This window comes from Chlamydotis macqueenii, chromosome 2, assembly GCF_036417535.1.
Source record: "Chlamydotis macqueenii isolate bChlMac1 chromosome 2, bChlMac1.mat, whole genome shotgun sequence".
Lineage (NCBI taxonomy): Eukaryota > Metazoa > Chordata > Aves > Otidiformes > Otididae > Chlamydotis > Chlamydotis macqueenii.
In genome coordinates, this window is record NC_141557.1 from 56031991 (window position 1) to 56104079 (window position 72089).

At 39.9% G+C, this 72089-nt stretch overlaps 1 protein-coding gene across 1 annotated transcript; it reads right to left on the minus strand.

The window, feature by feature from the left end:
* Nucleotides 1-15063: 15063 nt before the first annotated feature.
* Nucleotides 15064-33592, minus strand: INHBA (inhibin subunit beta A). The gene is made up of 2 exons (XM_010130100.2): nucleotides 32937-33592; nucleotides 15064-21893 (listed from the first exon to the last, which is right to left on the minus strand). The coding sequence occupies exons 1-2, from the start codon at nucleotides 33322-33324 to the stop codon at nucleotides 21007-21009; spliced, it is 1275 nt and encodes a 424-aa protein (XP_010128402.1). The 5' UTR covers nucleotides 33325-33592; the 3' UTR covers nucleotides 15064-21006.
* Nucleotides 33593-72089: the final 38497 nt, after the last annotated feature.

Here is a 72089-nt window from a genome sequence, read left to right on the forward strand (position 1 = left end):
GTCTTTCAGATTGGGGCCCATGGGAGCCCATCAGCTGAGATCTTCCTCAGGGAGATGGGACTGGGCACTTTCCTCAGCGGGGCTGTAGAACAACCCGCAGCAATTAACTGCGTTGCTCCACCGCACCTCAGATATTTTCTACCTCGCTGCTACCCCCGCCCTGAGGACTCAGGAGCGGGGCAGACGAGGCATGGGAGGCTTTCCCCTAAGTGTGCTTGCTCCTGGCCCCAGGCGCCCGTGGGACAGCAGCAACCCCTGTGGAGACAGGGCTGGGGAAGGCAGGTGCTGTTCCCACGACCAGAGCCTGGCTCCCAGGAGTGGAAAGCAGGGGTCAGGAAGTTAGCAAAGGTCGGCCAAGTCCCGCTGGCTCTTCCTAATCCTCTTTTCCACCCACAGCCCCTTGAAACTCCCCTGATTCCTCCCAGTGCGGTGTCCAGGGAAGTTGCTCTACTGCTGCAGGATTGAATTTATTTTGCTCTCTTCCAAACTATGCTTCTGCAGAGTCTCAAGTCAGCTTTGTTTCAGCTGGTGTCGAGCAACACACAGGAGAGATGCGGCTCTATTACACTGGTTTGTTTTTCTTTTCCTTTCTTTTTTTTTTTTTTTTAGCCTTTTTTTTTGTTTTTACTATTTTGACAGGAAATCTTGCTCCTTTCTCTCTTGCATAAGTATGAAGTAACTCTGAAAACAAATACGATTACTTGTTTACGTGTGTAAGACTGAAAGGACAGTTTTGCTGATCAAGTTAGTTCTTGCTAATCTGAAGACTAGAGTTGTATGAAGAAGTTATTTATTTGTATTTGTATGCTGGCCAAACCAAAAAATCAACAACAATAAAAACATTTCTTTTGGTCCACCCAGAATTAAAATTTGTCAGTTTTCTTGCCAAACAGCAACAAACACACAAATTTGAAAGAAACGTCATTTCAGGTCAGAAGACATTTCATTTAGGCTTTTTAACAGTCATTACAACTGAATATAGGTAAATTTCAAAAGAAACCCTTATTGCAAAATGAGAAGTGGAGAGTTCCTGTTTTGAAAACATCGATATGATCCTTCCTGACATTTCAAAATGTTTCTTTTGACCCAAGAATTTCATTATGCTCTAATAAAGATTGTTTCACATAAGGGAATTACGTGTAAGAGCAAGCTTTTTGATAGTGATGATTCTTCCTTACAGAGGACTGGAAAGGTTAAAAAGCAGTTAACTAGCAATCTTCTTAGATATAGCTGGAGAATGTACTTTTTGGTTTTGGCTTTATAGAAAGCATCCAGGCATTAAACCAAATTAAAATATATAGAGTATAGTGTCAAGGGAAAGTTTTATCCAAACAAAATTTAAATAAATCCATGCATCTCACTAGGTTAAAACATCAAATAAACAATTTTGCACATATGTAATTGTCTCAACGTTTTGTCATTTCTCTTCCGCTTTTAAAACAATAAGACCCAAATGTGGATAAAATCATCTTACCCTTCCCACTCAAAGTGAACAACTTTTTCCAAGTTCTTATGCTGAAAAAATGTGTTTCTTAGGAATTAGTGATTAAAACTATATAGAATAAGTGTTTTAGTGCTCTAGTTAAGGAAAAATAAACAAGTGCATTAGCTAATCTGAGTTCAAATAAACAGATGCATAAGCTGGACTATTTCAAAGCAATGCAGAACTGAACAGAGACCATTAACACTCAAAACACTTCATAAGGTTCAGAGATGGTTAACCTCTTCAAAACAAAATGTGCCTAGATCTTGTGTGGCTGCACTGAAGGAGTGAGGAATAACACCCCTAAGTAGTGGCAAGCCGTAACTGCAGATTTGCTGAGCATGTGTGCTTGTACAGAAAGCCGCTCACATTAACTTAATTTTTTAAGATGAAGAGAACAAAAAAAATATGGTCTTACTTGTTGCTTACTGCAGCCAGCAAAGCTGACCAGATGTAGTGGTGTCAATGCTCTTTTGAGTCTTAGCAAAAAACCTAAATTTTCAGGAGCTTTAGCTCCTATGTGTCAGAGAAAGCCTCTTTGAGATACTGCCCTAATTTTGTGACATGGTATTGACCCTTACTTATTCAGCACTGTGTTAAATGATTTGTGACTCATGATAAAGACTTTCATGGTTTGTAGGAAAATCTTGGCCTCCTAAGCAGCTTGGAAACAGAGGTGGAAAGCAGAAAATCTGTGCTTTGGCACATTGTGGTTTTTAAAACAGATCTCTCCAGATTGTCCCAAGTCTATGGACTCTTTCCACACAAAAAAAAATGGCCACCAAAAATGAGGTTCATATTCCAGTGAATTTATTTAAAAATAAGTATATATATGTGTGCGTGTGTTAAATACAGAACCAGTTGAACTAGCAAAGAAATGAAAGCGTTGTATACAGATGTCAGAACACATAGGAAATAAAAGGGCCTTATTAGGTGCAATAGTGCTGATATCCAGAAAGGAAAAAAACTGCCAAAGTCTTTATTCAAGTATTATTTTACAAATGTTTTGAGTTCAAACCACTATGGATTGATTACTTTGTAAGAATTTTTTATTCAATCAGCTTTGCTTTATAAAATATTTCAGAAACATTGTCCAACTTCCAACTTAGAAAATGTTAGTTTACTGAGGGAAAGAGGGAGACTTTTAACACTTTCTGAAAAGCAAACAAACCAGAATTTGTTCCTCAGGAGTCCACCTCAGGTTTTACACAGAATTCAGTACACACTAGGAGAGGATTTTGGTGTTTTAGTCAGCACTGTTATTACATAGAGAAGTGTAGACATGATCAATAAGGTTTCCAGCTACAGAGGTCACTATTAAAACCTTTACAATTGCCATTTGCACATAATTAACTTTACCACACAGTTTACAGTACTCCCCACACTATGAATGCTGCTGCATAGATAATTACATAGAAGTTAGAATTGTGAGGATTTTAATTTGCGTATTCCTTAATATGGAGCTTCAATGCTGTGATACAAGGAACTCCCAATAACGGCAGAAGCAGCGGGGGGCTTTGCGTGGGAAGGGAAGAATAACAATATTTATTTTAAGAGCTCCTTAAAACTTTGTTCCACTTATGAAATCCTCTGTAGTCTGTACTATTATAGCCTAAATAGAAATAGCTCTTATAGAAATGTTTGTTTCTTCTATTAGAAGAATTCCACTTGGAAATTTCACTTTCAGGATTTTATAAAAATAACTGTAAGAACTCCTGATGGTTTTGAGGTCAGAGCTTTTAAACGGGTTTTCACATTTGCCAGTTTTTACAGCCCATTTTAAAAATACGTGCTAGTGTCAGAGAAGCCCAGCTGCACTGAAATTATAAACCTGACTAGGGATGCTTCAGACTGTTGATGGCCTCTTCAAAACACAGGAATGAGGCTTGACTTTTCAGGCAAGGGGAGAGCAACACTTCTGACACTGTAGGGACTTCCTGCCTTGTTCTAGGTGGGTACTCACCTGCTTCCAAAATGCAGGCCCAGGGAACAGCCACATCGCACTAGGAAGCCATGAGCTACCTCAGCTGAGATGTGGTATCTGTGTGTCACCCCACAGCCTGCAGTGTAGACAAGTCCTGAGTCTGTTTGAGTTGTATAAACATAACCACAAGCTGAACAGTTCCATTGTTCAATGCAGATTTCCACTGTGCTTGGAAACTGAATTTTAAATGCCTTTCCATAAAAGCATCCTAAGGGTAATGGATGCCTAAAATACATCGGCTCCATTATCAAGGAGTAGATTATCCCAGCTGAATACACCGTATCAGAGTTTCCTGATTTGTATATAATCTACATTCTTAACATTTTCCTAGAGTGCTGTTAGTTTGGGTTAGTAGGACTTACTGTACTCTCGGCGTTGAAAGATGAATAGGCCTATCAACTGAACAGCATAATAAATTTGTTAGCCTGCGCCTGTCGTGCTCCACCTCTCCCTCGTTCTTCATCGTGTGTAATGTAGCCTAATGCAATATGACAGCTGTTAGCAGAAAAATGGTGCAGCAGCAATAAAAAAGTGATTTATGTCTTATTACCGGAGCAGCTAAAATTAAGAAGCTGGTGTTTGGGAGGGCAGCAAACAAGTGAAATGTGAAACACAGCATATATATATATATCTTCAGGAAATATAGGAAGTTGTGAAATGTTTAGACTGACAGTGAAATTCTCCCTGGGTATCCACCGCAAGGTTGGACTAATAAAGGAGGTAATTGGTGGTGATGGTTGTGGATGTTCAAAATTGCCTACATGTCACAGCTGCTTACGCTGGAGTATCAGAAGCATGTTAAATGCATCTCTGGACATGAACCCAAAGATCCTTACTACCAAATGACATAAGAAAGCCTAATTTAAGGTGGCAGTTAGCAGAAAGAACAACATATCAAGCAGGAAACTTATTCTTAACAGCCACAACATAGAGAGGAAACAGTGGGACAGGAGAAATAACATGGGCCTAATTCCCTGCTTAATTTTTCTGCTGGTGTAAATCCACCAGCTGAAGGCTGCAGTCATGGATTAGGGATTTCTTCCTGGATGCTGAAACTAGGAGCATCAGAGAAAATTCTGTATTTGGTTTACAACATACCTAATGTGAGTAAATGTGATTGTGTAACATCTTGTCAGTTTTGACACTGAACGATGTAACACATTACTCTAAGACATGGTGAATTATAAGCACGATGTCAGATCACTCCTTAGTTTCTGTTCAACATACACTGTGTATATGTACTATAAACACACATATGTCTATGTACGTATATACTCGGGCTGCTGCTAAGTGTGATGAGTTTGGTTCAGTGGGTGGCACTCTTCCTTCTCAGTCAGTAGTAAACTAGTTCTTCCCCCCATGGTGCTTAATGGATAGTGGAATATGGTCAGGTCAGAGAGGTTAATAGCCCTACTTCTGTGGAAAGTGCCAGAGGATCTTTCTTAGCAAGCAGTGAGAACTTCACATTAAATATGATCTGAAAGACAGCTTGGGGCCTGCTCAGAGTCACAGACTGGGGTGTTGCTGTAATGCAGAAAGAGGGGGAACCGTGCTACATATTTAAGTGACTGAGTCATCCTGCCCCATAGATATTTACCAGATGCAGTGAAACTTTGCTTTTGTGGAGTTAGAAAATAATAAACAAGGGCAGTATGGCTGGAAAATACTAGAGCTTCTCTTTGGCATTTTGATTTAAATAAATATTAGAGAAGAAGCTTTCACTTGGTAGTGTGTAGTCATGTATAATCATATATAATCCAGGATGGGGATCTCTCAGACCCTTTGCTGTCTTACTTTGGGTGCAATAAGTACCCAATGAGTTGGAGCAAGTGAGACCTCTACCAAAAATGGCCACATTTTGTGCCATTGCTAGAGGCCTTGCCTCGGACAACAGTTCCAGTCCTTTTAGAGAAGAGCTATGGAAGTCCTGGTTCCTATGCATTAGATGTCCAGAGTGACCTTCTAGCCACTGGGTAACTGGGATAGAGATTATTTTAACAGGATGCTTTATGTTTGGCTCATATCCATGGCAAAGTGAAACAGCTAGGAGGACTCTCTTTTGTGAAGCCTCGTTGAGCTTTTGCCCTTTGCAACTCAGTGTGGCCAGAAGCTGCACACTGGCAGCTATATGGCCCCCTGTGAGATGACAGCCACTGAAGTAGTGTGAATACAGGATTAGGTACAGATTTTGCAAATGCCAGCAGTGCCTTACTATTGCACTAGAGAGGTATTTGTAACCACAGAGCATTTCTGTATCTAACTCCATGAAGACCCAGTAGATCACTGCTACCACACTGAATTTTTCAGTCACAATTCAAATCACATCTAGGTCGTCAACTAACCATTTCCCAAGGGCAGAAATGGCATATCATCTTGTAACATACTGCTGATGAGTTTCCTCAGGGTTCAGCTTCATATGTGGCTCTTCTTCCCTCCCCAGCCTTTCTGTCCAATGCACAAGGAAACCCTTTTGCACGTGCAGAGGAGCCTGATCTTTGCTGGCCCATGGGTTGTGACTTCTGCCTGCACAAGCCACTTGGAGATTAAAGTGGCAATCCTCGATACATGTTCACATCTTAGAGGAGCATATATATTTTTTTTCAGCACTGCTGTCTGCCTGGTGGAAGGAGCATTGTCTTGCGCTGGGATGGACTGGCTTGCTGCAGCATCATGCCAAGGAGCTCATGCTGCTTCTGCACCCACAAATGGCTTTGTGTCTGCCCTGAGCACCCTGTGCAGGGAGCCTGTAGCTACTAAACGTGCCAAAATGGCTTAGGAATGATCCTGTCCCAATGAGGCAAAGGGCCAGAAGTGATGAGAAACATGTAACTAGCTCAGTGGCAATTCCTAGGAAAAAGACTTAGCATGGACAGGAGGATTCATCCCACTGCCTCTGCGGGATTGTGATGCCTCATAATTGAGTCTCTTTGCCATAACTGTTTTCAAAAGCTGCATGATTAAATTCTACTGTGTAATTAGGGTGCTATACTATTAAATATAAACTTTTTAATCAGTTTCTCTGCAATCTCTGTATTAGAGGATCCAAAATACTATCTTTACATTTCTGAAAATATTGAAATAATATTGTTACATTTGTCACAAACACTGTTCACTCACTAGTTGTCTCCTGAAAAGTGTGATTGTTTCAGATTTCCAAATTAGGTGTTCAGATTAATTCCCAGCACACAGCAGTTTGTCAGATAATAAGATCTTACATTGGTATGGCCTGTTACCTGAATAGATTCCAGAATCTGAGCACAAACCATGTTAGGAATCACTTCAGCTGTCATCACTTAGTGGTTATCAAGGTGAAATGAGGCAACTTTTAAATAGCACAAAGTAAGATTGCATAATAATTTAGGTCAAAAAGTGAGTAACATGTCACATAACTGAGAATTTAGATGAGCAGAATATAGTGAATGTGGAACAGCAAATGCCATGCATCACTGTCATCATTCTAGAACCTTTTAGACTAACCATTTCTTGCAGTCCGACTAAAGAAAAATGTTAGCATTGTTGCCAGAAACAACTTCTGCAAAGAAGAAGTTTGATGGCAAAGAATGCTTTGTATTTTGATGGGCACTGCTTAAAACGTGTTTAGAGTTACAAGGTACAATAAGTGTATGTATATTGGGAAGCTGAAGAACTTACTTTCTCATGAAGTGTAACAACTTTAGTAACTGCAATAGAAAGAAGTGATTCCTGCCCACTATGGAAAGATTTTTTGCCCAATTATAAAAAGGCATGTGATATCAGAAATTGAAGTATTGCAGGCAAATTGAAGCAGGCTCTACTTGGTTTGTCTTTTCTTTTTGGAATGGCTGCAACAGCACAGATGGGTCAAAGCAAAGGGTCATGTGTGTGGCTGCAATCTCTACCTTTTCTTCTTTTATGCCAAATCACACAAAAGTGTTCCAAAACCAGGCAAATTTTGACAAATACTCCTGATCCTAAGGAATTATGATTATGGGAACTTGTTATTCTATAAAATAGTTTTACTGAGTAATTTCTTCTTTTATTATTTATATGTCATATATCAGCTTGGCCAAGTATGCTACTGAAAGTAGGTTTCTACCTGTTTTCTGTTCTTCAGCAATGATCTGTGCTTTGGTTCTGTGTCCTTCCAGCTTTGTACGAATCACTGAAACACCAAATCCTTTACTTTTCAAGAACTACCTCAGTGGATGCAAGCCTTCCTTTGAGGGAAGTACCATAGCCACTTTGTTTACAAAGACCAGGCATAGGGCCTCATGTAATTTTGCATCTAAACAAATAAATATGAAGTTTATATGCAGCTCCATTTCCAGATCAGAATTTTTATGCTGGTCTTCAAAATCTGTCTTGTTCTGCTTGCTATATTTTACAATACTTCTCTGACCTCCCACCTCTTTACTCTCTTGCCTGATAACTGTACAGACAAACATTGCCAGGATCAGCCTGAGAAGTAGCTTTACTTACTCCTTAGACTCCAGAATTTTCTTCAATAACACTGCGAACACCTTTGCAGAATCCAAAATTAGGGAATTTCTTCAACAGACAGAACTAAGTTGTAGTGCCTCTGTCCTCTGCTGGCTGGGAGCACTTGGGCTTGGGCCCAGACACCAGAAAGCTTTCTGGGGAGTGCTGTGCCTGTGCTTGTATACCTTTTTGCTTTATGTACCTTTTTTTTTTTTGGGTGACTGTCTTCAAGTGCTCCATAATGAAGGATATTTCTGCCTCTGTTTATTCCAGAGTTTGCTAGATCCTGATTTCGGTTATACCTGCCTACATCAGAAATAATCCTAATGCAGTAACTCCAAATCTCTTTTGGTGTCCCTGAGATCAGGTCTGACTCACTTCTCCTATACCTAGTCTTTAAAATAAAATCTGTTCTTTTTTTTTCTTTAAAACTGTCATTATGTTCTACCGTACTTTAAAGTGTAGTATTACTTTGAAAAAAAAGAGCGTAAAAATTACATCTCAGGGTTCTATATTTGTCTGACAGTTGTTTCTGTTGCAAAGTGCTCATTTTATAAGTTAAAAAGCTGTCTTTCCTAACACCTAGCCCTGCAAAATGCACAGGGTGTTATGATTTGTGCTATCATCAGATTCTGCAACCAGTGCAGGCCATCTTATATTGCAAAGCCTCTGTCTGCCTGCACCACCCTGTCTTCTTCAAATTGTGCCCTTGGTGACGCTGCCAGGCCCTTTCCATTGCATGAGCATGTTACGGGTCTAAAGGATCACGTTATGCAAGGAAAACATATACTGCAGAATCAAATGCAGCTCAGGCTTTGTGTTAGAATGGCAGGAACAGCAAGTATTAGTAACAGTAAAACTTCACCTGTCTTACCAGATACATAGAGCCACTCAAGGTCATTCTTTGAGGGCCAGGTTTGAGGCACAGCACTTTTAGCACAGAGATCTGGTCACCATTATGCTAACTGCACCAGGATCTCAAAGGAGTGCCTAAGAAATTTAAAGCAGTACCTCTCAGTTTTGCAGAAGTGGTGATCTGTTCAGCTGCTTTGGCAGGAAATCCATTGCTTACGGGTGCACAGGCAGCAGTTGGCTGAGGAAGGGGTTAACTGAAAATGGTGGATGTAACACGTTATGGCACAAAGGGAACTTCCACATCTTGCAGTCAAAGGTCTGTCTTTCATTTTCTTTCATAAAATGTATCAAACAATTTGGCATTAAAAGTACAACTTTTGTCATATTGAGAATAACAACGTGTTATAAGACAAAGGAACAAAGGCTGGAAGTTGAGGGAAATTTTTAAAAAGGGAAAAAAAAACAAAGAAAAAAATGAAGATCTGAAACAGTTGTGTTTAGTTTGAAAAAGGAAAAAACCTTCATCTTTCCCCTTCCTCCTTGGCTTTTTTTTTTTTAATATACTTGAAAATGCAACATTTAGGAAAATCTACATGTGTCTAAATTTAGGCTCTGTGTTACTTTACTCTGCATTTCTTTATCACACTTTAGTCATCCATATATCATTTTGTAGAAAGCATATGTGGCAGGCTGATGCATCTTATTTTATAAATATTTATTACCCACTGTTGTGTTCCTATCTTTGAAGTTACATCCACTTCTTTTCAGTCTATGTTCCCTCCTTTTCCCTATTAAAAAAAAACTCCTGTCAAACATTTTTGTTTATGTAGAAATAGTATGAAGACTATCTTAATCTTGGTTTTAGCCTCATCTTTGTTTTAGCTTGCTTTCTTCCCCTACTCCCCACCGCTGCTCCTTTACTTTTTAGATAGTGTAGGCCAGGAATAATAATGTAAACAACATAATCTCTGGTGCTGTTGCATGAATGCAGCAAGGCAAACCTGGCCATTCACAAGCTGATTTGCCCATCCATTGTCTCCCCAGGGATGCATATGGCTCATGCGACTGAAACAGCTAGGAGGACTTGAACTTGAAGGAAACTGTGACTAGCATTTGAAGAAAGCACAGAGATACTCACCACAGGCTGTAGCTGCTGAGCCATGAGAATAATAGGGTTTTGTGATTTAACAGGAAGGGATCTTAAAAACATGCATTTAAAAAAAAAACAAAACCAAAACCAACTGACTGCATCAGCAGGATAACCAAGTTGTCTGGTTTGCTGCAGCATAACTATTTTTGTCTTGTGGTGTTGAGTGAATTCACTCTGTATACAGAGGATCAGTGTCTGCTCATAACCTGATTTCCATGTTGTTCTACCAGAGAGAGCCTAGTATTATAATGAGATAAAAGTGACATAACTAATGGAGAATCAGCAATGAGCTTTTCCAGTCAGAAACATGACAACTGAAAAATTCTTTCTTTTCCCTCTGTCTATCCATCTAAAGATATTGTATGAGGAGAGTTTGAGTGAGCTGAACTTTCTAAACCTGAAGGAGGGAAAGCAAAAGGGGGACTAATTGCTGTCTTCAGCTACTTAATAAGAGTTTCTGTTTTACCCTGAAGTCTGTCATTCTCTTTCGATACCCAGAAATCATGTCTGCATTTTCCAGCTATACCAGCCGGTCTAATAAGCAACAAACCTTGTCTTGCCTCGTAATCCCTAATGTTCAGCTTGCTTTTCTTACTGATGAAAAGCATTTAGCTGACACCATTCATTACAATGCTCAAGCTCCTTTCCCAGGGGCAGCCAACTTCTATGCAGATGAAGTTGGGATTGTTTTCTCCTATATGTGCCCTGTGTTACCGCTGTTACTTTAAATTACCAATACTGATTTTCAGCTGCTCTTTCATTATTTGGGAAGTTCTGCAATTCTGTGCCACCAGCCATTGCCTTTGCTATTTCAATTAACTTAGTATTGTCAGAAGACTTTGTTATCTGACTTCTCATCCACTTTCCAGATTTTTATGCTCATAGCACAGAACTCAAAACAGAGCCAGACACTAGTGGTATCTCTCAATTTCTTCAATTTGTTTTAATTAAAACTATTAGTTACATGTGTGCTGCCTTCTTTATCACGTGATGGGTTGGTTTCTTTATGAAAAGTTAGTGGAGGCCTTTATAAATTCATTTTGGAAAATCCAAGCTGTTTTCAGCTTGGATAGATATCAGCATGTTTTCCTTTCCATGAATTTGTTGATTCCTTCAAATAAATGAAACAGGTTTTCCACCTACAAAGCACATACTGACTCTTATTGCATTTATCTTACTTGACCTTTTAACTCATTCTTAGATATTATGGATTTTGCAGGGTACTTAGATTCTTTTCTCACCTTCTGTAATACATTTTTAGAATTAAATTGCTGATATTTCTGTACTTTTCTATTTTTCTCCCTTAAATATGACTTTATCCTGCTCACCCTTCATACTGGCTTTTGTGGTCTTTTTCAGTACTATGTCTCTAATACAGTATCCTGAAATAGTTTGCCAGCTACTTTGAAATATTTTACCCTTTCAACTGCCTCTTTTAGTTTCTTGAAGTTTTCACAGGTTTTTGGAGTTTCTCTTTCAGAAAACGCACTCTACTGTAGTGAAGGTAGGTAGACAGAAAGATGGACAAGTATGACTTACTTTCTCACTGTAACAAACCTAAGTGTGGTATAGTTACTGTTTCAGACCAATATTTGGATAATAGATTCTTGAGCCCGGTTCTGCATAGCAGTTTGCTTCTTCTCTTGTGGATTTCCTGCCTATCTGCTCCAGGTCATTCGTGAGAGCAAAAAATTTAATCTCTGCATCATGACCTGATGTGACAGTTACTGCATGGAAGTAGTTGAAACCACTCCCCCGTTGCTGCATTTCCTCTCCCTGCAGTCCCTCTGCTCTTTCCCAGTACTGCAGACCCTCTTGGTACCCAGGCTGGGTCACTGGCAGGACAGGCCTAGTACCAGGCTTCTTCTGCTTGAACCTGGAGTTTCTATCCATAGAGAACATCTTTTATTTGTTGGCAGAATTAACTTACTTATCTGATCTTTCTCCTTCCTGCCCAGACATGTGGGGGTGGCATAAAGCTCCTGTGCCTGAAAGTATTTTCTTAAGCTATGGAAATATGAATGGAGAGGAGAAGCCTAAAGCTAGAGCCAATTTCGCCACAACAGCTGTGTACAAATGACCAGGCTGTCAACTGAAAGCGTGAGAAAGGAGTAGGATTTGCACGAAAAGGTATGCATTTGAAAGCATGACAAATTTAAACCTGATTCATGCTAAGGTAACTTGCCAGTGCTGAGACAGGCCTGAATTGCTTATCAGGGTTGTGTCATGTGCTAGAAATTTCAGAAAATTGAAATAGTTTGATTTGTCACTTGTTAACCAATCTGTCTGCCCAGTCTTTAGATAGATTTGTGGCCTCTGTACACTCTCAGGGTGGCAATAGCAGTGAGTGTCTGGTGCCTGAAAGTGGTGCTGCGTCTCCTTCCTGCATTGCACCATTTCTGAGGCTGGCATGACCCTGGGAATGGCTTTGTCAGTGCAGAAGACACACAACTCAGGTGAGAAGTAAGATTTAGACCTTTGAATGGGCTCCTTATGTAGAAAGAACCTGTGAAATTGCATTCTGTAACTGGAGGTCTTTCTACTTCTACCCTGATTTAAGTTATCTTCACATTTTCCAAACTCTGATCACTCTCATATGTGGTTCATTAAAGTTCCCATACCATCTACCATCCTACCCTTTGCTCTCTTATACTCAGTGATCTTTCTCAAAAAATAAGACTTAATTTTACTTTCAGTTAAGCCATCCAGGTCTGCAATACCCTGCTGACTTCATTAAGATCAAGCCCAGGCCTATAAACTACATCCTAATGCAGCCATAAGAGGCATTCTTGTGTGTGCGTAAGTTGTGGAGGAGCAGTCTGCTCAAGAGCCCCTCTAGGGACCTCTGCTAGTATCTCTTGCCAACTTTCCTCTGAATGTTTTTCTTGTTTGAATAAAGCTGCTATGTTGTTTTTGTCCGCTGTTATATGAAATTCTGGAGGCCATAACTCTGGTGATATACATTTCTGTCTTCTCTGAAGCAGAGTAACTTTCTCAGGCAATAGGGACTGGATGAGTCAGACATATTAAATAATTGTTATTCCTGATGTGGTGTTTCAATGCATACATTGAATTTGCCACTGTGTCCGTAAGCTGCAATGTCACTGTTGAAAGAAAAAATAAACCTATTCCCTCTCACTGCCCTCATAAGACAAAGATACACATATAGTGTGTACTCATGTGGACCTTTCTCCCAGCTCTTCCACTTCGGGTGCTTGGAGTTGCTGGCTGCTGCAAAGTAAGGGGAGACTTCACCATTCACTTAACTCTATCCTGCAGAGAGGATTTGGGATGCCCTAGCAGCTGATTATTTTCTGCACTATTTTTCCAGTCAATGTAATTCTAGCAAAGCTGATGAAAAGCAATAGTAGACAGGAGAGATGTGATCAAATGGTGACAATGTGTAATATAGCTCTTCTGAAACCATGAAATGCCTAGAGGTCATAGAAGCTGGGCAGCAGGTATTTCAAGCCGTGGATTTGATCACTGTGCTATATTTCTATCAGCAGTATAAGGGAGGACAGTCACTCTGAGCCCTAGGCAGTACTTGAAATCAGTCTGCGGTTGTATTTCAGGGAGACAGACAAACTTAAGTAAGAAAGGGATCATTGAGGGCAGCCATTGAGACTACCAAAACATAGACTCTGTTAGCCCTGGGAGAAGCATGGAAAGAATCATAATATGCACTGAAATTAGCCCAGTGACTCAGTAGCCAAGCAGCAGTGTGAAGATGTTCCTCTAAGGTAGGAAATCCACACTGAGTAGACACTATCTGTGTATCTGTTTTGCAAGATCATCTGGCATTATCTGCCTTTGTCTGTATATTATTAGCATGGTTTAATTTGTTTAGGACAGGGTTTGTTTTTTTTCACTTTTAGCAGATTGTTTTGCTCATGCAAAAGACAGCTCTTAGTTCTCCACTGTTCTTTTCAGATGGGGCATTTCAACAAGCCTGTACAATAGCAACAGTTCTCAATAGCATTCTTAAAACAAAAAGAAAATCAAATGGCTAGAGAAGATTGAAAAAATCTGGATTACACCATCAAGTACTGCACTTTATGTCATGCCAGAGAAAGGATAACTCCCCATTTTACACAAGAAGCGTAAGCCTCACATATACCAGGTTAACACAATAGTAGTTGGAATCAAGTAGCCCTTACGATTTTATTCTCTTAGAGCAACTTCCAAATCCAGTTGGATTTGTCCTTGCTGGCAATAACAGTAATATTAGTGGTCATAACAAAGGAAAGAAAGCAAATATCCAGTCATGTCTTAATTAGATCCAAAACAAAGTCTTTCTTTAGCTCTGATTGCATTGATTTGTTGAAAACGTATTCTCAGTAAGAGGAAGGCAATTCACTTCTCCAGCCTTTGTAGAAAGGCTTTCAGTGCCTTATTATTAAAAGGCCTGTTTATAGTTGCGGTGGCCTGCGCTTGAGCACCGTGCAAATAATCGTTTAAAGATCAACCTCAAAATTCTTGTTCCCTGATTCTCACCCCACTGGAATGTAGCAGGAGTCCATTTATTGCTGTAGGAATGCAATGGCTGGTGAAAACCCTTCATAAATTCACTTTCTTTTCAAATATGAGAGTATTCAGATGATTTCTCACTCAGACCAGGGATCAGCTGCCTGTGATCAGGCCTCTTTGATCACTTCATCTGACTACTAATCAATTTATAAACTAGCACTTGTGAACTGACAATTTTGTCTCGGTAATACAAATTCTCCTTTTATCTGTGTAGGCATCTAATTCTGGGTTATTCAAGGGAATTGTGGTGATGGTAGTTGAAGACCTAACAGCCTGCAGGCAAAGAGAAGTTGCAGTTGGCTTTAGCTTTTGTACTCGGTGTGTTTCACAAGGAGAAGTGAACAATCTAAAATTCCATTACATGTAAGGCCATGAATTTGAATGTCTGTTTAGCATAGTCACACTAAAGAGAAAGGCATCACACTGCTCAGTTCAAAGAGGCACACACATATTTCACCTCTAAGGCTAAATTTTTTCTGTTATTTCCCCAGCTCCCGTGAATTTCCCAACCAGGAATGCATATTAAGGGACGATTACACAACGTTTGGTGAAACTCCCTTTATTTATTTCACTTGTGTTGTTGCTGCTGTTGTATAAGAAAGAGCAAAATAACAAAAAGAACAAAGTAAAATAAAATAGTAGCTGACCCAAACATTTTTAATACGGTGAAATCCTCTTCCAAATGCAAAGACTCTTTCTTTCTTTCTTTCTGCTTTTTCTTTGCATTAATTTGTACAAGCATTTTTTTTTTTCTGTGAGCCAAATACATCTCTGGTATAACTTCACTGAAGTCACTGGACTTACACCAGAGGTGGTTTTGGTTCTCTGTCCTGGGTAAATACAGTAGGAATAAATTGGTCACGCAGGCAGAATGTCTGGCAATAAGTGCACTGAGTGGTCCTGGCAAACCAATAGGAAAGATCTAAAATAAAAATCCCAAACAGGTCTTTTATTTAACATAGGGCCTAAAAATCTACTGGGAGCTGCTGAATACTGCCCACTAACTGTACAAAGTATAGGTAGCATGCCTTCCAAATATCAAAATACCAGACGGAATGCCGTGAAAATAAATAACTTCTAATATAAACAAATGAGAACATATCAAACTGTTACCTCTTTAAACATAATGTAAATAAAAAAAATACCAGTCCTTCTACACAATAAATATTAAGAAACCATTGACATAGTTGAAATGTACTCATATAAATTAACAACTTTAATTACATTAGCCGAACAGACATTGGTTAAAGCACTGCATGTAGTATGCAAAATAATAATAATAACAATAATAATAATAATAATAATATCAACAACAAAACACAGAATGATAAAAACAAAATAGGCTTCATAATATCTTGGCTTTCATAATTTATATATATATGTATATACATATATATATAGTTGTGTGTGTATATATATACTGTAGATATATATATGATATGTATATATACATACATATATATATCTTCAACCCATCGTCGATGTATTGTTTCTGAAAGTATTTAAATACAAAGAAACCCATTGAGAATTAACACAGATCCACTATATCTCAAAAAATAAATAGCTATATAACCCAGAAGTGTTGTTTGTTTCTGCCCATGAAAAAGTTGTTTATAGTTGTTCATGAAAGGTCATAATATTATTTTATTTCCTCATACTGAAAACCTCTTTGCTCCACATGTAATGCAGTGAGAGCAGATGGGGAGTAAAGCTTTTTTCAGTGTAAGGAAAGTGATTAGCATCTGATTCTTATATTGATGCACACTATTGACATGAGTTTTAACTTTAAGAACTTAATCATTTCCATCACATCTCTTCTGCCTACACTCTAGAAATAGATTTTGCTCACTTCATTGATGCTAACTGGTAACTTTCTAGGAAAGGAGACCCTCTGAAATCAACAGCATTGCTTACAGAGTAAGGCACTGTTCCACATGAGTAACTATAGTCGATAAAAATTTTACAAATGCCTCAACTTCTCTGCCTCAGAGATATTGCTAGCCTCTATCCGGCTTTGCGGTGTCACAGTTAAGTGAACTTGATGACTTAAATCTCAACTAAATACAAAAAAAAAAGCAGGTATATAGAACGGAGTCCTATTTGCAATGATTTGGTAAGAGATTGTTTCTATTGAAGTCAATGACAAAACTCCCATGTCACTCAGTTCTACAGTTTTGAGCCCTAGATCAGTATTCTGCTGTGATATATGAGTGCAGAATAATTATAAGCATCTGTAAGCATTTCCTTTTGCTAAACCCTAAGAATACAAATACATTCAGCCCTCACAAAGAAACATCTTAACGTGCACTTCTGCCAGTTTCCTAGGCCTTGTATCCAATGAGCATCTGACATGGAGGGAGGGAAAGACTACCAAATGTGGTCAACTGTGAAGCATGAAGAATGTGGAGGTACTAAAAAAATACATTTCTGTGATTAAATATATACTGAAAATACATTTTCAATATAAACAGGAAGTAGGTTATATGGAAAGGAATGTGTTAGCAGTTAAAAGCCTCTTTTTTTGGTATAGTCATACCTGAAAGGAGAAGTAATTTTTGAGACTGCATGCCCTTGAACAACTGTTTAAATATGGTAACAATTTCTAATGCTATTTTAAGTACATGCAGATTTAATTAAATAAAATTATCAGGGGTGGGGTATTTTGGTGGAATCAGTCAGTCTTGATTAACATCCCGATTTCTTATTTTATTTTATCATACAGTTTTTCATTTCCCCCTACTTTAAATAACTCTGACCACAAATCAAAACCCCATGACTGAATCTGGAGATTGGAGGGAGAAACCTTTAAAATTTGTGACTAGTATACATACACAAATGAAAGCTAAAAAGCAGGGCTTAGGAACAGTTACTTCTTAATTTGAAAACCTTCTTTTGTTTTTGGTGTATCTATCATGGAGGATGCCCACCACATCTAAAATCCTGTCTTCTTTCCCCACTTGGATGTTGTCTCAGGCTGGTCTCATGTTTTCCAGGGCCAGTCCCCATTCACCACATAAAAGCTGGTAACAAACTCAGCATCAGACTTCTTTTTAAAGGCTATTTCTGCTTTGGCCAGGAAAATTGTGAGTCTAGACGTACTCTGCTTGCAGCCAATGGGAGTTTTGCCATTGTCATTTAGGGGAAGGTGCTGGGATTTCAGGTCTCCAACGCTTTCTAATTAATCACACTTGAGAATAATTTTTACCAACATGAGCCATCTCACCTGCTTCCCCTTACCACTATGTTCAGAGATCAACCATGATGCAAGCAGCCTGGTTTAAATAATTGAATTAAACAATGTTGGATATGGTGCCATTCATTCAAAATTCTTTCACTCCCTTCACACTGCCCACAGCAAAAGAAACTTGTCATTCACCCTGGCTTACCTTTACTCATGTAAGCCGTTTTACTAATCTTGTAAGGAGACCAGTAGATGTCAAAGAGCCTGTTGACATGAGTAAGGGTTCTGGGACAATGTATCCAATTTTAAGCTCAAGTCTAAAGACCAGTGACAGAAAAAGTACTTTCCTCAACAACTGTCACAAACTATGTCCCTGCTCCTGCTGTTTCAGAGCCTGGCTCTACTGCTAGAAAAATCAGCAGTAATTCTGCCATTTGCTTCAAATGAAGCACGGTCAGGAACTTGGTTTGTTTAAGTTATAAAGATAAATTAGTTATTCATCTTTTTTTTTTCTTTTTTTTTTTCTGCTAGCATTTGGTATCCCTCCCTTTCCCCAGGAAGGAAACACAAAAAACCCAACAAACTTCTGCAAATAATTTAAATCAGAAAGCCTTGATATTTTACAGAATACTTTAGTGACAAATTTAGTGTTTACCCAATTGTTATAATTTTTAATTTTTTTTTTTTTCCAAATTGCAAACAAGTCTGTAAAAAATGCATTGTATAAAAATTACATAAATGTATAACCCATTAGCTGTACTATGCAATCTAAATACTGTGGAATAAATTAGATAGAAAACTTAGCTATAAGCATGTATGTTGATATCTATTTAACAGAGGAAAGGGCTTTTTTTTCTTTTCTTTCTTTTTTTCTTTTTTTTTTCTTTTTTTTTTTTTAAATCTGTATTGATACGTACAAATACGGACATGCGCCCATGCGAACATACATATGCACACACAGAGAACACCCACGCACACATGCACACACAAACAGTTTTGGCTGACAAAAAATGAAGGCCCTGATTACACTGTTTAAACATAGTTCTCGCCATGAAGGTGCTAACATGCTATCCCTAGCCAATGTGACCGGGTTAAATTGTGCTATCTTTTTTTATTTTTTTATTTTTTTATTTTTTTTTTTACAGACTGTGCTCTCAACAAGGTGGGGAGCCATGTTAGTGCTTCTTTTTGTGATAGGTGTTTTGAAGCCTGTCCCATCAGAAGCCAGCTAACAGGGGCTTGGTCCTGCAAACTTGTGAGAGTCTGAAGCTTCAGGCTCAGGGTTATCAAATTCAGTGTAAACAGGGCCTAAAGGTTTCTCCCATTCCCTCTTATCATCTCCCCCTACCCAAAGACAAATGTTTTAACTTTAACATTCTTTTAAATATGACAGCGATAGAATTTTTTTAAAAAGACTATCTACCTATGCCCTATGGGTTGGACCCTTCAGGTTAGGTGTTGACACTGAAAATTAGGTCTTACAGGTAATGTGCAAACCCATTAAGAGTTGTCATGCTAGAGGGTGGTGGTTGAGACAGCCAGTCTTTTGCTGAAGACTGCATTTCAAACAGAAATCCTGCCACAACTGCCATTTTCTGCATATTTGCACGGGTGATGGTGGGCAGGGCCCAAAGCTGCTTCCAATTTTACATCAAGACTTTCTAAGTGTACACCAGTACTTTAGCTTTCTCTCACACAAATACCATCTTGAACATGTAGCCTCCCCCTTGGTAGTAACAAGCAAACAGTCTTTGAACATACTGTGCTTTGCACACAAACATTCATTGTTTTAAGAACATTAAAGTGAAGCCAGAAGTGCTTATACCTTGTGTATACATACATATATACATACAGAAATATATACATATATATGTGTGTATACCTTGCATAAAGTTGTTTCCCAATAATGCACTGTTTCTGTGCATCAGGGACAAATTTTAGTGTTGTACATGCAAAAGAGTACAGTTACGCTTAGCTGGACCTCGGATCGGAACACCTTGGATCCAAATCCCAGGGCTTTTCTGGACTTACTTCCAATGGCAACTTTCTGTTGAGGGCACTGTTTGAATTTAACTGGTTAACATTTATTCTAGCCTGAATGTAATCAACCCACTGACCTTTTATTCAAACCCTAACTTATTACAGGTGAATAGTACCAACCACAAACAGACTTTTTAGAGGCTCGCACAAATGTCTTTGGTGTATGTGTCTATTCATTTTAAGGTACAAAATAATAATAATTATTATAATAATAAAAATAGCTATTTTGTGTGCTGTAGCAGTTCTTGTATAGCTCACATAAGTGCAGCTCTCAACCCCTCCCACACCCAACCACCCTCCCTTGCAAATATTTGTTAAATAAGAATTAGACAGGTCAGACACCATTGTAGTGCAAATAGTAAACGATTAAAAATTTTTTTTACAAAATATAGAAATGTTTGGCTCCAGTAACTGGACAAACATGTTCCTTTCAAGTATCTCTCACTGAAGAATTTTTTTTAAAACAAGTTATTTCCATTTAGAAAAAAAAAAAGTCTTTCTGTTTTTTTTTTCTTTCTTTCGCAGGTAAACAGTTTCAAACCAACTAGGTTGCATAGTTCTAACGTTGTAAGCACCTTTACAAAATGTAACTTTTATTCTTTCATTCGTTCTTTTTCTTATTCTGTTTTTTCTTCATTTTTCTTTTTTCCTTTTTTCTTTTTTTTTTTTGTAAATGTAGTGCAGAAGATGAAGGTGTATACACCTGCACAATATTGTCCCTTTACCAATGTTAAGTGTATGTATGTGTCTAGTGTCTGTATGTATAGAGATATGTATATAAATACATAGCCATATATATACACACACGAACACTACACACCTACTCAGTTCCTCAGTAAATTTGGAGGGGAAAGTGCCAGTGAATGTAGTGTTCATACACATGGCTTTTCAAAGAATTTCAGTGACATTTTGGACTCAGTCCAAATTGCTGCAGGTTAGATGAGCTGCTACCACGGCTTGAACTGATGGGTAACTAAGGGAGGGAACGTAACTCCCCTAGTAATAACTAATGTTTAATATACTATGTAATAAGATAAGGAGCATACTGAAAGGAAGGGGAAATCCCCAACCCATACCACCATTCAGATGTATCTCATTCAAGCCCGGGTTCATGAAGCTTTCATCCTTTTTATAGCTGAAGTCTTTTCTGATCCTCCATAAGTCTTTTTTTCTTTTCTCTTTTCTCTCTCTTTTGTTTTTGCTTTTATTTCCGATGATTGTTTCATTCAAAAAAAGGTTATACCATGTCTGGTCTTTCCTCTTCTTGGGCTTTTGATACAATTTTCTTCTCAAGTTAATGAGAAGGGTCTCGAGCACACATGTGTCTATGAACAGCCACACTCCTCCACAATCATATTCTCTATGTCTTTCTTAATGATGTTCTGGCCATCATCATAGTAGAGCATGGACATGGGCCGCAGCTTCGTTGGAACGCAGCATGACTTGAGGTTGGCAAAAGGGCTGTGGCCCTGTATGCGGTAATGGTTGATGACAGTGGAGTGGAAAGATAATGATGAACCAGATGTGCCTGCTATATGGCTGGGACACTCTCCTTCGCAGTAGTTGGCGTGATAGCCTGTAGGTGCAATGATCCAGTCACTCCATCCTATGTCCTTGAAGCTGAGAAAGAACTGCTTCTTGCAGCAGATGTTGACTTTGCCATCACACTCCAGCCCTCGTCTCCGTCGCCTGTGCTGGCGGTCCTCTGAGTGCCGGGCAAGCATCATCAGGAAGGGCCGATGTGATTGCTCCTTTTCCTCTTCTCCTGTGAATTCTCCAGCTTCCTTTTCTTTCCCTTCCCCATCATCTTCCTTTTTCTTCTTCTTGCCCAGTAGCACCAGGCTGGCTCCAGTCTCTTGGCAAAGGTCACAGGCAATCCGCACATCCAAAGAGCTCTTCCCTTGGTCCAGGAGTCTCTGAACGCTGCTGGAGACAGGAAAGATGTGCCAAGTGCTCTTACGGGTGTCCACTGCCTTTTCCGAAATCAAAGTCTCGCTCCTTTCACCTTTCAGCCCCCTGTCTTCCGTATCTTCTGATCCTTCAGAGTTGCCTTTTGGCTGCCGCTGCTGTTGAAATAGGCGGATGGTGACTTTTGTCCTGCTTCGGTTGGCCTTGGAGACCTTCAGGAAGAGCCACACTTCAGCATGTTCCACCACTGATAATTCACTGCCTTCCTTGGAAATCTCAAAGTGCAACGTTTTCTTGGCTGTGCCTGATACGGTAAATAGAAATAGACAGGAAGAGCTTGTTAGTATGTCTGCTTGCATTCTGTTAGAGAGAATTCTGTTACTGTCGCCACAGGCATGAAGTTCCCTAGGTTTTCTACTTGGCTCTTTAAATTTTTATGATTCCTCTGTTCTAACCTTCCTTCACCTGACCCCCTCCTCAGTTTGTCTTTTGTGAAAATTCTGTCTTTACAGAAGTATTTCTTTGCCTGTTGTTTCCCAGTATCATATTTTACCCAAAGCATTTTGTTATAGAAATGATATAGTCATTTATGTAAAGCATCTCATGGCAAATAAGCATCAGTAGCTGCTAAGAGTTCAGTTGTCTAAGCTGTCTTTGGGATCACTGTTAGCTGAAAGGCAAAAATGCTTTTGTGACAACAGTCCATGACTGTGTGTACCATACACACCGAACAGCCAAAGTCAGGGAGTGAGTTCCTACCCTGCCAATTCTTTGGCAATTCTTTGGAAATCATGTGGGAACAAGGTCTGCCCTTTCTCTCTCTGTAAAATGCCATTCTTCATATGCATGCTAAAATGAGTTGTAAATGTCAATTGTTTCAAAAACAAAGAAATACTAAAACATGAGCCCCAGCTTTGAGACGTTTGCAGAGTTATATTGTAAAGAATTTCAGAATTGCAGCAGGCAGACTCTTCATCCTGTGAGATGTTAGCTGTAGATCCTGTTCTTAATTTAACACACTGTACTCGCTGTGATTATAGTAATGGTGAATACCCTGAGAAATGAGCTAAAGAACTGTATAATTATGGGGATGGTTCTCTGGCATAATTGTATCAACTTGCTGAGATGTCATGATGATGATTATGATGGTGAGGGGGTGTTTCTCTGATACAGAGCTCACATTCCTGCCAGAAGTTGGAATGAATAATGAGGGCTGTTTAATTATTTGATCACTAGAGCATGAAAAAGTTAAGAGAGAATGAATTAACTGGGGGGTAGCAGTGGTATTATTTTTTTAAGAGAGGTATTTTTCAATTTTCTTGACAAAAGAAGAAGTCATGTTGGCATCTTTTGTTCTTTCTCAGCACAGAGGCCAGGATGGACTGGGGTCACAGATTTGAAATGCACAGGTATCTGACCTTAGTGAGACAGAAACAGTGTTCATAATTATCAGTTTGTCATGAATATTATTCTTGAGCTACAGACGGTTGTTTGCCCAGTTCTCTGTGCCGTTGTTCTCCTTGTCAGGGAACCTGAACTGACCACCAGGCAAGTGGTGATCAAAACTGAAGTGGCTGGATGCATACAAGAGAAATTGCTCTCATGGCAGCAAGGCTTTCCTCCTTGCTTCCCATTGCCACTGAACTCCACTAGTATGGGCTCCCTGACCATCTCTCTCCTAACCTGTTCTCAGGTGAGACAGAAGTGGGACAAAATCACAAGAGACATCTGTCTCGTATTCACTTGCAAATTGAAGAGTTCCTGGTTTCTGTGTAGGCAGGCTGTGCTGCCCTTTGAGCTACCTGTTGCTTTCCTTCTCTGTTAAGTCCTGGCATTGACACATCCAGATTTCCCTGGTGGCATTCCCAGGTCAAAGAGACAGACCTTTCTGAATTAACGTGGCCAAAGGGCACAGCGTTTTGTTTTTGTTTTCCCTCTAAGTGAGAGTGTGAAATTGTAGCCTTTAACTGTCACTGAGATAGGGAAACACATGGTTTGTGTTAACTGCTTCTCACAGACTTTGCTGATGCCAGTCTCCAAAGTGAGTTACATTAATTACTCGGGGAGCTACATGAACTAGTGGCACTGTGTCTTAGAAAAGGAAGTGGCTTATAGAAAAGACAGAGCAAGCTGACCAGTGCTGTGAGGCATAGTGGGGTTACTGTTTTTCTATTATTTTTTAAATAATATTAATTCAATAATGACTGAAAGTTCATTACTCAGCTCTTACCAGCTAACGCTGTTTTTTTGCATTCTGAAAATGAAACTACGGCAAAGCTGCCAGCTGTGTTGGAGCAGAGGGCAGGTGATAGGCATTAATCCCACTCCTGCCTGGGTTTCAGAGCATGAGAAAATGTAAAATGACATTCCTCCAGTCCAAAGAAAGTCTGGTCGATGAGGCTGGTTGCCTTGTACGTAGGGATGTTAAAAAGAGTATTCTCTATGAGAATGGATACTTCTATGGCCTGCAAGGACCACCCATTCAGCCTGCGGCTTCCGTCCCCTTGACTCTCTCTTCTAAAGCAAGCTGCTATCTTTAGCTTATCCCTTTCCTTTGCACACTCCTGATACACCCTTCCTGAGGGGGACCTGGGCTTCAGGGGAACCTGAAGGCAGGTGACCTGCTAGGAGTGGGATGCTGCCTACAAGACTCTCCATCCAACCTCTTCTGCTTGCTGTCCCTACTCAAGGAAACCTTGAGGGGAGAAAAGATGGTTTAGACTAAGCTGCAGAAATTATTCTGGCACCAGCAGTCTCTTCCCAGCTGCTCTCTTTCCCCAAAGCTCACAGACTGGTGCAGGGAATAAGTATATATTCCTGGGAAGTGCAAAACTTATTCTGTGTTCCTGATGTACCAAGCTGGGCACAGGCAGCAGTTCTGGCACTGGGAAGGATCCTGTCCATGAGCAGATCAGCTGTGCTGGGCATGAACGTGGAAAACTGGCCCAGTCAGTGTGCTCTGAAGGAAGCAGCCGTGATGTGCAGACCGGGCTGAACACGGGAAGAAGCCGTACGGCCCATCTGATCAGAAAAGCTAGATAGCCCCATGTTACAGAATAACCTAATTCTGTTAAGTGCTAATGCATGATATTTCACATTTTGCTATTTCCGTGCTAGTGGGAGTTGAAAACTTATGAAGTGACACATCCCCAACAGTAAATATTCATATTAACTTATGCACTGGCCAGAAGTGTAGCAATGCAGCCACTCTTTTTTGACAGGTATTACATGAAAGAAACAGGACCTCAAGAACTCTCTTAATTAGTTTTTCATGTGTTCCTGTATGTGTGAAAGTTGAATTCTTCCTTGTTACTAAAAATATTAGAATAGTACAGTGAAAGTGCCTGAACTGCTTTTTCTTTACTTGAGGCAAGTGAGCCTGAGCAAGGTAGCATAGGACATGTGCTTATACAGCCTCCCTGTAGGTTGTTAGCTACAATAACAGCCTCTCTGGATGTGGTTAGCTGCGTTTTCACACACGAATGGTCAATTCAGATTCTAAAGAAAAAAGATGCAGGAAGCTTATATAAGCCTAATATTTCTGGACAAAACAAAATCCTGAGTCCTCAAAACTGCATAGCTAATAGAAGGTTTTATAGTAATTAAAAAAAACCTTCCCTTTCAGAGGTCTTTTTAGAAGGAGACTGGGAATGGTGCAAAATTGGGGAGAAAAAGCATGCTTTCACATTAGGAAAAAACTGAAGCTTTTCTGAATTCTCTTCACATTCACAACTAGTTTGTTACGATCACACAGCACAAATGGTATGAATCCTGCAGTCTTTGCGAGGTCACTATGCTCAGACAAGCTCATTTTGAAATCAGAGCTTGGCTTGTGCTAAAACTGAATTGAGATCTCTGGATCTGACTTATTATGATTACACATTCACTTTATAACAGGATCTTTATTTCCAAAAGGTTCAGTGCTACAATAAAATAAATTCTTCAAGTGTTCTGAGACAAAAAAAAATTGCTGTATTTCATTTTCTCCAAATATTGCTTAGGGATTTAGCAGTCTTTCCTTTTTGGTCTGAGTTAATGACCAGGTTCAAAGCTTTGGAAATATATACTATTAATCTATCTGAAAATAAAAAGGAGACCTTCCTGAAAGTTGGGGATGGTGTAACTTCCATAATTTACATTTTATTTATCCTCTTGTCCTGCCCTTTTCGTCTGCCACAGCTGATTTGCAAGGGTCTTTTTCCATTTCTAATCATCCTGCTCCTCCTGCCTGACTCCTGTGGAAAGACCCACAGCCCAACAGTGGTAATGCCTTCATCACTTCCATGCTTATATAAACGGCAATGTCGACAGCCTGGATTGTTATCATAGCAGAAAGCGGCCGAAAAAGGAGACGAGGGATTACTTTGGGCCCCCTTTGATTGCTTTTCCTCATCTCCCCTTCCCAAAGCCTTGGAGAGGCCACCTCTCTGCTTTACTGCTGAGCACAGTCCCTTCCAGGAAGAGGAATGCCGGGGGAGCAGTCTAGCTGCACAAGTGACACTGGCAAATGCTGTGAGAAACGGTTAAAAATACAAGCCCTAAGAAGTAGTGCATATATGGTAAAAGGTTTAATGGAAGGAGTTACTGAATGGAAAGAAAGTGTAGCATCGGTATATATAGCATGAGAGTTTGCTCGTATCTGTTTTTCTCTTCAGTGGCGCTCGCACACCTTTTTAGGAGAGAAACCTGAAAACAGCAAGGAGAGGGGCACTTGCACAGGTACCCCCCTCTCCACCTCTGGAAGGGCTGTTCGGGGCTCACGCCTGGCACTCTGCTCCCAAGCGCTTGGTGACAGGCATGGCGGAGGAGAGCGTGGAAGGATTGGCAGAGCCCTTGCAGGCCCAGGCACGGGGGGACGGGCGAGGGGAGCCCTATGTGGGGTAGGTTACACTAGGCTGACGGCAGGAGCCTGTGGCTCCAGTGCGCTCTTCCTTGGAGGCTAAGGATTCTTCCTTCACTATCGCTGGCTTTAACTCTACAGTTGAAGCTCATTTATTTGCAATTTGCAGCGAGATTGAAGATCGAGCGCTGTTAGTTCAGTATGTCCACATAGACTAGGTAGGGTCGAAGCTATACAGTTAAGAGGATCTTTTTTGAGTAAAGTGCTAAGATACTTAAAATGACTTTTTTTTTTTAATCGCATGCTGTTAAATTATTAAGGCTGGTTTGTTTTTCATAATGAAAGTGATTATCCTTTCTGATATTATAATGTTACTTATTCTTAATTCCTCTTAATACACAGTACTTAAATTTTCCTTTGAAAAATGCTCACTCTGTAAGAAGGTACTGTTACTTTAAATTTCCATGCTTCACCGCTGCTTAATTTTGAACTGTTTTTACGTTATACTGTAAGTGAACTGTTTTTCCATACAAAGCAAGCTTTTTTTTCCTTTTTTAGTTGCTAACTTTACTACTGCCTATGTTTAGATTTGGGGGAATTTGTACTGCGTGCCAATCTGTAATTACATTCAAAAGCATCCTTCTCTTTACTTCTCATTTCCGTTCCCCAGGAGACAGAAAAAAATAGGTTACTAGAAAGGTTCTTCTAAAGAGAGTGAAGAGAAGAGCATGGTTATTGAGAGATAATTGCTCAAAATGTTTACTAATAAGTGACCACTAGAGTTAGATGAATTGTTCACAGCATAGAATTTATTTAGTGAATTTAGCACTGTTATCGTCTGGCAATTATCCCCTGGACAGACTGATTATTACAAATGTGTTATTACCATGATTAGACAGTGGCCGTTTCTGTGAATGCATTTCAGCCTATGGATCTCTGGCATACAATTTATTCTAACTATTCATCACCCCTCATATGTGACTGGTCATCCAGGTTGAGTACTTTTGGTTCCTGCTCCCTCACTGCCTGACTGTTGCCTCTTACAAAGGGAGGAGCAATTACGCCACAAATAACAAACACCTTATCTTTATGTTCACATACCCTTTGCTGCCAGCAAAAGATTTTTGTTGTGAGAAAAAAAAAAGCCACCAAAGAAAACCGGGAAAAAGAACTATTCCCGGAGCATTCGTGGAAGGAAAAAGCAGCAGCAACTTTGTTTAAATACGTTTTACTTGAAAAGTTAACCCAAAGGGGCATTGACAAGGTCATTCAGAATGTGAAATAATTCCGTTCTGTTGAACCTTGACTCTCCTCTGCTATTTTGTCAGGAGGGAAGCACTTTACATCCACAGCCTAGAGTTCTTTCCAAATTGCAAGCCCTTCCCCCACATGGCTTTAAATACTTAGATAGGAAAAAAAAAAAAAGGTGCTTGTTTGTTTGAAGGTTTTTGGTTCTTGATTTTTGCATTTACATCTGAAATAGCTCAAGCAAAGTTTAGGGTCACTTGCACCAATAACATATTTTAAGGTAAAAACAATACCGAGTCTCTGTCTTTCATAAAAGAGTAAATTTTTTTTTGTACACACTTGTAAAAATTTGTTGTAAATTCTAAAATTAAGTGGATCAAAAGCTGCTGCTCTGTTTTCATTAAAATAATAAATTTCTCTGCAACAAGGCCCAAATCCCAAGTCCACTGAAATGAATAGCAAAACTTCCAGTTGCTTCCAGTGGACTAAGCTTCAATCCTAAATCAATCTTGCAACGCTGTATTGCATTACATGAGATTACCTTTTCAGACCCATATAGATGTATCTAGATATAAGAACACCTCAGCATGAATCATTTACACGTAGGCAGTGTAGATACGCCCTGCACACAGGAGAGCACATGAATGCATGTGTTTATCTGCAGGAACCTATTCATATTACAGTGCTGCAGATACAGCTGCATGGGTGTGTAAGCGTGCCTGCCTTGGCAGACCCATACATATGAATATATGTGCGCTTATACTCACATATGGGGAAGTGCATCTTCTGAAATTACCAGCTGCATTTGCATACAAAACTGCATGCATGACTACACACAGAGATGGACACATGCAATACTTTCTCTCAGGTATCTCTTTCTAAACTGGTTCCCACCTTCTCAGATTCATCTGTGCTTTCTCAGGTTGTTCTCAAACCAGTCAGCCTCCCTGAATTCTTACATTTTGTTACAATGACACAGATTAATACAGAATGGCTTTCTTCTTCTGGAAGTAACTTGCTTTCGTTTGCTAAACTTGAAATCTTTGATATAGTATGCCAAAGCGAAAAAAAAAAACCAAAAAAAAAACCAAAACCCAAACCAAAACAACAAAAAACCGAGGGGAAATAGGCTTGTTTTCTAAAAGCCAAGGAGATTGCATTAAAAAAAAAGATGTGAGAAATTTAGCTCAGATGATGATTCACAGTCACATTTCTCAGTATCTTGTAAAAAATAATAATGATAATTTCTGATCTCTCTAGATTTCCAGAACTTCTAGCATGCATCAGTTTATTTTTTTCCCTTTTGCCTGTTTCCTTCCTGTATTATTTTACTTACAGTCTTCCACTCAGTGAATCTCTACCTTTTAACTGAACTGGAAGAGAGAAACAAGAGCTCCACTCAGAGAAGCTGCAGATAAGCATACAGATCTCTGGGATTCAGGATCCAATTAGGTAAAATAGGAGTTTGCATAAAGGTTGGCTTGCGTGGAGCAAAAAGCCTTTGGAGTGTGCCCTCTCGTGGCCATTCTTTATTCAGCACGGATATCGGGACTATTAAGTACATTTGTTTGGGAAAGAAAATCGGTAAAATTATTTACAGAGGCATAAGCGAGCCATCCTTTTTTTCGTCCTGAACTGCCAGTCTGGATGTATAGGAACAGGTATCTTCCTAGGAAAAGACGTAAGTGTGCACACATATGTATCTGCACATGGAAGTCGGTATCACACGATTAAGTCAGTTCACCTTGAGTTCAATATGAAGTGATACAAAAAGGTAGAAGCTGTCTAAATAGCTGTCAGACTTCTCTTTTTTTTTTCCCCTGAGAGTTCTCCTGATGATAAGCCTTTAGATTTCAGTATTTCTATCCAGTAATTGCTGTTACCTTCTCGGGGGCTAATGTTAGCAACCCATTTCATTGGTAGTTTAGTTGCCAGGATCAGATTAACTTGGCAAATTCCCAGGTCTGCCTAATAAGCTATCTACTTAAAATAATGAAAGACTTAGTAGCCAACCATATTTTATGAGCATTGGGTGTCTCAGTTATAGAACCTGTTGGATTTGCTTGTCACAGAATTATATGACCCCTCTCCTCAAAAGACTATTTTTAAGACCTTGAAGTAACCCACAGAGCCCTGGCACAGCAACCCTCATAGCAGAACTAATCAAGGTTAGTAATCTTAGTTTGATATGCAAGTAGAAAATCATTTTCATGTTTTACTTGTAAGAGTGCCAAAGGACAGTAGGGTGCATTTGTAAACTTTTGCCCAATACTTGCGGTCATTAGTTTTGCAAAGTTCTGCCTGGATTTGTTAGCTGTGAAAACTACCTGCCAATTATTTTGCTGATTTCCTGGACATAACTACACCTGTGCTTCAGACAAGTTCACTGCATTTAGTTTCCTCTCTAATTGTCTGAAGCCTGTGCTCATTTGAGTTTTGGTCTATTTTAGAAAATAGCCATCTCAAGCCAGAGTCACATGCACAGGGTACTATTTGTTCATTCACTGCATTTCATTGTATGCCTGAGGATACGGCTGATGAGAGATGGAAATACTACATTTTTATGAAGGCAAGTAGTAAATGTGGCTTCTGAAAGGTGGGGGTAGTAGCTGGTTTATGTCAAGTCATACCCAAAGGAGCAAAACTCCTGAAGTCTTATTTCTCTTTCCACAGACGTTTACTTGATACAATGTGAGATGTGTCCGTTCATTTTCATTGATTTCCTATTGCCCTCTTTTGAGACAGAGCGAGTTTCACATTAAAAGCAGAAAGAACATTAACCTGACTGTGAAAGGAACACGTTTATTCTCCTGCTTGGTCTTTTAAACTTATCCATACTCTTCCTAGTTCCCACAGAGTGAAAAGTGGGGACTGTCCATGTGGCTATATTCTATTCCTGTCTTTTAAACTCATACTTCCTATATGACATGTCATTTGCCTTCTTTTTGCCTCACTTTCCTCAACAGGAAAAATAATACTGCTTTAATATTTGACATGCAATACTGCTGGTTCGTAAGTGGAAGAAGTCCCAGATAGAGTTTACCTACGTTGTGCCAGTGTTGGCACCTGTAAAGTGTGGTAGATCCTCTCATGTTAGTAAGACACGAAATATGAATAGCTGTAGACTAAAATATGTTTTAGCAGTCTGAAGTTACTCCACAGAGTGAAGTTATCATTTCCATTACAAGCGCAAACCCTAGAGCTCAGTTTCTAGGTTGCTAATTGCTTGCTGCTAATTGCTCCTCCCTCCTCCCAGATCAAAGCCTTGCAGGTATGGGGAAAAGAGCCAGAGCAAACCTCCTGCCTTGGCTTCTGGGATGGGCTTAGCATGAAGGTGGAGAACAGCAGCAGGGAAGAAAAGGCACAGAGACACAGAGGATGCCCCTTTCCTTCAGCTACGCAACTCCATAGCATAAGTGTTCTTAAATTAATTTGGCTGGCAGTGGTAGGGCAACACTATGTAAATCAAAGCAAGTGACGTGTTAGTGTTGGGTGGTTTGTGGCGGGGGGGATTGGTGGCTGGACTATTGGCCAGCGTGTGGGCAATGGCACGATTTTTGCTGCTCACGTGACCCCGAGAACCAATGGCTTCAGGAGCCGCTGTTGGAGAGTGTCGTACTGAGTAGGCATATATTAAATTCCAAATTCCTTTGTGTCAGAGCTCAGGAGAGACAATAATGTGTTTACAAATGATTGAGACTCACTCAGTGAAGAGAAACCACTGCTCATGCCGTATGTGCTCAGAGCGAGCTGCTGAAAACCAGGTGGGGAATACGACTCATAGAGAGATTAAAGATTTCCTTGCTTTTAAAACTCATTTCTAAACTAGCATTGAGCTGCCCCTGCTTCTCATGACCACTAGCATTGACACCTTCTGCCTGCTTTCTGAAGCGGAAGGGATGGAAAAACTGAAAAGCCTGAGCTTTCATACTGAAGGAACTGATAATGTGTAATATTGACAAGGACTCCAAAGGCAAGGCTCCTTGTACAGCTGGAAATTGGACAGCCAGCAGGAATGTCTGTTCTTAAAAGCATGCACACTTCTTGTGCATGGCTTCCCTGCAAACAGAACATCTGAGTCAACAGGTTTTCAGGACTGGAAACTCTGAGTGTTGTCTTAATTGTTTATACTGCTGCAGCAAACTTTTAAACAAAAATGCTTGGAGTTCCTTTGCATACTTTGCCTACCATATGCTGTACCAAACAAAACAATAACATTCTTTTAAAACCGTCTTGGCAACAGGAAAAATGCCTTGGCTAGACAACATCATAAAAAGTTGCTGTTAGTTAGATTATAGAGTTATTGTAAGATACTTCTATTGATGCATGTATGAACATACTCATATATACTAACAGATATATGTGCACATACATATACATTGAATTAAAACAGGTTCTGGTCCTGTTCATGTAGGAACAAGACATAAAGTACAACTTTAGAGTTGTTTCCTATAGGGCAGTTGATGTGAATCTTAAGCCATTACTTAGTAAATATCTATATTCTGAGCTCTTACTGTATAAGAGTTAGGGAAAATAGAACTGTGAAAGAGTTCAAAATACACCCTACCAAGGTTGCAATTTTTTTTGGCAGGAGCGTTTTAGGAACAGAATCTTTTTTTTCCAGTATACAGAAGTCTGCATTACAAATCGGATCAGCTACAGCAACTTGACCGGTTCTATTGAAGTCATCTGACAGTCCCTGCAACTCTTTATTGCCGAAGATGCTGTGTTGAATTAAAAAAAAAAGAAAAAAAAACCAAAACCCCAAACAGAAAAACCCTCTCACTTCTAAAAATTAAAGCTGCTTCATCTGATTTTATAACTTCCACTGTAATTTTTACATGAAAGAGTTGTTTCTCAGGTAGTTTGCAGCTCACTTTCTGTCTTGATAAACTCCCCAAAAGGCTTCAGCCCTTTTTCTTTCACCACCGGCTCTGCAATTCAGTACTTTATTGCAAGTACTCTGGCTTCACAAGCACAGTTTCGAGGACCCCGCTGCAGCCTGACTTTCTGCTCAAGACTGGTTAGAGAGCTTCCTCCCTGTGTGGCTGTCTGTGCTTAGCAAGTGTAATCTGTAGCCAAGACTAAGTCAGAAAAATCAAATTCCTTCAGAGTCCCGTCCCCCCATCCCATTCCTCCTTCTCCCTTCCCCCAAGTATCATCCTACAACCTTGTAGAAAACATTATTGCTGAGGAGAAGTAGTTAACTGCAGTTATCACACAAAGGATATTTTACAGTTTTATTTTTCAAGCACTCACCTGATTCCGCAAAAGTGATGATTTCTGAGGTTTGCTCCACAACTTCATTCATTTCAGCTCTTCTTCCAACATCATCCTCTATTTCCACATAACCATCCTCTCCCACCTTTCCCACATGGAGTTTCTTGATGGCATTTAAAAGCGCTGCCTTGGGCACCGGCTGGGTGATATTAGGTCTGTCCCTCAAGTGCAACATGTTCAGTATGTGCTTCTTTACTGCTTCCACCATCTCAGGCTGTGAGCTGGGCACATCCTTTGAGAGCGTGGCGAGGGCACATGATGCACAGTCAGTGACTGAACTGTGCCCCTCGGATCCTGGGGTTGGGGAACTCCTCACTATAATCCAGCAAAGCACCAACAAAAATCCTCTCTTCCAAAGCAAAGGCATCCTGGCAGCAAAAGTTGTTGTGATTCCCTTTTTAAAAGGCCCTGCTTTTCCTCCCCCTTCACGCACAGTTTTTTTTGGGGGCTGGTTTGTTTTGTTTGTTTGTTTGTTTGCTTTTCCTTCTCTTCAGCAAATTCTCTGGAACGAGAACCAAAAGTTTTCTGTGAAGTTTTGTCTGCAGGTTCCCTCTCTGAATGCAATAAGTGCTGTAGATGTTTGTGGCTGTCAGGGAGAAGAGTTCTGACTCTGTCTCAGAGTAGGAGAGAGACACAGAGAGAGGGGGGGGGGAGAGAGAGAGAGAGAGGACGGATTGGCCTAAAGTGAGTGAGTGAATGAGAGAGGGAGGGAGTTTTGTCTGTGAGTAAAGGCTATGATTAGGAAGGGGGAGGAACAGGCAGGCTGGCTTCCTTATGCTCATTGCTCCCCTAACACACACCTCTCTTCGAATATCACTACTCGTGGTTTCTGCCCTCCTCTCTTTCTAAAATCTTGTTTCACTCCTGTAAATTTGCTCTTTTTTTTTCTTTTTTTTTTTTTTTGTCCCCCCTCCTGGCTCCTCCCTGGCTGTCATTCCTCTCCCCCCCCCACCCCCCTCCGCTTTTTTTTTTACCTTTCTTCTTTTTTTTTTTTTTGTTTTGTTTGTTTTGTTCCTTCAACAGTATCACTGGCTTAGCTAAACAGAGGAAACATGAATGAATGAAAAGAGTGAAACCTTTTATTAATGAGCACCTTGCTCTAGGTCCTGCCTGGAATTGTTAGGGATAGCAGGAGATGTTATGAATGAGATGGAGATGAGGACAGGGGCTCCAAATATTTTGGGCATAACATTATTTGCCTTGAGTAGAAGAGAAAAGATCTTTTCTGCTCCCTTCTAAATGCTGGAGGTTATCAACACTGGCAAGAGATCTGATGGGAGCAAAATAACACTGTTGTTTGGAGGGCTATGTAATACGTGATACACCCTCCAGCTGTGATATGCAGTCAGGCACTGAAAGCCTGAGCAGGAGTTGGTAGGGCATGTAACTGTGACATGCTAAGGTAGAGCCCTTGCACCAGAAATCTCCCTACTTCGATGCTAGTCTGTGCCTAGAAGTTCTCAGGCAGATATATTTAGGTTTGGGGTTAATCAAGTAACGTCTGAAAAATGCTTTGAAGGTGAAAAGTGTTACATGTCATCTGGCGAAATCATACTTGCTCCTGACTCAGGCAAATCCCTCATCGATGCCAATAATAATTCCATCTGAGTGAAAGCTGAGTAAGATCTACATTTGGCCCATTGTTATTAGAAGGCACTTTTCGTTTCATTCATTTAAATCACACAGAGCAACCATAATATTAGAATAAGACATCGGGAATGAAAAGCAATCTAAAACACTGCTAGGAGCCAGAGTTTCAACTGGTGTTGGCAGACCCTTGCCAGTTTATGCCCGTGAGGGCATAGTGAAAAGGCATTCCTTGTGTCACTGCCATGGCTTCATGTTGCCTTTACATTCTGTAGCCTCTCCGGTCTGTTCTTTACCTAGCAAGGGTGAAGTTAGCGAACTCCCTCACATTTGAACTTGGTAATGGAAAATGAGAAAACTACAGCTGTTAGACTCTAACTTTTGAGGTTCTTCCCCTCCAGACTTTAACCTGTGAAGATTTTCTTAGAACAGCTTCTGCTTTTTAGTATTTACCCTCTTTCTTTTCCTTCCTCTCGTTCTCTCTCTCACACACCTCTGTCTTCTCAGGTGTGCTTACCTCCTACGTAGCAAATATTCCACTTTCACTATATTACTGTCAACCATTCTATTTTAATGGAAAGGAGTAATTTATAAATATAAGCATTGTAAGGTCTCTAATTTTCATGAGATGACTACGGGCACATGGGCTGAGAGACAGGCAAGGAATTATAGTTAGAGTAAATGAAACATACAGAAGTGAGCGAACAATCAACCAAAGTTTTACAAGTGTTATATACTGCAAGTCCTTTTCAATTAAGCTCTTTTATAAGTCTTTCACTGTTATAAGGCATCTGCAGTACACCCTCATATGTGTTTTACTGACCTCAGTTGCTATACTGTTATATACTGTTACACTTACGTGTCTGTCAGCATTATAAACCCTGCAGCCATTCTTATAAACACATCTTTGTAACACAAACCTCGCTATAATACACCTAAATTTCTTGGATCTTGTGAACAGCCCAACGTCTGTTGTAATTATACAAAGTCTGAAAGTCAGCTTGAAATAGAACTAAAACTTTAATTGGACAAAAAAAAATATTTCAGATGAAAATATGCATTCATGATTAGATGTACTAACAGATGACATAATTAAAGGGGTTATTTATAGTTCTAATATAGCACCTATCCCAACAGTGTCTGATGACAAGTAAGGGATAGGCATAAATCAATATAAAATACAGATAAGTATATTTGGGTTCTTGATGTGGGGTATACGTTACTTGCCCTATATAACAGATACACTTATCGCAGACAATCTCTATTACACGTAAGTATAGCATATTTTACTTGCATGCCATGATGATGACAGATTTAACATTAAAGCATAACTTTCTAAAAACCACTATTTTCTAAAAGCGAGTCTGCTGATACCGCTGATACATAGTTCATCTGTACCTACATACATACATATATATATCTCTCTCTACAAAAATACATAACATTTCAATAAATATAGAAACGGTGGTTCAGACTCTTTCTATAAAATTACCTGAGCTTCAAAGCTCTGTATATGCATTCATTCAATACAGCCCTAACAGTATGCAACAGCATGCAGAGGAATTCAAAGTTTCAGTTTTAAAAGAAAAGAAGCAGATTTAAAGTTTTACCTCTCTAGTCCTGACTCTCAGAAGGAGACTGCTGTATTGTGCATTAAGAACTGCTGAAGTTCCTCTTTGTGGTATTTATAATGCGAAGCTTTATACTGTACTTCTCATGTGTACACTCACATATAATGTCTGTCAAAAGTAAGTGGGCCGGATCACCGTGCTGGATTGGTTAATCCTGTTACATCAGCAATTGACTGTTTTTTTCTGTATGAGACATACTTCTGGTAATTATCTAATGGAAACTCCTAATTGTCTAGCATGACAAAATATCGTGGATTCAACTTGTAGTGGTGATCTCTGTAGCCATTTAAAGAAAAGAAGTTAAAATCAGACTGAAAGCAAACATTATGAGTCAGGAAGACACACTCCAACTTGTTTTATTGCATAGCTAGATACAGATATTATTAGATATAGATATTACTGATTTAGGTCAAATACAGTATTTGCCAGATACTTAATTACTAGTTTGTAAATTGTTTTCTTCTTCTTTCATACTTAAGGATAGACCAGATAATCTGTTTGCAAATTTGGATTCTTTTCAAATTCAGAAAAATGCATTTGGATTAGAATCCTTTTGCTGTGGATCAATTTTTAAAATTCAATCTTTGTATAAATATGTCCTTCTGTTCACTTAGGGATCCCTTTAAAGCTCTTAAAAAAATGAATCATATTGCTCTTGTCCAAGTCTCCTGGCTTCTTGACGTGCAGATTGCATCACGGTATTAAAAACTGTTTAGATGTCTAAAAATAAGTCACAATGAATGACAGGTCACATTTTTTGCCAGTGTGATATTAACACATGCGGAATAAAATAAAATGCAATTTTCATTTCAGTTTAGAATGGTGAAACTCAGAAATAACCATATACCAATTAGGCAGTACAAAAGTAATATATATATATAAGGTCAAAAGTAAATCCAAAATCTTAAACACACATAATAGCTGGCTTTATGTGGTACCGTTTATGACAAATGGCATGATCATGCAGTCTTTACTCATTCAAAACACCCACTGATTACCAGAAAATCCCCATCCTTCAGATTTTTTTTTTTTTTGGCCTGAATCGTACTTATAATTGTATTTTTATGTCCTGTTGGTAATGCAAGTTTAATCTGTCTTGGAATATGGCTGATTCCGATCAGGGAAGAAAGATTTAAAATTTTCAACTTACAGTGATACCGTGGAGTCCTTATAGCAGCATTGATTCCAACTGGTGTGTGTGCTGTATTCACACAACAGCTTCGGTAGAATGAGCAAAAAATCAGAAGTTAATGGGAAACATATGACCAGATAGGTTGTTTTGTTTCCCAGGTTTAATATGCATATAATAAGTTTTCAGGCTGTAACATGCTGTGGATTGAAGCCACTTGAAGCAGGTTTCAGTAGCTTTCCTGCAATCTGACATTGGTGGTTCCAGTTGTTATAAAGGACTTCTTTTTTTTGTTCCCTTTTTTTTTTTTTTTACCTCCCCCTTCAGGGACAGTGAGAGACGTGCTTGAAAAAACAAATAATGAGCATGCACATACCTAGTTATTTGCAGGACCATATTTTTAACTGCCATCCTAAAACTGAGTTTTGGCAAAGGACTTTTCCAGCACAGAATTCTGTTTTTCTCAGTCCTAGACTCAATTCGGTTTTAACTGGCACCCTAAAACTCTTTGTAATTAGTTACATGCTGGTAGTGTAGTGAGTGTTGTAACTTGGCAGCAGACACGCTCAGCAAGAGCTCTTGTACTGCATGGGTTTTACAGAGAGCGGAAAAACTGCCCTGAATGTAGCAGAGTTATCTTCTCCTTGAACTCCGAGCAGCGCGGTGCTCGGTTCACAGCAGCTGGCGCGACGGCTGCTGACCATCGCACCCCGACTCACGGAGCACCCAACCGCTCCGTACCTTCTCCCACAGCGGCATCAGGTTAGAGGATTCCCAGCGCAAAAGTGTGTGGTCTGCGACCAGAAGAGAAGGCTACTGAGTGAAGCAGAGCAAACACGTATGTGATTTATAGCGCAGGATAACTTCTGAAAGGAGATTAGGAGAAGTGAAAAGCATTATTCATTTCAGAGCATGCTCCTTATTGCCTCAGGGAATTTGTGTATAGCTTTACCAAAGGCCTATGAAAGCTTTACTCAGTGACTAATTTTTTTTCACACCTATTTCTCTCTTTATAAATATTTCTCTCCCCACCCCTCCGCTTCTTTTCATTTTGTTGAACACAGCAACACCTGCTGGCAGTGGTCCGGGAGTACTGCTGGAAAGACCCACTGATCTAACTCTTCAGACCAGCTGCCATTAAGCACTGCCAAGCCATATTAATGAGCTGCCTCTATTTTTACCCCTTCCTGCCAGAAAGGGCAATTGCTCTTGGGAAAGACTGTAGTTGTTTTTTTTTTTTCCTTTCCCTTTTTTTTTTTTTTTCCCTGGCAGCTTCAGAATCCAGATAATCATTGTTCATTTAGTGAAGTTGGGATTTCTAACTTAAATTCTGATACCGCTGATTGAGACCACATAAAACATTAGAGAGATGCTGAGCCTATCTTGCTGGCTCACAGGCAGATTTTAGTTCCCTGCTGGATCAGAAATAATTAAAGGAATGGAGCTGAGAGAGAAAGGTTAGTATAGCAGCAACCTGCCACTTTTTTTTTCCTAACTGTGGATTTTACCTTATAAACTATTAAATAAAAAAAAAAGGCCCAATGCCTAGTGGAGATTGTTTGATTTACTGGCTATTTTTGAATCTTGAATTGCACACAACAGTATTTACGCGTCTCCATTCCTGCTTTGAAGAGCAGTCACTACAAAACACATTGGCACAGATTTCTGTGCAAATCAGCTGGAATCTCATTCTGTTGTACCTTATTTTACTGTAATAGCAAGAAAAGATGTGCCAGAAACTTATATTTAGAAGTTTTATGTTTCCACTTTTATGTAAGTGGACCAATTAAGGTTGGTCTTGCTGTTGCTGCTAACTCTATGCTTATGTGCTGTTTAGAGGGGACAGTGATTTCGATCATAATTAGTGAGCTGGTCAAAAAATAAAGTTCATCTGAGGATAAGAACTCAGTCTAGAGGGTGGGGTAAAGAATAGCTTTCAAGTTCTCGCCTTTTTTGTTAATAGTAATGGATGACTCTTTTGCAGGGGAGCAGTATAAGTATAAATGTTCTGTTTTAAGAGTTTCTCATATGAAGTCAATCTGACTAACAGAAGTATCCTTATTTTCTTTCCAAACTGTATCTATATCTTCTGCCATGCCATTCATTGATCTTTTTTCTTGCCAACTTATGGAACAGTGAGCTGTTTCTTTAACAGATATATTTTTATGTCCATGTTATTTTAGCATATGTGTTGCCATTTTACACTTAAAAAAAAAAAAAAAAAACAAAAAAAACAAACCAGGAGATACGAATACAGAAGCCAGGTGACAGAGATGATGTTCTTAGTGTGAAATGATATGACACAAATGTGTTCTATAATCAGAGCTTGTTCAAAACTTTGCATTTGGGGAAAAATCTATTTATGAAGATAATTTTGTTGAATTTATAGAGAGTATGGAGTTAAGTTATAACTGTAGAGGGTAGTCCAAAGAACTAAACTTATTCACACAACTTGTTCATTTGACAGGCTATTTTTCAATACATTACTGGAAAAGCTATTTTTTTTTTCTTGAGAAACAGCTCTCTAATGTGTAAAATGTCTTGAGTGATGCTGTCTTCAAAGGTATTTCCAGAGGTAATGATTAGAGTCACATCAATGATTTAAACCACACAGGGAGGGGCCCCAGATGACAGATCCAATTTGGTTCCAAGAAGGGCCGAAAAATTTACAGCTAAAGTCGGAGCAGCATTTAACATTTATAGGTGAATTAAAGGTATTATTGAAAGGTAGATTACACTAAATTAATTTGCATGCTGTTGAAAAATTTGACTTGCTCAAAACATACATCAAAATAATTCCTTATGTAACTGTACTTCAATCAGTGGAGATCTATCAAGGATATATTTGGGCCACCTGCAGAGTAACAGAGAATGGTTTTATTTCTGTGACAAGCCCTGAGTTATCTGTTCTGTGTTCCTCTTACTACAGTTAGTTAAATCACAGCACATACAATGATGTAAGTACAGACTCCTGTTATCTTTTAGCCTTTAAGGCCAATTCTCAAGGCCACTGAAGTGCTGACTGTGTGAGCAAAGTCAGTTGAATTAAGCTTTGACTCTGAAGGTTAATATTAACCATTTGTGGATGGAAAGAGAAACAAGAAATTGAGTCTTAGATAAAAGTTGTTCAGATAATTATTCACTGATATACTTCCCAAAGTAATATTGCCTGTGGATTTTAAAAAGTTTTACAACTCTGTTTGCAAGAGGAGGGCTGGACCCTTAGTTAATGTAAATTGGGTTAGCTCTCCTGACTTCTGAGACTGGGTTACATCAGTAGAAGATCTGATCTAAAGTCTTTTTTTTTAAATTATTTTTTTAATTTAACTTCTACATATTAATGTCTGGGGTTGGCTTTTCCATTTAAAAAAAGAAAGATCCCAGTTTCATCTTGATTTAGCTCCCTCAATAATGGGGGTACATTTTTCCTGTTATATTTTGATTACTTCTAAATCTGCTGATGTGTGGGAGAGAATTGAAAGAAGCTCATAAGCTTGCCACTTTCATTGAGCTGAACTCAACAAGAGGTTACGCTGGCAAATCTTCCAAGGTAGTCATCATGCACAGGCCATTGGGAAAAGCTGCAGTGTCACACATCGACACATTCCCTCTCTGTGAAAGTGGCCAGCGGAGAACTGGCATAAGTGAATTACTGAGGACACCAACGAGTATCTTAAAAAGGATATGTTGATGTTCTGCACCATTGCTGCTTTGTCCATTGTGATTCCTCTGTGGAGCAAATTACTCTGAAAATGCAAATGCATCCTGCAGTGAAAGTGTTAAGGGGAAGGCTGATTGCTTACAGCTTTTTACTGAATAGTGTTAGATGAGACCTAGGAAATGTGGATTCTCTGCCCTCAGCTGCTGGGTAAGAAGACAAGTACCTGATTTCCCCGTCTGTAAAACTGAAACAATAAAGATCTATTCTGAGTTCTATGGGTCAGAAATGACAAACAAGTCCTTGCAGTTGTTTGGTTTCTTATGACCCTTTGGAATCAAAACTAAAGAAGCTGTAAGGGGAGGCAGGGTGTGGGTGAGGGCACAGGCACCAAGTGAACTTGTCTGACATTGAGCGGAGTGTCGATGCTCCCTGTGTTTTCTGCCTTTCCTTGGTACCACCTTGGCACCACCTTGCCTTGGGGTCCTTCAGTGCAGCTTTCTAAGGCACCAGTGAGCTTCTAGGAGAAGCAGTTTCTAGCTCTGCATCACACAGGAGGACCTGCTGGGGCTCTCCCAGGAGCCAGTACGAACAAGTGTCTGTGTCTTTGCTGAAAATCTTGATCCAGCATTTTTGCCATTAACCACTCAATTCAGAAGCTCGTTGACTTGACATGATGTCCAGCTAAAGCACATAATGTGCAGTGGGCAACTCTATGCGTTATTCTTACTGCCAACACTGTTTTTCATGTTGGTTATTTAAAATAATATTTGGACTCGTGTCCAATAGACACAGGTTACCTCTGAGGGATGGGTTGGGGATCAGTGATTATTTTGAGGGAAATACAGGAAATTTCTGAGAGCATTTCACATATGGCGAGGTGAGAGGAGTAAAATAAACAGTCATCATTTGTTGATGTAATGAAGCTGCCCCCCTTCCCCCTCCTTCCCCCTCACTGTTTTAACAAGCACTGGAGATGACCCTGAGTTTCCAGGTTCAAATGTAAACCTGCCTAAGTTTGGGGAATTTATCTCAGAATTTTCCTCAAATATAGGGTTATAACGCTTGAGATTTGATTTGGTAGCACTGAGGTTAAACCTTTGGAACGGATATGGGGTCCTCAAATCTGGATTTAATTCACTAATCCACTTCCGTTAATTTTTCTCATGTAACTTCACATTTTATGATTGAAATTTTATACTTGTAGTTCAGTGCAGGTGAGAAGTGTAACATGTAGATAGTTAAATACCTACTTGCCTGGTGTTTTTGCCTACAGACTACAATGTGTATGAACAGTAAGTTTTAAGACTGTTTATCAGTGAGCACAAAATTGTACCTGCCAGGCTTTGAGGTCTCATAGAAGTACTTCTAAAATCAGCGTTATAATGCCCTGTAACAATTGAGAGAATGGAAGGTTGAGAGGCAGCAGTGGTGGCCAGTTGCCTAGAATATCAGTTCCTCTTCAATAACTTTTGTATGCCAACTATGAGCTTATAAACAGTTATTTTCTTTATTCATTGTCTGCTTATTGGTGTCATGCCCTCGTGATGACTCCTGCTAAAAGGGGTGACATAAGGTAGCTCAGAATAAAGTTTTTGTGTGCAAACAGGGCTCATCTGTGTGTCCATGCACACATTTTTTAATTGCTCCTTTGAAGCTGCACATTCAGGGACAGTAACCAAGCATCTAGGAAGTATTAAACCAACAAAGACGTGTTTAGATGTTTCTCATGAAGCAGATTCTTTTTGAGGGGTTAGTTCTGGTTCTTTTTTTTTCCCCCTTAAACTGCATTTAGCTCCTGTGATCAGAGCCAAATTGACGGCTTTGAACAATAATGTAATCTGCTTGCTCACAGGAGAGGTACAGCAGGGACAGCCACAGGACAGCCTTCCTCACCCACATTCTTGGGTACACAGAGGCTAGCTCATGCCCTCGGTCCAACGAGTTCTTGGGACGCTCAGCAGAGCTTCCTGCTGGAGTGTCTTGCTTTGAGTGGGAACTGAACTGAAAGAAGTGAATCCTTTCATACAAATCAACAAACAGCGTTCTGGAAGTGCCATTCAGGAAAGTATTCCTGAGGGATATCTGGAGCCTAGGGAGAAAGCAATCTTGGAGGTATGATTTAGAGGTCTCCAAATTTACAAATCTAATATGTAGTGGCAGTCCAAAAAGCCAACAAAATGTTGAGTGTTGTCAGAAAGCGTGCTGAGAGCAAGACAGAGGGCACCGTTTTGCCAGTATAGAAAGCCCTGGTGCACCCACAACATGGGTGTGGTGTGCAGTTCTGGTCTCTGCATCTCAAGGAGAACATAGTAGAGTTAGGGAAGAGCCACTGAAATGGTTAAGGTTGTGGAGAAACTGCTTAATAAGAAGAAATTGAAAGGTAGAGACTCTTCAACTTGAAGAAGAGGAGGCTGAGAGAAGATATGCATGGGGTTTAGAAAGTCATGAAGATGGCAGATAAGGTGAATACCGAACTGTTATCCTGCAGTACTAGGACTAGGGGGAACTCGTTGAAACTAGTAGGAGAAGATTTAAAACAGATACAGTGCTTACACAATGGAGACTGAACTTCTGGGATTTGTTGCTGCAGGAGGCTGTAGAGGCAGACAGTATCAGCAGACTCAAAAAGGTCCATAAAAAACTACCCGAGGGAATAGGCTGAGACATATCCCTTAACATCCTTAATACAACAATTGCGGATGCTGTGGAGTTTGAAGGGACAAGACTGGAGAAAGTGGCCAGGCTCACATTCTCTTTCCAAATCGCATCTACTGTTGCCGCTGTTGGAATGAGAAAAGGGGGTTAGATGGACCACCAGCGGGACCCCGCAAGGAGTTTCTCATGTCCTTACATGGTAGTGAGGTGCTCCTGTCTCCACGCTGTGGAAAGAAGAAGAAAGTGCCTGAAGATGATTCAGAACAAGACCTAACTGTTCCTGCCCTGAATCACCCTCAGAAAAGCCTTTCTCTTGCCATCAATTTCAAAGGAAATCTACCCTAGACAGAAGTTGGTCTTGTGAATAACCACTTTAGTCACAACTGACACAGGTTGGGGTTGAACTGCTGATCTAGAACTCAAAAAAGTGTCATATACAAAAACTCAATGCAGACCACTCACAGTCATTTTGGTGAGTGTTTTTTAAGAGCAAAAACACTGTATCAAATTATTAGTTAACTTTGGTCATAGGCAATTGGAAACATTTCCTCAGTCCGTGATGTTGAAGCAAGGCGTCAAACTCTGGTTAAGATGAAAAGTTAAGAAAACATTTTTTGTATACATTAGACGACTGTCTCATAGTCCTGAAGCTGAATCACTGGGAAAGACTGCCTCTGCTGTCTAACTGCAGAGCTGGTCTGAGTTGCCCAGGTATGGCTGGATGTCTTAACGTTTGTGGGAAGCCTGCTGCATGTCATCATCTGGAAACGGAAACAGGCTGTGAGGCTGGAATTGCAGGGTCACATCTGACTCAGAAAGAAGGGCGAAAGTCAGGAGGTGATTCTTTTTTTCTAAAGCTACTCCAGTAGCTTCCTTTGAGCACTCCATCTCATAGAAATGAAATAACTGCTTAAGTGACTGTTTGGTATCTCATTACCTGATCTCTACATACATAAGCTAGTTAGACATGCAAATATAGACAGTTTTTGGACATACATTACTAGAATTACGGATTTTGTGAGACATTTTAAAGCCTCTCTTGAAAATCTGGTCACTTCAGAAAAAAAAAAATGTTCCCAAGCATATTCTGAGATTCAAGAATAAGCTAAAATACAGTAAGAACTGCACAGAATCTAAACTCGTCTTTTAAATGTGTTCTAATTGTGAAGTTAAGTGTAAGGGATAAAATGACTGATCACTGGTAGCATGAATACTTGATATTCTGATAACATGTAGATCTTTTCAGAAATCAACTGATTAATCAGCACTTTATCATGTGAAATAGCTAAGTGTCTTTTTTAACTTGGAAGATAGGAGGTGGGAGCTTGCTCCCAGTGCTTAATTTGTTGTCCAGGGCTACCAAAAAGGTCTGTGGTCAGGATGGAAATGGGAACCTGCCTTGGTTTCCAAGCTTTTCCCCCTGCTTGCTAAAATATGTTGCTACCTTCTTATGAGCTGTAAAGCTGCGCAAAGCCTCCAACAGAAGAAGTTTAGGATACAGTTAACTTCAGTATCTGCAGTACTCCTCAGCTCATCTTCTGGCCGAGTTTCCAGATATTACCATTGGGATCATTATTCTCTGATTCAGCTTAGAAAATTATTTTTGTTTCACTCACAAGATGTCTTTGTGAAAATGAGAAGCACAATGTTATTAGTGTTTGGACAAGTAAATAGTTAGTTTGCACACTTTATCTTTTATTTAATTAATGTTCAAAAAGAACATTTGAATTGTCCCAACTCAGAGAACTTTTTAGTAATGAAACATCAAACCTCTGCAGCTCCTGTTTGGAACTCTTTTCTTAGTGCTAGCGGGACAGAAGTTGAAAGTCATGTCATATCCCCTTCTTGTTATCAGTACAAGTGCTGTCACCTCACATGAAAAAGTTAACTTGATAGAAAGAGTCCAGAGTATCTGACCTTCTCTTAGGGCACCTCATAGTGATATGCAGGGCTGCACAATGCAAGTGCTGTTACTCTACAGCGGTAAGAATTCAATTTACACTGGCAGTGCTTTTACAAGAGCATTTCAGTTCAATTGGTAAATATTTCCAGGTGGGCAAGTCTCATTTTAGGGAGGGCAAATTTGCAAAGGTTAAATAGCAGGCTGGATTGTTATAAGTCTCTATCAATTTGAAAAAAGAAAATGTAATTAAACACAGCATTCTTCCAGAGATTAACTAGAGGCTCGGCATTTTACATTCCATGTCTAACTTTTTTTTTGTGTTGTTCCTGTTACAATCCATGCTGCAAAGATGCATAAGTTCCTTTTGTAAAGATATTCAGGAATTAGCAATGAAGAAAAAAGTTATTGTAATACCAGCAGATGAGGCAGAAAATGAGGATCGTGCAGCTTTATATTGGAAAGACCATTGAGGTCATTTTCGACGAGTTTTGCATTTGCATGTGTGTGCATTTAATGAACAGAGAAAGGCAAGAGCTTACTGTAGGCCAACTGAGACATCTTATAACTGCAAAATGAAACAGAAGAGTTAAAATGGTGGCTCCTATTCAAAAGTTCCACCAGAAGCATCCTTCCAATTTCAAGGGCCCTTTGTGCCGTCAGATGCTGTTAGCCCCTTGTTAGTCATTGCTAGAGAAAAAAAAACCTCAACAACACACAACTAAGTTTGGTTAGTTTGCTCAGCTGCTGTTGATGTCACCCCTTGCCCACTAAGAGTAAGTTACTGTAATAATCCTCCCCTTTTATTAATCATAACTTTGTAGAAAGCAAGAACTGGGTGACATCATTGTTGAAGAGTAGTGGCTAACTCATGCTCAGCTTTAGTCAGCTTTGCTATAACATCTCTCGCATGTCATATGAAAATAATTACCAGCTCTCACTTTCCATGTCTGACCAATCATCCCCTTTTTTCCTCTTTACGAGGCTGTAGGCCTCTGCCTATTTCAAACACCTGCTGAAGGTGGATCCTCACAGGATTCCAGGGGATTCTCATAGGATCCTCCTTCATACCCGTAGGATGAAGTCACTTGACATATAAAACATTAGTGGTATCTTCCATAATATAAGGTATTAGAGTGCTTCAGATACAGGCCATCATCATATTCTGAATGTAATTTCAGCATTGGTACATTCCACTATGTATTTTCTGCTCTGCTTTTGCTTTGGATAACATAAAATGTTTGTCTGCTTGTACATATATCTACATAAAAAGGCAAATAAATGTAATAGGGCAATTAATAATTTAAAGGGCAATTGTTTCATTTTTTATTTTTTGATATTTAATTAGTTATTTGCTAAGAAGCCAATGACTTTCTAGTCTTGCTGTCTCATTGCCTAAGATCAAGAAACATACAGACTCTACCCTTCACTCTTAACTCCACATTTCAGTCATTTTGAGGTCAAAAGACACCTTCTTACTTCAAGAGAAGTGCAGCTGAGAAGAGGTATTTAGACAGTAATAGAGGGTTATTTCTTTAGAGCAAGTGATTCATTCACACTGGCGAAGGAAATACAGGCAAGACTTCAAGTTGGACAGCTCTCATCTGTTAAGGATCAGAGGAAAGAGTAAAGTAGCCATAACTGAATGAATGGGAAGGACTAGGCAGACAGGTCAAACGTACAGATAGATTAATTTCAAAAAAACATCTGGCAATCTAAGATGGATATTTCTGTAGCTTTCAGGATTTTTTTCCGTATTGTCTGCTAGAATGGGTACATTTCCCTTTGAAAAGAATGGATAATTGGAGAGATTGGTCACAAATACATACCTTTTCTCTAAAGATCTAATTTAATTTCTATTACAATCAATAGCAAAACTCTCTTTGACTTCAGCTAAACTAGAGTAAGTCTTGGGTGCTCAACTGTGCATGCTGTGGTCAACAGTCATTTCTAGCTCTTCAACTTTGTGGTGTTTGAACTTATGCAAAGTAATTGTGATGGTCTCTCTCCCTTTCCAAGCAGGCTGGGTAGTTCCTCAAGAAAACATCACAACATGATATAATTGCAGAATAATAGATTTAACATCATATCATCCAGCCTCACCTCCTACAAGACAAAAGATGTAGAATTTCACTCAGTAATACCTGCATTCTCATCTCTCCAAGTGCTGATTTTCACAAGTATGTCCACTCTTGATAACAAAGATCCTGAGGATCAGATTCAACAGCATAAAAAGTCCCTAAATTCTCATCAGAATAATTTGTTGAATCTGACTAAAACAAATAGAGAATGAGAAGATTCCTTGGTAAACTAATTGTGCAAATAATTGCCATTATTAGTAGACAAGTGTACCTTAGTTCCAGTTTAAATTTAGCTAATATCAACTTCCAGACACTCTACACCGTCATGTGTTTGTCTGCTAGTTAGAGAGATTGTTACGGTGTGATATCTTCTCTTACTATAAGGGTTTGCAAACCATCATTAAAATTACATCTTAATATTGTCTTTGGAAGGTTAATTGTTTGAACTTCATAAGTTTATCACTGATGAATAGTCTTCCCAGGTTAAGTAATTCTTGTATTTTTTTCTGAAACCTTTCTGATTTTGTACCTCTGCTTCAAAACCTCTTTTATTTATTTTTTTAAGTGCAGTTTCATAGACTGAGGAAACACTAGTTTCTTGCTCCTTTGCAATACAATACAAAGAGCTTTGCTCCTTTTGTTTATTTACTGACCTCTTAATTTTTTCCCCTACGGTAAAATGCCACATCCCGTGAGTATGACATGCATTCTCTGTTGAAAGATGTATTGCTTTGCTCTCCAGAGTACTGACACCTGCAATGCACTTGAGCAGAACTTAGGAAGTTGGGTCAGTGTGTGCAATAGGTCACCTGTACTGGTCACTGTCAACTGAGCACTATGCGTAAGTGATCTACTATAATTATTGTTACTGTGGCACCAAACTTTCATTACCTTTAGCCGTTGCCAGTAATAATTTAATATTAGATTCCATGTTATGTATTCAAATTGCTATACTAAGTAACACGGAGACACTGGAAATCTCACTGGAATTAAAATGAAATGCCCTATTTTATGCAGTCCTGCATGAATAGTTATGTTTATCAACCAATTGCTGCTTAGGTATAAACACACTTAATGTCTCCTATGTTGATTTTACCACATTGATTTTGCATTCCAAATACTCATCCCTATTCCATGAAACCATGCAGATTGGTATTGTTTATGTTTTCACTTTTTTTTACTGAGGGAATCCAGAATCAGTTATTTTACCCTGTTCAGTGTCAGTGTCTGATGTGCAATAACAATTATCATCCTATGTACCTGTTTTGAACATAGGAAAAGATATTTTTACTTAGCTGAATCTTTAAGAATCAGAGATTATAATGAAACTAAGTATTTTTTTTCTAATAAGCTGAATTTTCTCATTATTTTATAAATACTAAAACCCAACACTTAGATGATGAGAGAGCACTGAACTCAACTCCTTTAAAATTGGTTGACGTAGGAATGGTTAACATAAATACGTTATAGTGAGCTACATCTGTAGTTATTGCTAAGCTAGAAAGTAATATATTATAAACCGTGCATAGTCTCCCATTTTCTTTTTTACAGAAAAATACAGAGTAGAAATATTTATCATGCACATTTTCCCTTTCTCTGTCATTATTGCTGACAGAAGAATTCCAGATAGAATTTGAACTGATGTATTGCTCGTATTCCTTTTCTGCCTGATCTATAAACTAGTTGGGATAAGAAGTATTTATTTTTTCAATTAATACCTATTGATCATGGAGTTTCATTAATACTTTTAGCTTCCCTTATCAATTTGCATTCCTCTGTGTCTAATTTTTATTAATTGAAATAGCGTGCTGTTCAATATTTCAGCAGAATCTATGGTTTTAATAGGTACTAAGAGCTTTAGGAAAAAAATAAAATCGTATCATTAAAGAACACCTATAAAACAAGGTGATTTAGAGAAATACTTGTTACTATAGATAAGGACCACTTAACCTTATGTTAGCTGATCATGCTTAATCTTCCAGTCCACTTAGGTTAACCATAATTGCCATTACTTTGAAATGTCAGTCCTTCTCAAGGCTGTCTGATTCATATTTAACATCATGTTATTTGTCATAGATACCATTTTACCTAATTTTCTACTCCAGTCTGTCCTGAAATATGCTATAACCTTTAAAAAGAAGTTTTCTATGTCAAGTTTGGACAGCATTACTGGAAGAATGCAGGGAACTTGCACTGCTTCTGCCTGTAATGTACTTTGTACTGAGCATAAAGGGGATTTTGGTCTCCAGGCCATTAATCTGGCACCTTTCATGAATGTTAAATTCACAGCCAAAAAAGTTTAGCCTGGGAAATAAAGAATTCTGTATCCATTTCAAATCTCAAGGAAAATATAGGCAGTCAGAAGTTAATTGCCCAGCTTAGAATTTGACTGGAATTACTGAACATGCTTATTCTTAAAATTCAATCTGCCTAGGTTTGATAACTTGCCCCCATATGACCTCACTCTAATATTTGCTTTCTTTCACATGATATTATAGCTGAATGTGTATTAGCATCATGCTGTAAACTGTAATGCCCCTCCAAGCAATGCTATGTAGCTTAAGTTGTAAGAAATTTTATTTTCTCTAATATTTGCTTGATTGAGTTTCTGTATGTTCATATATGATTACATCTACATACATGACATATATATACCCATGAATAGGTGAGTATTATTTTTTCAATGTGTGAAGCCAAGTGCTCCACTAGCCAAGTGTTAGGAAGTAACAGAAAATAGGTGGACTTTGCAAGGATGTCTACGTTGCTGTCCTGTGGGTTTTGGGGTGGCATGTCACTTTATGCTTATACAACACAGTTTCTTTGGCCTGTATAAGCACGGCAGATGCCGTATCTCATTCCTTCAGACCAAACAGTAAGGGCAGCGTGAGTGAATCTGCCCCAATAGCACTCTGCATCTTCCTAATGGCTGTGATAGGAGGGCAGAGCAGTAAGAAACACTGCATTGTAGCATTCAAGTAGACAAGGCCCACTGTTGATTTCTTAATTTCATTTAGTCATCTTAGATAGTTGTAGATGACTGACACGGCCTTTTTTCACATTAGGGTGCACCAGGCCAGTACAGCACCTGTCAGTTTGTATAGTGTCTTGCTAAATGTTTTCTTGTCACTTTTCTTGTGAAAGCCCCCTTGTCATCTTCTTTCAGTTTCAGCCTGTGACATTAATTTAAGATTATTTTTGAGGTAGTAGCCCTGTGGAGTCTCTTCTGCTGATATTCTTTGAAAACAGGTGTCTGCTCTTCTTGAAATTTGTCTCTCTTCTTGTGCTACAAGGCAGAGATTGCATAGTGGGAACATCATACTTCTTAGAGCTCACAGTGAGATCCAGGCTGTTACAACTTCTGACACTTCAGGCAGGAATGTGCACAGTTTGCTGGAAAGACTAGACACTGGCCAGCATCCCTCGTGCCAGTCAAGAAGAGGTCAAGGGACTTCTGAGTTTATCAGAGGCATTGATGCTAAGCATGGCTGTCACCATAGGTCTGTGAGATCCACCAGCTGTGGACACACACCATGTATTTCCATGCCAGTGATTGTGTGCTCAGTGTCATCAGATGTGGCATGTTTGGTACTGTGTAACAGATAGATGACTCCTCCACTTGCTAAACTGACTATTTCAGTCCCATCTCTTTCAGGGCAGGGTTCTCTTAACTCCAGTGCATTTGTAGTGCTTGCCAAGCTGGATATCCCTCCTGACTGGCACCTTTGTTCTTGGATATTTCTTCTTCGTATCTAAGATTTAAAGTATCTTCTGATGACAGTTCAGATCACCAGTAATATAAATATAATTGAAACAATCACCTCTGGCCTTTGTAGCTGCCTTTCAAAAGTTTTTTCCTAGCAGTCCTTTGTTAGTACTATCTATAGTTCTGTTTTCAACCGTCATTACATCATATTAGAATCAGAATCATAGAATCATTTGAGTTGGAAGGGACCTTTAAAAGTCATCTAGTCCAACCCCCCTGCAAGGAGCAGGGACATCTCCAACTAGATCAGGTTGCTCAGAGCCCAGTCCAACCTGGCCTTGAATATTTCCAGGGATGGGGCATCCACCACCTCTCTAGGCAACCTGTGCCAATGTTCCACCACCCTCATTGTAAAAAAAAAAAAATTTCATTTTCTCTAATGTAAATCTACCCTCTTCTAGTTTAAAACCATGACTCTTTGTCCTATTACAACAGGCCCTGCTAAAGAGTTTCTCCCCATCTTTCTTATAACAGGTTGCCCAGAGAGGTGGTGGAAGCCCCATCCCTGGAAACATTCAAGGCCAGGCTGGATGAGGTTCTGAGCAACCTGATCTAGTTGGGCATGTCCCTGCTCCTTGCAGGGAGGTTGGACTAGATGACCTTTGAAGGTCCCTTCCAACTCTAACCATTTTATGATTCTATGATAAGCTGCTTTTAGGTACTTAAAGGCTGCTCTAAGGTCTCCCCAGAACCTTTTCTTCTCCAGGCCGAACAGCTCCAACTCTCTCAGCCTGTCTTCATAGGAGAGGAGCTCCAGCCCTCTGATCATAGTCTCCAGGAGTTCCTGAAGACTTTAATTAAAATGTCTTATTTTCTGGATTGTGTTCCCGAAAAAGTCACTGGGAAAGAAGTTTTACTCATTATAAAGGAGAAGACTTGGAAATATCAGAAGTTCTCTATACTCTGTTCTGGAACAATTCTTCTTAAAGTTTCTAGGAATTTCTGTTGTAGCATCATACAAAATGTTTTACTGAAATACAAACTGTCTCACTTTTCTAGGAAATTGTTGTTAGTATTAAATAAATTAAAGAAAGATTTGTTGATGTTCTGGCACAAAGCACCTCTGATGAAACCCTCTCCACTTTTTACCTGTTTACTACTCAGCTGCATGTAGCTGCACGCCCTCAATTATTCTTTTCTGTAAAGTACTCCAGAGATCAGTCAAATGCCCTTTTTTTTTTTTTTTGCTGGGATCACACTTCCCTCTGTTATCTCTGGCTGCCATATTCAAAATTTGCCAGTAATTCAGTGCTCCCACAGCTTGACAGATTTACTAACAGATTGTTACCAGGCTTACTGTTTAACAGGCCAATTTAAAAAAAAAAAAAAAATGGGGTGGCAGTTACCTTGTGATTTGAGCATGCTTAGCTGTTTCAGTTTTGGTTTTACTTCAGATGTGTGCATTACAAATTCTCATTTGCACTCATTCTAAAGCCTTGCCTTTTGTGCTCAACAGCTGCATCTGTGCTGAAAACTGAGGCAACACATTCAATTCATTTTTGGAGACGTATCTTGAGTCCTATCCCACTCTTTCTGCACAACAATAATTCTTTTTATTTTATTATTTGTATTGAATAAAGGATCTTTTGCTGTTTGCTTTAAGAAAAGTCAGGAAATCCATGAAGTCTGTGTGACTCAATACAACTTTTGGCAGTTTTCACTCTTCTTGACCTCCAAAATGCAGTCTTATTCATGCATACTTAGTGTCTTTTCAATAAAACTGTCTCTATGTAATCCTAGTTTTCTTCTGGTATCCTCGTCCACCCAGTTAGGTCTGGAGACTTTGTCAGTTGTTTTTTTGTCTTTTATGGAATACAAGTCTATGGTTAAAGAAAAGTAAGTTTTTTATCTATTGAAGTCCTCAGGATTGGCAGAAAAGGGTAAGGCATGACATTTTTAAAAATTTCCCAAGCTACAACAGAGTAAAAAAAATCAAACTCAAAGTTAAAAATAAAATCTGGATAAAATATTCAGTCTATGGCATTTTATATCTACTTCAACCATTTTAATTTTTTTCTAAATATTCATACTATTATTATTTGAGAACGTAATTTGAAAAGTGTTTCAAATCCCATTTGGCAGTTTCTGAATGATTGGCACTTCTACTGGAACAGAAATTGCAGGTACTTTTTCCATCTTTGGTTCCCAGTAAAGAAATTCAGAAAAACTGCCCTTTTCTACTAAGCTCCAGTTTAGAGAAATCAACATTTTTGTCTGGAAAAAAATTGCGCATGATCTACAATTTTCCATCCAAATAATTTCATCTGAGTTTTATTTCACAGAGCTGCATTAGAATGCAGTGTCATATTAAGCCACTACCTTCTGTCACTTGGCTGTACCTTTCATTTCACAAGATGCAAGTTCATTATATGCTGTAGTATTCTGATTCTGAGAGATTTAATCATACAAGCTAAGGTATAAAAAGTGCAGTAATTTGCCTTCTGGCAGTCCCACTGTTCTGTATTGTACCTAGTTAAAGAGATATGGATGGGTCAGCATTAGATGAAAGGTATCCGTGTGAATGGAGGAGACTGATGAAAAAGAGGCACTTTCTCTTGACAGAACATTTACCGGTATGTCAGAAGCTGAAAGGATGATTACCACTGGGATAGAGATAGTGTCGCTGGGAGATGAGCGAGGCCAAATTTCTGCCTACCTACAGTCATTAAGGTTCCCAGCTTAAAGGCACTTTCTACAAATGATCCTCTTCAGTCTTGCCTCTTTACCTAGTTCTTACCTGACAGTTACATACCACTGATCTAACTTTCCATTACAGTTCTACCTGCATAGTACCCTTCCCAAAGCCTTTCTACACACTAAAGGTGTGATCTTTAGAAGTTATTACAGTCCACTTCTGAGCTAATTGTACCCGAGTAGCAGTGAAGTGCATAACGCTCAGTTTCATTTCTGATTGTAGAAGGTTCAGCTGGCTTCAAAACTGTCTCGGTAAGTTCCACAACTTTGAGTGGAATTCTACCACTTGACTGCTTAGTTTCACCTGTTGCACTGTAGACAAAAAAGTATGTGTACCACAGTGCAACTCAAAATGCATCTGTTCTTTGCATGCTTCATAGATGAGTGATCAACACAGTGCAGAAGTTCTTACCTAGTCTGGAGTCATAGTGCCTTATTGATTGTGAACCGAGTACATTGTGCAGTATAACAGGGTTCTTCTTTCCAGACCTTCTCAATGGAAGCTGGAAGTCTCCTGGGAACAGCAGCTTAGCAGATAGAGTACCCTTCTTTTTACCGCTGTTCAACTCCTAAATGAAATTAATTTATAGCTATTGCTTCCCGACAGACACTTACTTACAGCTTGAAACCTAAGACAGCTGACTCATCATTTGCACAACTTGACCATTCTGGTCCGGAAAGTCTCGAGTTGCAAACTCACACAGAGGCTGAATTATCTCTGGCCCCACGAGAAATAGTCCCTCCAGGTCATGGCTGAGGTCATTATTAGAGTGTTTTTTAAAGGCTTGTCAGTATTCAGAGCATATTGTTTGCTTGTTTTTGGGGGATTTAACCCTGCAAAATGCTGAGCACTTGTGATAGATACTGAGCACCATCAACTTTCATTTGGATTAAGATAAAATTGAGGACACCCAATCTGTCTTGAAAATGTTTAGTATTTCGTAAGGTTGAACCCTGACCAGCTTTTTTTTTTCACTTTACAATCCCTGAAGTATTTTAAATTTAATTAAAAAAATTCTGCTGAAGCTCAGGCAGAATGGACCCTAGTACATGCCAATGGTATTTAAACTGTGTCAGTGGAGTATTGAATTGCTCAATCTGGGGTTTAATAGCTTTTTCTAAATCAGTGAAAATATTTTATTTAAATCCCATGTAATGTAAATGTAATTAAAATGTACTTTTAATGCAGGACAGTGCAAGCAGAAATTGTTGGATATATCTCCTGTACTTAGGGGGAAAAAAGACATTGGGCTTAGGAGCTCTTTTTAGAAAGTCTAGTGAGGGCTTAACTTTTCTCTATGCACTCCTTGAAATCAGAGATAACCAAAAGATGAGATAAGTGGATAGCTCTTTTTTTGTTGTTTTTAATTCAGTGAAGGCATCCCAGTGCGTATTCCTGTTGGAGTTGATGAATAGCTCCTTCGGGATGCTGTAAGCCCCACTCAATGTATTTACGGAATACCTTCCATTTACACAGGCCACATTTTTCTTGATCAGCCCATAAGGATCAGGAGAGACAAAAAGAAGCAGTAGACTTATTTTATTTTATTTTATTTTCAATTCTGGACAGTTGTTTTATGCTCTGTTTTATGACTGTGGCAGACTGAAGCTGCTGGGATTCAGCCTGGCCTAAACCCTAGAAGATAACATCCTTCCAAACCCTAAACCCATCCAGTTAAAGGGTCCATTAGCCATTACTTTTCCTTTTTAGATTAAACAGTCACACTATGTAAGGAAGACTTACTGGGGATGAATAGAAGAAAGGCCAGCTTTCAGCCCAGCCCACAAAAGAGCAGCATTTTTAAGCACTCTATTTTTCAGCTATACCTTTAACATAGCCTCAAATGCTGCTTCTGTTTTCTTTACAAGGCCACTAGCAGCAGATCAGTGTGCTGCAACGACACCCTTAAATCTTTGTAGTGCATACTCAGGTCATGTTGGCCCAGGGTTGCAGTTCTCCTGTATAGGCTTCTCTAGCTTTTTCAGACTTCCCTGATGGCTGAAATACAGTGGCCGGTAGTACTATTGACAGAGGAAAATGAAAAGGAGATGAATTACAGGCAATAACACATGCTTCCATCATGAACTCCTCTCCTGTGAGTGGGAGGTAAATCCGATTCACACACTGCAAGCTAAATGGATTACAAGTCTTGAGATAAAGAAGAAAACTTCCCCAGTGTCAGACTAGTGGATGCTGGGATTTTTTTTGGTTTTGCCTCCTTACAGCAAAATTCATGCTTTATTTCTTAAAATCATTCTACTCTAAAATGATGATAGCCCCCAGTACTTAGATGCTGATGATGCTTGATGCTATGTTCTTTCTATGGCACATTACAGTTCTGGATGCTCATTATTATTCATCATCTTTCTTAATTGTGTTACATAGGAAGTGTTTTATGGCCTGTGACATGTGGAGTAAATGTTCTATGCACTGTTTGCAATTAAACATCTAATTCATAGTAGCCTACAGTGTGAGGAACGGCTCACAGATGGTTCCAGATGGTCCTTTCCAGTTGTGTGTTCTCTCGTTTCTCTTACGATGGAAGGGTAGCAGCAGCAAAAGGTAACTGGCAATTTCTGTAACCTCTTCCTTGGATTTACAGTGCTCTTTAATCACCATCTCCTTTGAAAGAAAGAAGGAAAAATATGTTACTTGAAATCAAATGCAGAAATGAAGAGTGAAATACAAGGTTAAAAAGAAATAGTATGAGAAATAATTTTGCCATAGTTGGTTAGGATATTCTCACTACTGTATTTTTATCATTTTGCTTTCAGTAGCAGTGCTTTGTTCCGGTTACCAAACCGAGAGCTCACCAAATGTTTTCATCCTTCAAGTAATGTCTGAGAACAACATATTGCTTCTTCTCTGGTATTAGTAGATTGAAATTGCATTACCCTGTGCTTAGGAAAGTGTCAACATTTTCCAAAGCTATATAGAGACATATCTGTATCTATGTCTTTATCTGTATCTGTATCTTGCTAATAACTTTCATATGAAACACTCCATATCTTGCAAAACAGACATATGACATTTTTGCTGCTGCGTAAATACTCCACACCGACATGCTCACATGCCTTCCATAAGACACACACATGCACTCTGACGCAGAGGAATGAAGCAACCTGGTAGAGGGAAGCCTCAAACCAAAGAGAGTCACTGAAATGCAGAAGTGGGAGAACAAGAGACCAGACCTTCTCTGCAACAAGTAACTTGTGCACAATTACAACAGTAATCCATTACATGGAGCGTACAGCTTGGCCCTGTTAGACAGGCGCACACAAAATCCATCCTAGTTAGCAAGGCCAGGGTAGTACTGAAGGGCTCATTTTCCACATAGTGCGTAACACTGAGTTTCATGCTCGTTTAGTCATTAGTTACGGGGATAAGGATCCCATTAAGCTCATATATGTTTGGAAGCTCCCACTTAGGGAAGTTTGTATGGCAATGTTCCTGTGACTGTGTCTGTAGTTGTGACTCTTTGTATTAGAGTTGGGGTTGAACAAAACTCTAAATTCAGAATTAGGGAGACACAGGGTGGACTTTGGATTCAGACCAGAGTTTTATAGCTTTTTATAGGAAGAGTTTGTGTGGCGGTGGATGAATGGTGGTGCTTACTGGTGTCAGTACAGGCAGCTATGTATCTAAGATTTTGAAACAAGAGAGGCAAGGTGGCAATAGGACCAGTTTTCTGCTTTTGCTGGATCAGAATTTCCTTTTGATTGAAAGGCTCTGCTAGTGTCACTCCAGTGTATTTTAAAACAAGTATTTCCTGTGTGCCAGCACTTAGAAGGAAAATCTCTGGCCAGTGGGTTAAAAGCTAGTCAACCTTGTAATTTATCAGTTTCAACCAGGCCAGTGTCTCAGAGCTGAGAAGGAGAAGGTAAACCATGAGACAGCTGTCTCCTGACACTCCAGCAACGTATGGCAAATGAGGGGCTGTGATGCTTTCAAGAGCACTGATTTTTCCCTGAAGAGTCAATATTCTGGACCAAAACTATGCCCCAGGCTGTTCCTCAAGGCATTTTAGAAAAGGTAAATTTGTCCTGCTGTGTGTAAACTCATTTTCGTTTTCAGTGTTTCAGCCTGCGGGAGTATTCAGCTGGAGATAAAACAATGGATTTTTTTCCCCATTCAAATAAGTAATAGGGAAAGAAGCTTTACTCTTGCATCTTTTTTCTGTCATGGATTTCATACATTGGATTTTTTTTTGTTTTCTCCTCAGTCTGTCGAGGTCTCAAAAGTGACCTTGACAAGTGATTTCTCTCACTTCTTCTGAGTGTGAATAATCCCAGTTATTTCTGTGCTGATGGTTTGTTTTTATTATGGATTTCCTTGAGCCTAACAAGCTTGAAATAGCAGCTTTTATCTTAAAATGCTTAAACTTGATTGAGTCACAGTAAGTCTGTAGCTGTCTGGATATGTAGATACATATCTGTTCTTGGCACCTATGGCCTTCACTGATGCAGTCTTCAAACATCTTGCAGCCTTAGCAGGGTTTTACTCCCACTGACCGTGCCAAGTAAGGCAGTATTAGCTGCATTTTGCAGATGGGAAATTGAAGGGTAGCACAGAGCGAGTGGCCTGCCCAGGGACTCCCGGGAAGTCCAAAGTGCAAGTTCACAGCAGCGTCCACTAGGTCAAGCTTATCCTCTCACCGTATTATTAGAGCAGTTGCAGGAACAAAGTAAAAGCAACCTTGTTTATTATATGTTAACTCACTTTTGAGTTAAATTTGCCCCCCCTCATAACACTGATAATGATTTAAAAATAAGTTTAAGCATGGAGAATGTTGTTCTTAAAAAATACACCTAAACAATCAAATCAAATTAATAGCTAAGGGCAAGTTCTCTTTCCAGGCTGTAATAAAAGTAGGCTGATTAAGCCTCAGGGACTTCAATAAACCAATTCTGGTTTTATGGTGGTGGAACTTAAAGGAGTGAGTAAGCAGACACACACCAGTGAGCAGCTGCAATGACAAAAAGTGTCAATCCTGTGCCTGCTAGCATTAAAATAAACTTCTTGATCATTTCAAATGGGACGTTTTTCTAATTGGCCAATTGACAAATGCTGTATTTTCCTACAGGATGGATATACACCATCAATTAAGTTGTTGACGTTCATATGTGCAGTGAATCTAGAAGTGTAACCCGTATATAATCGAATGTAACCCACCCTACCCCATTTTTACAGAGTTTGTAAAAGAAGTGTTAACAGGATAGCGTAGAGTGGAAGGCAGTGATTTGCTGGGGCTGTCAGCTTACAGGTCCTGTTACGGCTGGCTCCACCTGGAACTTTTCTAGTCCTTGAATGATCCATCAAAATCGACTTACCTGTCTATAACTTTTGCTTCTGCTGTGTGAAATTGGAATAAGGATGTTTTATCTGTACTTATCCAGCACTGAGAATCATGGAGCCATTTGGTTTGGAACGGAGCTTTGGAGGTCACTGCCCAATCTCCTGCCCACGGCAAGGCCAACCTTGAAGTTAAACTGGGCTCCAGGGTCAGATCAGGGGGCCCAAGGATGTCATCACTTCTGCCTGGTACGTGAGACCTCATGCATCAGATTACGCGTTAGGGGGAGGGGGCTGAGGGAACCCATGGGGCAGGGTCTTCTGCTCGTTAGTGTCGCTGATGCAGGCACTGGAGGGATGCTTCTGGCACCCTGGGTACCACAGGAGGCCCGGGCTTGGCACTGCAGGGGGGTGGGATGTGGGCTCTGCGCTCCAGAAACCCCTTGGCTGTCCCCTCGCTGTGCCGGAGACATGCCAGGCCTAAGGGGGAGGTGGGATCTGAGAGAGAAGCCAGAGGACAGGAGCCAGCACACCGTTACTCTTGCAGGAGCAGCTGTGGCTTCCCAACATCTCCGTCCCTGTGGCTGCTGCAGGCTGGCAAAGGGGCAGCGATAGATTCAGTGAGGAAACTTGCAGCCCCCAGGAATAAAATAGGGTATGAAATAGTCTTATTGCTCCACTGCCTGAGTCATATTCTTCAACTCCTGCCTTGGGGAACACCGACATTTCCCTTTGGCACAGAATTTGGCCTGCATAGTAAAAAAAAGGAAAGCAAAACGAGAAGCTTCTGCAAATAAAGTGCAGTCGCTTCCCTCCAGCGCGCCTGTAACCTGCACCCCGACCACCTCTCTCCTGTCTGCATCTGCCTCTGAGGGCGAGCGAGCCGATCCCCGCCAAACCGGAGCCGTTAATGGGAGCGGTAATTAATGAGCGGGAAGTGCCGAGCCGGGCCGTGCCCGCGCTTGGTCGGTGTTTGAGCGCCCTCTCCTGGCGCAGGCCGCACGGCCGCCCGCCCCCCGTGCCGGGGGGGAAGGGGGCTGTCACCGCAGGGGGAAGGGGAAAAGAGAAGGGGGGAAGGGAAAACGGAAGGGGAAGAGGGAAGGGGAAGGGAAAAGAGAAGGGGGGAAGGGAAGTGAGAAAGGGAAGAGGAAGGGAAAAGGGAAGGGAAAAAGAGAAGGGGGAAGGGAAGTGAGAAAGGGAAGAGGAAGGGGAAGGGAAAGGAAAAGGGAAGGGAAGGGGAAAGGAAAAGGGAAGGGAAGGGGAAGAGAAGGGGAAGGGAAGGAGCCTTCACCCTATGCTTTGGCATACGTGAGTAAAGCCCATACTGCGTGTAGGATGTTGCTGCGCACGCAAAATTTGGCCTGGTCAAGTTTCCCAGGCTCCCTCCTACCCCTCTTCCCCACCCACTGAGTATCTTCCCTTTTTCAGTGATGTTGTTCAGTGTCTGGGAGAAAGATTGAATTATCTTGCATCTTTTCCACCGCTGGCTTCTCTGGTGGTGTGTGGAGATAGGCATTAGCCTGGATTTGCCCTTAGTCTTGCTCTGTCCCTGTGAAGGAAGCATCGTTTTGAACTATCGTTTCTCATCTCTTCCAAACACCTGATTCTAACAGTTTGTGTTGCTGCAGAGAGGCCCCAGACCAGTTAATCTGAGGAGTTTAATGCTGGTTACATATTGGCATATATGGAGATTCTTCAGGAGCACCCTTATAATTGATTTCTTGGTTGAGAGGAAATAATGTATGTATTTCACTGTTTTGACACCATGACCATTATTAGAGGATGTATAACTTGCAAAAGCACAGTAGCTAGAGTAATGATCTTGCAGAACAGTCTGGGTATAAGTATAATTTTCATTCATTTAAATACCCTCTGCTACATTCAATGAGCTATAATCCAGTGGAGACTTTTTTTTTTTTCCTTTAAGCCATTGCCCAAGGGATTCTTCAGCCTGTTGTAAGGGATGAATTCCAGCAAGATAGAACTGCATGAAGAACCCCAGTCATTTGCCACAGGGACCAGCAAAGACTGAGAGCATCAAGAGAAAGGAACAACTTCTACGTAGTTGTGAAAAAGTACATGGATGGCCAGAAAATGGACTTTCTCTGTTCTTGGACACAGATTGCTTTCACATGTGCAGGAAGTTCAAGGAAGCTGGGCTGAATGAGGCAGGAGTGTTCTTTAGAGTCAGAGCAGCCTTTACCCTTGTTCAGCTCTCAGATTGAATGTCTAACATGCTGTCTGCTACTATCTGGAGTCTGCTGCCGACTTTAGCTCACTCACCCAAAGATCCAGGGAGAAGTCAGTAGTTGTGTAAGGCTGGAGATGCCATGTAGTATGCAAGGGAGTGGGAAAAAAAGCAAACCTTTGGCTTACAGGCCACAGAGTTGACATATACTGAGGTTGTGGGCCAACCACAATTGTCTTGGGACTGCTGTTCTCTTCTGCTGGCACGTCATCTGCCTGCAACAATGTGCTGACTGAGCCTGCTTGTCTATTGTAGCGCTTATCCTACCCCTCCTTTGCCCTGTAGAGCACTTCTGTATTTCAGTTGTGGATCATAGCAGCTAGTCTTGTTTCTGTCCCTCTTCACTCAAGGCAGGAACAGAAGCAAACAGATTTTCTTGTGAGCATGGATACCACTCTAGGGTGTGGGAATATGCTCTTCGGGATCCTTGCTGCTTTTACCAACCTGTGAGTCTCTCTTTTGTGTTCATGAAGCTAATGTCAGCACAGTATTTAAGCTTTGATTGTGGTATTTAATAACACAGACGAGGGCCACTCAGACAGCCCTCCTCTCCCAACAACTACACTACACAGTGTGTGTTGCAGTGCTGTGGGTAGTACCCCAGATACCCTAGAAACTTGCAGAAGGTACGAGTAGTATGTCTTCCTAGAAAAGACAGTAAGGAGGAGTTAGAGATGAGCGTGTTTTATTCAGTGAGCTCTCTGCAAACAGAGACTTGGTAATGACAAGGAAGAAGTTTCCTTTGAGAAGGGTTCCAAAGCGCTTGTGGGACTGGCAAGTACAGCTAGCAAGCGAGATGCCTATGGGTAAAAATGTGTATCAAAAGAAAAATAAAAAGAATAGCTTAGAAGAATTAAAGCTTTGGCTTCTCTTGCTGTGTTTCCTCAGGAAAGGATGTTAACTAGCAGCAAAATGTTCTCAGCATCAGCAAAAACTCTAGTACTGTCAGAAAGATCTGAGACGTGTTAAACTTCTGCAGATGCGAATTGAAGTCATATCAGATCTGATCACTCAAGGAACTGTGTGCCCTGATATTTCACATGAAGCCATGCCCAGCAGCTCTCAGAATGGCCATTGAGACACGAGGTTCTACTTATGGTCCAAAACACAGAGGGTGATAAGCATTCTGCTTTCAAAAGTAATTTTCTTGCCGTTGTAGTGAATATGGACATTCTTATACTGACAGCATGGGATAAAGAAGTGTAACAGTGCATGTGGCCCCTTGAAGGACCTGTGGGAATAGCTGGTCCCATTGTATAACAAAACAGTACCCAAATACTGGAAATTAGCCGAGAGCTACGATTCCCAGCTGACAGCCCAAAAGGAGCAGAGAGGACTAGAGGCACCTCTTTTGGAGGGATAGGCTTTCAGAAGGGCTGAGGGACTAAGAGACTGTTGCTAAGTGAAAGAGTTTTTATTCCCCCCTAGATTGATTTTAAAGGGCATTTCTGTCCAGCTTGCTCAAAAAAAGTTTATCACACAGCTATGGCTTTTGTTGTCCTTGGCTAACAGAAAGCAAAACCAACCTCAACTCTGTACTCAAAAATAAAATTGTGCTTAACATACATTTTCTCTCATCATCCCTCTGCTGTTCCTCTAATCTGCTTTGGAGGAGGATTATCTGGAGGTGACCTTAGGTAATGTCATTGTCAATTAAATACTTGATCTCACTACAAGGTGTAGCAAGAATCATACTGGTTGCAAAGGTGCTTTTTGAGGAGATTTCTCTGCTGCAGGAACAGGACTGCAATCACAAAACTCATTTTACTCAGATCAGGATACAGAAAGCAGATGGCGACAATTTCAAGTCATTAGTGTAATATTTGACACCACATACTCTTTTTCTGTTTCACTGCCATAGCTGTTGCTTATTGCAGCACCTGAGACTGTTTTTTAATCAAAGGGAGATTTTAGAAGAATGAACAAAGTGTACCTGGAAAATCCCAAAAAAGAACCACATCACAACAGACAAGCCCGTTCTTCATCGCATTTTGCCACTTCCACCCAGAAACTAGGTGATTTAAGTCAAAACTTATTGAAATAAATGCAAGTGACGGTGGTTCAGATCTCAGCATTTCTGTCTGAGTGTTTGGTAAAGACGTGAAAAGAACTTACTTATATGAGCTATTTTCTCCTAGTCTCTTGATAGCTGCCACCATCTCTTGAGACTCAGCTGGGTGTGTGAGACAGGTGTGGGCATGAGAGTGCAAATGTGTCCGTGGTGCCCTTCTCACACCCTCTTACCTGTTAGAGCTGTTATTACCTGTTTTGTCGAGCAAATCTAGATCTCAGCAAAGCTCAGTGTTGCATTATGCTTCTTCTCTAATAGGGATGAACTCCTTCCTATCTGCTGAATTGTACTTCAGTGCCCTCATCACAAATGATCCCCCTCTGTTGCAGTGAGAGGCCAGTTTTCCCCCTGTGCTTTGCACTGATGGCTAGCTGGCCTGACACTGGGATCTCACACAGGCACCCTGAACAGCCACGTCCCCTGTCTGTGGTTGAGAGCCTAAAGCCTGACTTGTTCCTGACTTGAGACATCTTTGGTCTGTTCTTAGGTGGATAATCTGGCTGGACATCGTGGCTGTGACTATCAGATATAGTTTTCTATGTGTCATTCCTCACTGAGTTTTTTTCTTTGCTCTTTAACATAACTGCAAATACACTATTTATGTACTTATGTATTTACGACCTTCTGACCGGCAACGCCCATATTTGCACATTCAGTGGCATCAACACTGAAGAAGCCAGTTCTGCTCAGCGGTGCACTCTGAAGATCCAGTTGGATCCAGTCACACATCTTTACTGACCTTTTGTGCTGTGTTTAAGGTAGTGAAGTTGTAGAGGGCTTTCTCAGCCATCTCACTGCTCTGTGAATGTTTTGAGCAACTGATACACCTCGCTGGGTGTTCACTCAGTAACTTGAACTGCTGATATTCTTTGCCTTGCACATCGTGATTTGATATGCATAAACATTGACACTGTACTAATTGTTTATTAGTTTTGGCTTCTCTTTGAATTTTGGAGTAAGAATCATATTCTAAGAAATGGGTTTTTAGGTCAAATTCTCTCTTGCTTTTCCCATAGTTTGTCATTTCATGAACTTGAATCACTGTTTTTCATTTGTGTTCTTTGGAACTATCATGTCTTTTATTTAAGCATATGTCCCAGGCCAGAACAAAACTTGTCTTGCTCTTTGCTAACTTTTTTCAATACCTACGACACTGTGTTTTTCCTAAACTGCTGAAATCATCATATTTCTCCTTCTGATACCACAAGGTTCTGTTCATTATTTTCTTCTTAAAATGCTGAGATCGTGGGGATTTAAATGCTTACTTTAAGTGCTTACTGTGTCCTTATAAAACAGGGTATTTTAGTTAATGCAAAACTAGAGGGGAGAAATATAGCTCTATGATAGTTTTCTGACTGTGGACTAAAAAGGAATGTGCTTTATTTTTAGTTGGGGTAGATGTGTTTGTTGCCTTGCTAAGCATATGACCCATCCTGAAGTCAAATTATCTTCCATATCTGCGTTTCAGTTGCAGCTAAAGACAAAAAAAAAGTTTGTAAAATGCATTTTCAGTTAGAATGCAGCTAATGTATATGAGTAAAGTATTACACTACATCAATAAAGCTTGAAACAACTTGACAAAATTCTCTGTATCAATAGAGGCATAGTGTTTCTGTTCCATTTAAGAGCAAATGGTGGCTGCAGCATTGCTGAGAGATGTTGGTATAAATAAATCACTGCCCTTCCTGCACTAAGTAAGTACCTGTTCCTTTGAGAGGTGTATAAACAAAAAAGTAACTTGTTCAAACAAAAAAATGTTTTCACATAAATGAACAGAATTATTGGTGGCTGAAATGTTTGTGTATATGTATATCTTAATGCTACACAAATGTTACTTTTTACGGGAATATCTTCAGTAAGGTGCAGAACTTCCCTTTGTAACTTACCTCAGCTGAAGTCACCCATATGGGTTAGTGAGAATTACCATTGTTCTTAAAGTAGTATATTTGCATCATCGTTTCTCCCAATCATAGTATCACAAAATGGTTTGTGTTGGAAGGAACCTTAAAGATCGTCTAGTCCAACTCCTCTACCATAGGCAGGGACACCTTCCACTAGACCAGGTTGCTCAGAGCCCCATCCAACCTGACCAACAGTGAATGTTTCCAGTATTCCACCACCCTCATTGTAAAAATTTCTTCCTAATAGCTAGTCTAAATTTATCTCCCTCTATTTTAAAACCATTACTCCAAGTCTTGTTGCAACAGGCCCTACTGAACAGTCTCTCCCCATGTTTCCTGTAAGCCTTCTTAAGGTACTGGAAGACCGCTATAAGGTCTCCCTGAAGCCTCCTCTTCTGCAGGCTGAACAGCCACAACTCTCTCAGCCTGTCCTCACAGGAGTGGTGCTCCTCTTATCATCTTCGTGGCCCTCCTCTGGACTCTCTCCAACTGGTCCATGTCCTTCTTATGTTGGGGGCTCCAGAACTGGACGCAGTACTCCAGGTGGAGTCTCACAAGAGCAGAGTAGACGGGTGGAATCACCTCCCTCGACCTACTGACCATGCTTCTTTTGATGCATGCAGCCCAGGATTCAGAGCTCAACAATCATACCAGAGAGCTCTGTGTGTTGTCAGAGCAAAGAGTGCCAGTCAGTGACCTGTCAGCATCTCAAGCATGGGTTGCATGAGTGACCTCGTTCACATGACAGGATGTGAGCACAGGCCAGGGAACAGAGGACCAGGCAATCATGTCTGTGGAAGAAAATACCCCAGCAGGGACTGTTGAGGCTGGAATCAGTATACTGGTATAAGAATAAGCTATGGGCATGATATGGAGCATGCTAAAGGAAGGAGATGCCTGAGTTAGTAAAAGGAATTGCTGCTATAAATCAACTCTTTCTGCTTGATCTTGGTTCCTGGGTAGATGGTGTCTATTCAACTAGGTTTCAGTTCAGTGTTATGCCTCCCTATTAGATGGAAAAATTGTCAATGTCTTTCATTATCATCAAACCTCTTCTGTAAACTAAATCATCAGCCATTTATAAATCCATCATTTCATTCCTCAGGGATCTCTGGTACTCATTTTTAGAATGTCTTAGGAGAAGATTAATATTGACTTAACTCTGCAGACTTTATTTTAAATATCTTATAATTTCTGGAAATTCTGGGGTTTTTTTTCTTGAAGAGGGTTAATCAATGAGGTTTTTAAATATATCTGCAGCATGTCAGTCAGAATATATGAATGCTCTGTTGATTTTGGGCAGATGGCACATGTATGTTGTTCCTCCTTTTCAGTAATAAGTGCAACAAGTATTGCTCTTCTATCACCTGGACTACAAGAAAAGGTTTATGAATCTGCAGCTATTTTTGGTGTTAGGCTTCATCTGTATTATCAAGCTGAATTTTAATGTTAGTGCTTAGCCAGTGAAATTTCTTTTGGCAGATGGATCATTAGAATTATTGGTTTGCACCTCTTTCTGTGGCATTTTTTTTTCCAGGGTTGTGCTGGTTAACCTCTCCGTATGTGATCTATGACATCCATAGCAAGAATCTTTTTAACTAATTTCAAAGCTGAGTGAGAATTAATCCTAACATCAGAGATACAGCTGCATTTCTGACCGAGAGGGCCATTGTTTCATTAGGCCTGATTAACTACAGCATTATTCCAGTTATGCTCTGGTGTGGATTTATATCAGTGTACAACTCCAGTAATGTGATAAATTAAAACCAGTGGGCCAGAACCTGATTCAGCTGAAGTCCATAGCAGCAGTACTGCTGACCTCACATAGCAGAATGACCCGTTTGAAAGCACTTGCAATGTCCTCATATCTCAATTTCCTCATGGCTTTTTGTGACTGAAAGTGGAAAAAAGCCAGAATTTTTTTTTTTAGCTTTCTGTAGGCTCTCAGCAACGTGCTATTGTGCTGCTTTTGCAAAACACAGTGTATATCTGTTACAGTGTCCAGTTCAAAGGATACAGCTCGGCTGCCATTGTCTGTTTTGTTGTTTGCCCTGCATTCTCTAGGCCTACAAAAAGATCTGATTTACTGCCTTACTGTTACTCAACCATTGGACATTCTTGTGGCTTTAACTGTTTGACATATCCTTAAGAATGGCTTTTATTTGATTTTTAAAGCATAATTGATCAAATGAAGGGAAGTTTACTGGCCCATATGCTTGACCCTTGCTTAATGAATAGGAGCTTTTCCTGCTCTGTAAACTATTTGTTCTTGTTGAGCTTGCTAGCTGGCTTTTCATACTTTGAAGTGTTTTTGGGATAATGTAACATGGACTGTCCCATTTGATAGTGGGGATTTTACACCATTTACCTCAGTGCAGCTCTGACAGTTTTACCAGCTGAGGATATGGCCCTGATCTTGCTGCTTTAATTTCACACAGGCTTTCTTCCAGCATCTCTGGTCAAGGTTAAATCAACTTTTCACAGCAGTCAGAGAAAACATTGTTGATTCATTCTATATTCTACATATGAGGCTTTATTTTATTCCTGTCTGTTCAAAAATGTCTGTGTCAAGTGCCAAGCAGCTATCTAAACACTGAATATTTCCTTGTAATAGAGTTACACCGTTCCTTTAAAACCATGTTCAAATTCAATTCCAAGTTTTAAGGCAGTAACATGAATCAACCATACCACAGTGTTCATGGTGGCAAGTGAAAGACAAAGGTGACAGACGTGATATAGTTCCTGGTATTACATTGCTGCTTATGTGTGTCATAACCTCTCTCATGTGATATTTATCCTTTTCTCATGTGAAAGTGCTGTGTATGTACCAGCAGCAGGGCCATCACATGAAGAAATGTCATTATGTACATGTGAGGAGCCTTCTCTGTGAGGAAAAGTATATAGACTGTCACAAGTAAATCATTCCTGGTTTCCTGCTTTAGTTCCTTCCAGTTGCAATGAACTTTGACTGGATTGCTAGCTCCAGCCTTGCTGGAATAAAATATCTGTCCCCTCAAAAAAGTCAGGAGCTCTGTGCCTCAGAGAGAGCACATGATATTTATTTAAGGGATAAGCACTCAGCTTAAGTGGATTCTGCCTAGCCTCTGGGAACCTGCAGCTTATGCTGGGCACCTCACTTTGAAACTTTTGTAATTGATTTAATAGCATAACAATTCCCATTCTAGTAACATGGTACCTATATTTACGGTGTTCACACTGTGTAATATACATCATCTCCAGAGGCATTCACCGAATATGGGAAACTCAGATAACTCCAGCTGTTGTTATTGCTTTTAACCCAGTGAGCCTTTGGGAATTATGCCCACTGTCTCTTATGTTGTGATAGGGCAGTTCGTAGTTTTGTATGGCATCTTAATTTTACTATAACTAATATAGAATCCATAATGTAGCAAAATAAAGTTTGGATATGACATGTGAAAGAATAAGAGAAAGAAGAGCAATGCAGAGAGAATGTTAAAAATTTTAGAGATTTTGAGATTCTTTGGCAACAGTGGTTGTAGACCTGTACTACTCAGATCAACCCCAGATGAAAATGAGATTGGCATCATTCTTACCCAGCTTGCCTTGACTGAAATGGATCTCCAGCTAACTCCCGTTGGCAGATCCATGACAGGGGAATATTCGGATATCCTGCTAAACCATTTTTGCAATTCCTTTGTGCCAGCAGACTGACTTAAAAAAACAGCCACAGGCTGGGCCAAGATCTGGACTTGCTTTCCAGTTTCCCATATGGGAAACTTTATAGTATGTGAAAAATAGAGGGGACATCTGCTTGTATACAAGTTATGTTAAAGTTCTGCTGGGCTTATATGAAAAACAAAATGTTCATTATTTCATCCAGGACCAGTTGAGAGGTGGTGCTTTTGTGTCCTATTGCACAGTAGGAATGATAATCCAAGCAAATAATTTTTGACTGCTCTTTCTTCATTTTCCACCTGCCGTAAATCTGCTTTGCTGCACACCAGTGTCTCAACAAATGTCAGGTCCCGGGAGCCCCATCTGCCAGCATCCTGCCATAACCACCAAACCACACATGAAGGATTCCTCCCAGTACGTGGTGTACTCATTTGACTTCGGAAACACAGTCTTATTGCACTGGATCATCTTAAGACGGAGTCACTCAAGTTGCTAAGAATCAAAGATAAATTTGTAATGAAGAAAAGTGTACAGTGTCCCTCTGTTTAAATTTCATGGGCAGATCAGGGATATATTGTCGCTGCACACAGCAGCAAGGCAAGAAACATTTTCTTTACTGTTACAAATGGAGAGATCGTGACACTGGGGGGAAAATCTTCATGTAAGACTTTTTTTAAACATCTTCAGCTTACAGTTCTGTGTTTTTTCTTCCTTTGCCAACCTGTTATTTTCTACATTGCCAAATTCTGTCTCAGACTGATCATAGCAGTTTCAAAATGCTGTGTTCGTACCTCTGCACGGGCACCTGGCCCTTGAAGGGGGAAGCTATGGTATATGGCCTCCAGCTTTCCCCAGTTACAGGTTCCAGCCAGGAGGGTGGGTAGTTCTACGAGACTGAGGAGCTGTAGCTGATCCTGAATGAGCAGAGTCAGCAGCAGGAAAGATTTTGTATGCCCAGGGTAGAGCTGGGCGGTCCCTCTACCAGACCTGTTGCTGTACAGAGTATTAGGGGTACCTGGTGAATGAAATGTTTTGTGCTGACAGTAATTTATTTCTTTTTGTCCTAATAGCAATGTTCAGCCTGCAACTGCTTCCACTGCAAAATGCCTATGTTAAACCCACTTAATCTGAAACAACCAGTAGAAATCTGAATAATTAAAATCATTGGGGCCTCTGGAAGGAAAAATAATTTTGGGATAATGTCACATATTCAATGTATTTGCTGCTTTATGTTTTATTTCCATATCAAATCTCCATTTTCACAACATTTTACTCTGCAGCAAAGCATGGGACAAAATTGTCTGGTGTATCTGAATACCCTCAGTTCACAAGTTCCTGAACTTTAGTTGCTAGGAGTACAAAAGACTGAGCCAAGCTGTAGGGCAGCCCATTTTTGTAACAGTCAGAGCAAAACCCTTGATCTCAAACATCTTGGCTTATCCAAGATCCAAACCCTGGCCTGGGCTTCACAGCTTTAGCCCATCTCTCATAGTGACATCTGACATTCTGCTTTTATCCAGAGGGTGCTACCAAGAAACCACTTGTAATGTCATTAGTCCCAAGATGTGTTTTTAATTGTAACAGAAGCTTAATATTGCCAGAGGTAAACAGAAGATATCAGAGGGAATATTCTGGTAGACTTCATTGTGTTTTTGCTAGACTCGTCTTTGAGGGTCAGCTCTTCATCGCAGCTCCAGGCAGAGGCTGCACGGCTGGTGCATAGCAAAGGAGGTTCATACTGCACTAGCCTGCTGCTGAGCGAAGAAAGCAGTTCAGGTTGCGTACGTCTGCACTTCTGTCTCTGTGCAAGTGTGTTCATTGCTGAACTGGACGGCTATCATGGAAAGACCACTGATTTTCTTCCCATGTTCTTTAACTGTAGTCACATGTGGCCGAGCTAAACCCCCGCAGTGCAACTGTTTTTTCCTATTTACACGTTACTAAGGAACATCAGCTAAGGATATGTTATTACAAGTTTGGAAATGACCCCATTCTTGGCACAGGGCCAAGCCAAACATTTTATTTCATTTAAAAAAGCAAAATGTGATAGAGTCAGTGTTATAATTATGATTGGCAAGCAGAGATGGAGTGCTACTATGAAACAGAAACACGGGAAATTCCAATAATCCTAATTAATAAGCATAGTCATTAATTCCATCAGTGGGATTATAAAACAGAAATGTCATTCTGTCTTAAGAGCAGTTTGGCCAGGAAAGGGCACAGGAGACAAACTGTAAAAAAATATCAAGGCACCTTGATATGATAAAGATGTTAACACTGATTTTTTTTTGAAGCTTGTTTTTATTAGATTCATTAAGCTTCATGTCTAGAATAAAAAAAAAAAAAGAAAATTAAAAAACAGAAATACGAGTTAAGTAGCAATGAAACAGACCTAGAGGGGGGGAAAAATGATGAAACAGTCTTAGGAAATAGACAAAGAAGAATCTAAAAAACATGTAATTGTCTCTCAGCACAACACAGAATGCTTTCTCTTTGTCACACCAGTACTGTTGTAACCAATTTCTTAGTTCTCCTCTCCTCCAATTTGTATATACAACAGGGAATATGTTGCTTTCCCTTTGACAGTCTCTTGTTAGAACATATGAACCACAACATTCTAGTAACAAAATTACCCTGTTTTTGTGGTTATTTTCTGAAGAGGGACAGTAATTCAGAAATGACTATTTTTCTCTCTTTGTACTGGTTATTTCATTGTAGACTCTGAATGCTGGCATGAGACACACTGACTGCACTGGAGTAGAATTTGGAGGGGATGTTACTGGCGCACCCACTTGCACTGTTCTGCTGGAGAGTTTGTCAGTGTTTCAGTTGCAAAGCACTCCTTGTAGAGATTTATAACT

What these genes read in the sequence shown, in the direction of transcription:
- INHBA (XM_010130100.2), bottom strand. Translation starts at nt 33,324, where the DNA reads ATGCCTTTGCTTTGGAAGAGAGGATTTTTGTTGGTGCTTTGCTGGATT. An exon ending in CATCACTTTTGCGGAATCAG is followed by an intron (nt 21,894 to 32,936) that starts GTGAGTGCTTGA and finishes TTACCGTATCAG; the next exon opens with GCACAGCCAAGAAAACGTTG.